General features: G+C 46.7%; 1 protein-coding gene across 1 annotated transcript; it reads right to left on the reverse strand.

Moving 5' to 3' along the window:
• Positions 1-7,856: 7,856 nt before the first annotated feature.
• Positions 7,857-59,072, reverse strand: LOC144141725 (ryncolin-4-like). The gene is made up of 6 exons (XM_077673236.1): positions 58,877-59,072; positions 55,524-55,675; positions 55,096-55,238; positions 49,240-49,345; positions 35,218-35,385; positions 7,857-8,477 (listed from the first exon to the last, which is right to left on the reverse strand). The coding sequence occupies exons 2-6, from the start codon at positions 55,636-55,638 to the stop codon at positions 8,179-8,181; spliced, it is 831 nt and encodes a 276-aa protein (XP_077529362.1). The 5' UTR covers positions 55,639-55,675; positions 58,877-59,072; the 3' UTR covers positions 7,857-8,178.
• Between the last annotated feature and the right edge of the window lie 13,017 nt (positions 59,073-72,089).

Here is a 72,089-nt window from a genome sequence, read left to right on the forward strand (position 1 = left end):
TCATTTATTTACCGATTACCACACTCCACATCACCCAACATTACTTTCAACTAACCTATTGAGGTAGATTCTGGACGCCCTTGAAAGATACCTGGCACGGCAGATGGTGGTTGTTGCTGGTTGTTGCAGACCAGGCTCAAGGTGTAGTGAGGGTATCATTCTATAACCTCTTTTCCTGTACCTCTTTCGTGCTATACCTGCTGCGTGTTAACGTCTAGTGATGTTGCCGTGATGTGGTGCTGGTTTGAATGTGTCTGCAGCGTCACGTTGAAACTTTCGTGTGTCAGGGATTCACAGGCCTTTCGTTGGTCGGCATCTTTGACCTTGAGGGTTACATGAGCAGTTGTGTATCATTTATTCCTTTTGTTTCACGTTTTTTGGGGTGCCAGCAATGATCATGGCATGTCGGCAAATGTTTCTCATTGATACCCGCACACAGCGCGACCGAACGGCATAGAACTAAAAGATCATGCCAACATGCAGCCGCGATGTTGGCTGCTTTCGCAGTACCGCGCCGAGGTTGCGTCATCCTGCCGACGACGTGGCCACAGATTTACAGAGAAGAGCGTGTCCAGAAAACGCAACTTGAACCAAGCTCCGAGAGATAAAGTCAATCCTGATATGCTGACAATTGACATCACCAAATAAGACGATGACGAAGCAATGCGAGAGGAAGAGAAGCGCCGGAGAGCGATGCCGACGGTCGACAGGACCACGTAGGGTGCTTCCGGAACAATAGGCGCAAGACAGGAGCGCCGGCAAACCAGAAACTATAAATACAACCACAGAATAGGCATGTATAACGGCGATAGTGCACAAGCAGGAAGGGGTGAAGACTCTATAAAAAGGACACGTGCCTACGCCTTCGCAGTCTGGTTTAAACTTCGATCTCGCGTCTGCAGAAGAACTTCACAACTCTCCCCTTGAGAAGTCACCACCGTAATCCTGCAATACCTTATCGACTGGCCAAGACTACACAGAGAGTCTAACTGAGGACCTCGCAACGACGTCTGCTTTTGTACCTGTGCCTTCGAAAGCGCGTATAGCATCGCTGTTTCCCGAGCCGAGTACATTTACCGTTTATTTCTTTGTACTACGTGCAAAGACTCTTACGCACAGTTGACATTAGGTTGCAGCTCTCTCGATATTTTTCTGTTACTGTTACTGTTTGGATTACTGTTTGGAAATAGTGTTACTGTTTGGATTACTATCTGCTTGTTGTATTTCTATTAACGTCCGAGTGTGCACAGTTATTTACAGGTTCAGATGTGCCTCGGAAGCATGTTTCCCGTGTTTTTGTCTTTGTCTCGCGTGGTATAGAGAACGTTTTTCTATCGATTGGGCACTCGTCGCACTCTCTGCGCTAGCTAGCAGCGACAGCCATGCATCAAGGCCATACCTCTTTGTCATAGGTTAATCGGTCGAGGGCTGCGGCCTCGCACTCAGATGAACTTCAAAAGGTGGCAACGTTTGCACTGGCGTCCGCGACAGGACTTTGGTGAAAGTAAGCGGAGTGAGCTGGAAAGAGCCCAAACATGTTGCTTTGCACGTCGTTGTAAACGGGCTTTGAAGAGACACAACCGTTGCTAGCTCCCGTGCTAAAGCGCCACATCTGGTCGCGCTCGGAAAGCGTCTGTTGTGTACTTTTTTCGAACGTTTAGAATTTAAAAAAAAATTGGCAAGGCTAATCTTTCTTAGCACCCAGCTAGACCTGACAAGGGCGACCTTTAAGAAGTGGTTTCGGCAGAAGACGAATGAAGCGCGCGAGGAAACCGGACTTACCCGAGCCGAGTCAGAAAGGCACAGGCAGTTGGAACGATAGAAGGTCCGCCAACAGTCTGAGAGGGAATAAGAACGCTACCGGGAAGAGGCTGAGAAGCCCCGTGAGCTGTTCGAAAGAGACACCGAAAGGCTAGCCCCAGAGCGAGAAGAGGCATTGGAAAAAGCGGAACTCGACCTGTTGCGCGCTGTAGTTGAATGACCGCTGGTAGCAACCGAATCTTCGTCAGCCGTGAATCGCAGCGTCAGAGAGGAGGCCAACGAACTGCGTCGTAACCCCAACAAGCTACTCATATCGTTCGACGAGAAAAGGGACGACCCTGACGCAATTTGAAGAGATCGGCAATTTGAAGGCGCTTTCAAGGAAGGATATTTGAACGTGTCGTCCAAGCCAAAATTGGCAGGGAGATCAGTGGGCAACTGCGCTGAGCCCTTGTCTGAGCGATGAAGCTTTGAGCTTGTATGGGAGACTAGCCCCCCTGGCTGCTGGAAACTACACCAAGGTAAAAGCGGCGTCATTGAAGCAGTTCACTTTCACGATCGACGGTTTCCGAGAGAGGTTAAGGAATGGCAAACCAGCCCATGTAGGGATCGCGACACAGTAAGCGGCGCGATTAGGCCAATACTTCGATCGCTGGTCTCAGTTGTCAGAAACAGAACAAAAGCACGACGCACTTCGCGAGCTTCTCCTTCAAGAACAATTTCTCTGAGTAGCTGGCACCGGTCCTTGTTTCCATTCTTGAAATAAATAGACTAAGATGCTCAAAAAATTGCTCGAGATGGATGACTAGTTTCTCGAAGCTCAAGGGAGCAATAACTTAGCGAAGGTAAAGAAACAGACTCAACACAACGTGGGAAATAGTGAGACTGTCAAAAAAAGGCTCAGTCAAAGGCTGGCACAAAAATGCTTTTCATGTAATAAGATAGGGCACATTGCCAGCAATAGCCGCAGCACATCTACAGCTTCCAACGCACCCAAGCGTTTCAAGTCTGGAGGAACCAAACACAGGGGAGACGCTTCCGGTGTGGTAACAGTGACGCCGCCCAAGTATCGTGTCCATGCGCGTACCCAAAGGCGGCCAACCCAGAAAACATCAGCGATGATTTCGTGTAGCTCAAGAACGAGGACAAACTTTCAGTTGTGAATGCTGTACAGCTGCAAGGACCAATGTTTCCGGTGGAGGGCATGCCCGGCTTCACAGGAGGGATATGGGAAAATGACGTATCCGTCTTGCACGACACCGGGAGCAGTACGGTGATTGTGTGGAGAAACGTGGTCCAAGGAACAGAGCTCACCGGTGAAACGAGCCTCGTATATTTAGTGGGCGGCTCCGTCTGGAACTCGCTAGAGGGCCAAATCGAAAATCGTAATCCCGTTCTTCTAGCAAAGAGTTCAAGCTCTATGTAGGGATAGTTCGCTATACAACCTCATTTTAACTAACGTAGAGTGAGTCAGAGCCCTGAGACTGCCCTGTGAGGCTACCCAAACCGGTATACGTGTAGGAGAGCTGAACAACGGAACAAACGAGCGAACACTCGCCGAGTCATCTAAGCAGGGCTCCGAGGAGGGAAAGGCTGCCACCAACGCCATCACCCGGGCTCAAACAAAAGCTTTCTTTAGGGCCCTTCAGCCGCTAAGAGCTGCCTGCCAAGTGCAGATGGGCATGCACAGGAAAACCTTCGCACAACTACACAAAAATTTATGAAACATCCCCCTCGCGAGGGGCACGGTCAAATGCAGAACATTTTCGGAGGGCGCAAGACGTTAAGTATGTTGGGTTACGTTAATGTTGTTGCAGTTGTTGCTGCTGGTTGTTATTGTTGTTGTTGTTATAATTAATATTGTAATTAATGAGGAGTCGTAATTAAGTGGTCACGTGACATCATTTATTATCTGGTTCGAAAGAAATTGACAGCGAGAGCGAACACCGAGAACCGTTCCATCACGGCACGACCGCGCCACGACCACGTCACGACTACGTCACGACTACGTCACGATCACGCCACAACTGTTGTTGCTCCCGCGCCAAACTACGACGCATGCGCGCCCCACCTGTTGCTGAACGCGATCCTAGCACGCAGAGAACACGCGAGGAGCAGCGGAGAGCAGGCGAGGAGGAGTGGGCGAGAGGGAGCACCTGGAACGGCTGTTGCGGACGAGGCCGCGCGCTCCCGTTTGACTTCGGCGCCGCGGAGCGAAGCCGTGGCGGAGAGGAAGCAGACGACGCAGGCGACGCGCCTCCGTTGATATAGCAACGCGGCGCATGCGCAGAGAGCAGTGGGGGTGAGATCAAGTGCGAAACGCGAGGAGCAGCGGAGAGCAGGCGAGGAGGAGTGGGGGAGAGAGCGCACCTGGAACGGCTGTTGCGGATGCCGATGCACGCCAACGCCGGGTGACATCGTGAGTTAAAGAAATGCTCTGCATTTAAAAGATGACGCCACCCTGAGGTCTTGTTTAACTTGAACGGCAAAATATGTCTTCGTCCGTCGCGAAGAGAACTGCGTGGTGGAATTTATGCGTGAAAACGACCTCCTCTACCGACAGCTCGTGGGGCCTAAGGACTACAGTGAGGGGATTTATTTATTTATTTATTTATTTATTTATTTAAACATACTGCAGCCCCTTTGGGGCTATTGCAGGAGTGGGGGTAGGTACAAAATATCGATTTGGGAAAACCAGGGTACAGCCATACATGAATAAAATATACAGACTATTTGCCACACTAGCAGTGCAGGATGCGGTATGAACGCGACAGTCAAGAAAACTTATAATGGGCAAGGTCACATGAGTACATATTGATAGAGGATGCATAACATACGAAACACAAGTATACCGTGCGCTCATCAATATGCCCTACAAATAACACGTTTATACACCTATGCACTGATACACAAAGTTTGCGAAAGCAACAAAACACAAAAATTATTAACAAGGGGTAGATTAGTCATTTTCAAGTGCTTCCAAAAATTTCTGTGATTGAAGAGAACGGACGCTGCCTGGCAATGAATTCCATGCTTCTATGGTTCGGGGAAAGAAACTAAACTTAAACGTGTTGATGCGTGGGTGATAAGGGGAAATGTTCAGGGGGTTATTGCTTCTTGTTGTCGAAGGCTTGGCCAGGGTGATATATTCGGAAGTGGATAAACGATGCGCAGAATGAACAACGCGGTGAAAAAAATTTAGTGAATCGATGTGACGGCGGGCAGACAGAGTTTTTAGGCTAAGCGATGGTAGGGCAGCAGTTGGGGAAAAGTTGCGGTCGTATCTGCGCCAGATAAACCGGACGGCTTTCTTTTGCACTGCCTCAATGCGGTTAATGTCACACTGTTTATGTGGATTCCATACGTTAGATGCATATACGTTAGATCCATACGTTAGATGCTGCGAGTGGCACCTGACGGGATGATGGTCGCACATTTCGGATGCGAAAAAACTATAATTCATTTCAGAATCTCCATGCATCGTGTGGAGGCTACACTGTTGAGATAACCACAAGCAGTTTAAAATACGCCTACCAAGGCTACAAAGGCCGAGATAAACATGCCCACTAAGAACGGCATGTTTTACTGCGAGAGCATACAGGAAGGAGTTGGCGAATGCGCTATAAAAAGAGAACGCTCATTCGGCTCCACATTGTGTTCCTAACTTCGGTCTCCTATCTGCGGATAAATTTCGGAACCACCCTCTTGTGGGCCGCCACCGAAATCCCGTAATACTTTACCGACGGGCCAGCCCACCCCGGCGAGTCCCACTGGGGCCCACGCGGCGACGTCTGCTTTTTCGGCTTCCGACTCGAAAAATGCCTAGAGCATTGCCGTTGCCTGAGCCGGGTAGTGCTCCAGGACATACGCCATTTAGTTCTGCGAAATCAGTGCAGACTCGGATGCACAATGGACATTAGGTTGTAAGGGTGTACATATTTTTCGGTTGCATAATGGTGGTAATGTTTGAATAATAATCTGGCTCTTGTGTTTCTGATAACGTACCGAGCATGCACGGAAACTTGCAGTTCTAGTTGAGCCACGAGATCATGTTTGCAGTGTTTTTTATCTCGGCCTCTAATGATATAACGAGGTTTTTTGTTATTGGCTCAAAACTCCTACACGCTCTCTCAGGCAGCTAACGCCGACAGCCATAAATTAAAGGCGTTTCAAGTCTTGGGGTAAAATCAGACAAATGTTGCAGCGCCTCGACCATGGTATTCCGTGTACCACTGTGTTCGGCACAGCGGGTGGATTCTCCTAGAAATCACGGTGAGATCGACGGCCAGTTGAAGGCTTCCGAATCGAGAATAGCTTTAGCGCAACTATGGTGCGAAAAATCCAAATAAAAGATAATATAACCCACAAAGGCATGTTTACGCACTAAAAAGGAATATAGGCGTGAACCTCAATATAGGCACTTATAAGGGCAATAACCTATTGCTTGAAGTGTTTCATGTGGCTTATTAGTTCATGCTAATATATAATATAACCTTGGTACAGGGCCAAGAAAAAAACAGGCATTTTCCTATAGTTCCGGACTATGTTCTTAACAGTTATAAATATTCAGGCGGGCGAATTTTGAAGCAACAAACAAAGGTTTATCCACTAAGTTTTTCGCCTTGTTTGATAAGTTTAGTGTGTAGGAGTGTTTCAGTAAGCCAATGAATCAGAGCCCACCTAGGCTCGCATAGAACTGTCAATTACTCTTCGTGCGCGACACCACACCTTATTACAAAGGTGCGAAGTTAACCATCGCTATCAGTATTGCGGCTTGTAAAAACCGCCACCATGTTGCGAGACACAAATAGAAATCTAGTTTTTGCCTGAGAGAACAGCCTAACGCATAGAATGACGAGAGAATACTAGTCTATCAAACCCAAAAATAAGCGTTGCCTGTTCCGGCAATGGTCAAGGTGCTCACAATAATGCGACTCACATCATGGTCTGCCGTCAGCCGTTATGGGTAGTCAGCCGTGATTGTAACGCACTTACCCGAGATGTTATCGAGGGAGTGTAATAGGATGCGAAGGAGCTCAGTGCATAAGTGACCCGTCCATGCTGTTGTCAAAAAATTAGATTAATTATTTATGCACCCTATTGTGAATGTTCCCATAACTGATCGTTTTGTTGTCGTTTTCGTTGGCTCAGCGTCTGCCGTCGGCGGGTTTTATTCGGTGTTGTAGATAGGGCTGTTTTTGCAGTTTTGGTATCTGCCATTACGTTACGTCAGAATGTATATATAAGTGTGTGTTTTCCGTTCAATAAATTCAGTTGGAAGTCAGCGCTTGTTTGTAGTCCCTCTTCGTATCTGTCCCTCGTCCGTTTTTGCGCTGGGTGTAAGCGTGAGGGTACCAACTAGCCGGCGCACTCACGTTGTCAGGTTACAGCACAGGATTCCAACGAAGGAATGATGTACCACATTCATCCAAAGAATGAAGCCGGAGTCCAAGCTGCCCTTCCGTGAACTTGAAGCATTCGTCTGCTGTTTCTCACGCCCGTCGTCACGACAGTTTGAAGCGTTGGGTGAGAAGCCCACTATTTCGTTTGGTCCAGTCTCCTTCATTTGCAGTTTGTGTAGCTCACTCAGCCCCAAACCGGCCCTCTGGCAGTCTTATTCAATGGTAAGACCTGCACCGCTACCCTAGATTCACACTGAAGCTTGCAACGTTCACAGTGTCTGTCCTTCCTTCGTCTTCGTCGATAGGGCACTGTATTGATCGATTACTTCACTCTAAGGTATTGTAAAAGTAACTGTAACGATGCAAGAAACAATCAGAATCGATAGCCTTAAACGTAACCACTCAAACCCTTTCTTTGGTGGCAATACTTATGGAAAGCAATGGGAAGAAACACACGAAAGCAGCTGATAGCGTTTCTCGCACGCCCTCTCCACATGCTCACAGACCAATAATGCCGCTCAAGTCGTCTCAGCGAATACACTGCTAGGGTAGAGTCGCATACTTTTACATCTAATCGTTCTACCATGAGCCAATTAAAACCACGCTTTTTCATGTCTTATTATGCATAAACACGTAATAAGCTCAGAACTAGAGAAAACCAAATTTTTGGGCAAATTGTTTATTGATTCGTTCGTAACGTTAGTGACCCTAAGGAGGCACACAAGAAACCATTCAAATACTTCGCACACACACCACTGTACATACAGTTGGCATACGGTGACAATTACAGCGAAAGTCTCGTACAGTAAAGACATCAGCTTTGAAACGTAAACAACGAATACACTCGCGGTGTGGTTTTGCAATAGAAGATGCCCTCCTACTATGTTGCCAAGGCCAAGGTCCTAATGATTTTTATGATGCGTCAAAAATCGGGGCGTTCATCTGTATGGTCAAACCGGTGTTGCCGCTTCACGTTGATACAGCCCCAAGAAGAAACTGCCCAGAGGGCTGATAGTCAGCGGCGCGGACGCCGGCCGCTTCCAGCGGGTTTAATCATCATGCGGACGTGGGCGAAGGAGTACTTGCTCCAATCCACCCCTTCCAAAGAACGATTTAACCACTGGATTCCAGTGCCTGGATACAAATGTTCACCGTTGAAGTTCACTCCATTCAGGTTGGGCCCTTCGCAGTTGCTGGTGTACCACCATGCCCCACGGCGTTCAGCCGCACAGTTCACGTGCGCGCTATTGTCGCTTGCAATGCGGTCGAAAGTTTGGAACGGCTGGCCGTTTGCTTCAGTCAGGACGTCCCAACCTGTTGGTTGGCATAAAAGAGATGGTAACAAAACGCACGTATATTCATCTTTCGCAACCGCAACTTCAAGAACCCTCTTATCCGCGCGTTTAGGCTTTTAGGGCAATATCGAGGAAGTAATAATCTTACACATAGGAGCCCTAAGTTGATACAAGGATGGGTGTCACCAATTATTTTTAGCTTCATTTGCTTGCCAAGAGAACCTGATCAAAGGCATCCCCGAAACACCACAAATCACCGTCAATTGCCCGTAATTACTTTATACAGTATTGTTTCCAAGTTAGCAATGGCACAAGGTTCTTTTATGGATAAAGTGTAGTGCAGAGAACCTCTGCTCTGACATTATGTACGAGCAAGGCAGAAACTTCCAAAGCACAGTCAATGAAACTTATATGCGCACTTGAGCCTCGGCGAAACGAATTCCGTGGCTTTGATTATGCATGCATTCATCTTTTATTCACTTATTGTTTGGGTTAACGCGCCGACGTTACATGGGCGATGAAGCGCGCCGTGTGATGGGCTCCGGATTAATTTTGACCACCAGAGAACGCCCGCGCGTCGAAATGTCGAACGCACAGGCGTTCTCCCTTATCGCCTCTATCAAAAAGCGGCCGCCGCGACAGGGAATCGAACAGAGACCACATTTGTCTTAGAGTGAAGTCCTGTTCACAGACATAATATCAGCCATAGAACAGCATTGATAAAACAAGAGCAATCTAGGCTAGGGACGAGCGGTTTATACGGTTTTTGCTGTCAGACCCCTGGCCGCCGCTTACGGCAGAAGGAAAACCCAAGCGCTTCTCTTTCAATACAGGATACCCAAGGGGCCACTGCTCCCGAAGAATAAAAACATTGTCGTAAATGAACACTGCAGAATATTATACAAACATCTGTTTTTGCTTGTATTGCATAGACTTGATCAAATAAACACACTTTTCATCGTTTATGCGCCTTTTAGAGAAGTATCTTACTCATAAAACCGAAATAAGAAAAATACCCTGCTACAGTAGCGGTGGATGCAACAACGAACAGGAATCACCAGTAATCGAGTGGCGTGTAATGGGACGATGGGCAAGATTAGAATGGAAACGGGTTTCGGTTGCAGTTCTGTGCTACAACATGCTTGGAAAACGACGTTATTATTAGTTCGGCATTATCGACATCTAAGAAATCAACATACCGTGCTGCTGATATGAATTCGGGTGTAGAATGCGCCTTATGTGTTTGCCAGCATCGCTTAGAATTGTAACGTTCACTCAGAAATGCGTATGCAGTGGGTGAATGCCCTCTGAATCATTGGAGACGCTCAACTACGAGGCGTTTCCCCTTTGGGTCTTTGCGGGCTCGTCAATGTGGCATAAAAGGCGTGTTGGCACCTGGCCAAAAGTCGGCGAATTTGGAGTTAGGCTCACGAGCAGTTCGATTTTATGTTAGCGGAACGCCGAGAACTCGCCAGTGCGTTTGTGTCAGCCTCCGAGCAGTCTGCTAACTCCCTTGCGCAGCCATGAAGGCTGCAGCGCCTATTGAGATTTTAGATAAAAATATCACAAAAAACAAAAAATCACCTCCAAAACACTCGCATCAGGGGCTCAACATTGCTACTTACAATACACTACGCCCAGTGCTTAAGGCGACTCCGCCACAACCACACAACCATCAGGGATAAAAATATATGATACAAATGTTTAGCCTGTTAGTTTAAGTTCCAATTAAATAATGCTTGTTCAGTAAGCTTCCTCCAGCTTCCCACAAATATCGTACCTCTAGCGACTGCATTCCTTAGGCAGCAAAAGTGATCTCGGATCTGTGGTCGTACTTCTCCGCGCTGTGCTAGTTTATTCCGCACATGAAGTGCTTCCCGTGACTTGGTTTCGCGATTTACAACAAAGCTTTGGTCGATTTAATTCATTAGTACCTACATTAACTCCACTGGCTGTTCTCCCGCCTTTACTTGGCTTTAGGATTTCTACTAGCTACCGGTAGGCAAAGCATCGCATGTGCGCTTGTGTGGAGCTACTTTGACTACATACAGGGTGTCCCAGCTATCATGCACCAAGTTTTAAAAAAAGAGTAATGGCGTAAGTCGAAGAAAACCTATTGGATAATGTTTTCAGTGCTGTGAAGAAGCGGTGACTAATTTTTTCGTTAATGAGACTTAACTAATTATTTCTAATTAATTATCTAACTCGATAATTACTGTCCTAATCACTGAAGTGTCAATGAGGCATTTGTAGGTATCGACGAGGGGCATCTAACTGCGGTCTTTTCAGCGACGAACTAATTGCGTACTCATTTATTCTGACTGATAAAGAAAACCCGCGAAATATGAAAAATACCACGTGACGGCGCATCCGCGCGCATTGTAAAGCAGCGTCCCCAAATAAGCTGATTGAAAGCAATGGCTTCCGATGTTACCCACCCGAAGAGACAGCGCATCACCTTGATAAGGCGCGTGTGCAGATAAGGCACAAACTCGGTGGCGATTTCTTCTTTCTTTCTTTTGTTTATTTCATTCTGGCTAACTCAGAGGTAGCCTGTTTGAGGGCGTTGCTTTACGATGCGCGCGGACGCGCCGTCACGTGGTATTTTTCATATTTCGCGGGTTTTCTTTATCAGCCAGAATAAATGTGTACGTAATTAGTTCGTCGCGGAAAATACCGCAGTTAATTGCCTCTCGTGGGTATCTACAAGTGCCTCATTGACACTTTAGTGATTAGAGCAGTACTTCGCGAGTTAGATAGTTAATTACAATTAATTAATTAAGTCTAATTAACGAAAAAAATACTGTCCGCTTCTCCGCAGTACTGCAAACATTATCCATTAGGTTTTCGTCGAGTTATGCCATTACTCTTTTTTAAAATCTTGGTGCATGATAGCTGGGACACCCTGTATACTTAACTAAGCTTCATGCAGTATCAAAAATAACAAACTAACGGCGCCTTCTCTTAGGCAAAAATGTTGTCATGGCTTAGTTTCGAACGAATTACAACGAACCGCTTGCGGCGGTTCGAACGCCTCTGTCGGAGGGTCGGCCGGAGGGGTATCACCATCATCATAACCATTTTCATCCTCTTTTTATTCCAGCATACGCGTGCGGTTTCAGTACACATCTTCTCCGATATTAACCCTTTTCCCCAACCGACCAAACATGGTGATTTAGTATGCAGATCCCAAGATGGTAAGATATTCACTTTACGCTGTTAAACGGCAATATATATATAGATATATATATATTTGTGTGTGTGTATGTGTGTGTGTGTCTGTGTGTGTGTCTGTGTATGTGTGTCTGTGTGTGGGAAAAAAACGTGGGACAAGGTTGCGACCCCGCTTGTTACCAACGTTTCAGTAAAGGGACTTGCCTTCGTCAGGCCCTAACGAAGGCAAGTCCCTTCGATGAAACGCTGAAACGTTGGCAACAATCGTGGTCGCTACCGCGTTCTCGAAGTTTTTGTGTGTATGTATATATATATATATATATATATATATATATATATATATATATATATATATATATATATATATATATATATATAAATATATATATATATATATATATATATATATATATATATATATATATTCATACGGAAATAAGGGTTTCCAGTCAAGGAAGCCTCGAAAAGCAAATGGGAGAGTGTGGTAGGTCATTGAAACAGGTAAAGAATTTGGAAAAAAAAGAAGGTGGAGAAAAAATGCCCGCCGGGTGGGATCCGAACCCACGACATCCAGAATACGCATCTGGGGCGATCACCACTGCACCAGCGGCGGGGATGTTTCCCTTCCACTTTCTCAGGTATTTCTGTTAAGGTAATTTGTTTTTGCTGCGCTTGGGGGTCATCGCACCAGACGCGTATTCTGGAGGTCGTGGGTTCGCATCTCACCCTGCGGGCATTCTTCCACACTTTCTATATTTCTATCTAAATTCTTTACCTGTTTCAATGACCTATCGCATTCTACCCTTTGCTTTCCGAGACTTTTTTGACTGCCAACCCTTATTTCTTTTTTAATTCAGCGAGCTCCTCATTTCCCATTCTGATTCGCTACATGCATAGTGAGGGCCTCGGTTCTGGCAGTCTTGGTGACATAGGGAGATTAAAGGGGTATGACACAAAGTTTTGAAGGCGAGATAACTTCAGAAATAGATTGGTGTGGACACATATACATCTTCTGCAAAATATCAGCGGCGAATATAGCCTAGAACATATTTCAAATCAATTTTAAAGTGTGAGAAATGCAACCGAGCAGCCAGAAGAGGACCACGCGCAATCGACATCCCGTGGGTATTTTGTAAATAAACAACATCCACACACGTCACGAGTTTGTGTTTGACGCTTCCGCACTGCCGGCGCTTTTCGCCGGCTCGAGCGGCTCGCCGCTCCGATCGGAGGGCCGGAGGGCGGAGCCTTAACTTTTCTCTCTTTACCTATCTCCTTTTTTCTACCCTATCCTATTTTGCCCTTCTATATTCCCTACCCCCCGGACTGGGCTGTATGCCGGTGAGCCCCTGGATGGGCTCAAAATTATCCCCAGTCCATTTCTTTTCCTTTTCCATCGAACCACCTAAGAAGAAGAAGCGGAGCTTCTGCTCTTGAGAACGACCGACCCGACCGTTGGCGGTAGAGGCGCCGTGATTTCGTCAGCTCATCGGGCAGCTGGCCGCGACCAAAGTTCTACAGCGATTCCAGGCACTCTGTTTTTAGTACTTTTTATTTACACTGGACGCGAAAACGCGCCGGAGACACGAAAAGCCCACTGAGCGAGCCGCAGGGTCGCTGTGCAGGCGGCGGCCTCGGCCGCAAAGTGGCCCAGGCCGGCGCCGGTAGCTCAAGTGATAGCTTGTTACAGCTGCACGAAATTGCACCCAAGTCCCAACCACGGCAGTTTATATGAGAAAGGAGCTAATGATGCGATGGCGGGTTGCATTAAACATTGTCATCTGCACCGCTTACGAGAGCGGCAATCGAATATCCCCCGCAGTGCTAAGTCGAACACATCTGTAGGCGGACCTCTAGGCAGACCGCCCGGCTGCTGCCAGCGCGCGTCGTTCTCTAGCCGCGGCAGCATTTGCGCTCGCAGCGCCTGCGTCACCTCCACGGTCGCTTTTTAAATGCATAGCATTTTAGTAACTCACAATGTCACGCGGCGTTGGCGTGCGCTGTCGTAGTCCGCATGCGCGCCTTGTCGTAGTCCGCGTCCGCAGCCAGGAAGAAATAACAGTTTCCGGCGCCCGGTTTCGAACCCATGACGCCGCGGGCGGAACGCAAGGTGCCCGGCGCACAACCGACCGAGCCACGAAACCGACACAGATTTCGATGCACCGAACGCGCCTTATATCCTTCACTCATTTCTCGTTTGTTTCGAAAGCGCCACAAGTTGTCCCGCGCTTCCAAAAGATGGCGACACGGGTCCCGCGATCAAGAGATACGACTTGCCGGCGCACCCCCTCGGAAATGCTGTGCATTTGATCGTGCCCCTCGCGAGGGGGATGTCTTTTTTAAATGCATAGCATTTTAGTAACTCACAATGTCACGCGGCGTTGGCGTGCGCTGTCGTAGTCCGCATGCGCGCCTTGTCGTAGTCCGCGTCCGCAGCCAGGAAGAAATAACAGTTTCCGGCGCCCGGTTTCGAACCCATGACGCCGCGGGCGGAACGCAAGGTGCCCGGCGCACAACCGACCGAGCCACGAAACCGACACAGATTTCGATGCACCGAACGCGCCTTATATCCTTCACTCATTTCTCGTTTGTTTCGAAAGCGCCACAAGTTGTCCCGCGCTTCCAAAAGATGGCGACACGGGTCCCGCGATCAAGAGATACGACTTGCCGGCGCACCCCCTCGGAAATGCTGTGCATTTGATCGTGCCCCTCGCGAGGGGGATGTCTTTTTTTATTAAGCGGCTCACGAGATCAGTACGTGGGGGCATTGGCAGAAACTGCCGGCGACACGGATTGGACAGGGCGACGGCATCTTTGCTCTGTGATATCCCTCCGACGGTCACGTGGTCAGCTTTGTTCACACAAAATCCATCGTTTCGCGGCACCCGCTGAAACCGAAACTGCGACTGGCCGCATATAAAATGCCTCTAATCAAACAACGGTTGCACGCTGAAGCAAAATAGGTTTCTACAGGTGATAAGTAGGTCACTAGCTACTTATCGCAACAAAAAAAAACAAGAGGCAAAATTTTTGTGTCAGTGCCCCTTTAAGAGTGTTCAAACGCTGGTCAACCACACTCGACATGTCGTAGGCACGCAAGCCACGGCCCAGAGGTTAAAAGGAATGTTCTTTTCACCCCGGGTAGTCAAAGTGGCGCTGGCTACCACCCACAAGCGCGATAAAAACAAAATACCTTAGCAGAAACACCCGACAAAGAAGAGGGGAAACAGCCCCGCCGGTAGCATAGTGGTCATCGCACCTGACGCGTATTCTGGAGGTTGTGGGTTCAGATCCCACCCGGCTGCATTTTTTCTCCACTTTCATTCTTTCCAAATTCTTTATCTCTTTCAATGACCTACCACTTTCTCCACTTTGCTTTCCGATGCTTTGCCAACGCTTATTTATTAAGCGGCTCACGAGATCAGTACGTGGGGGCATTGGCAGAAACTGCCGGCGACACGGATTGGACAGGGCGACGGCATCTTTGCTCTGTGATATCCCTCCGACGGTCACGTGGTCAGCTTTGTTCACACAAAATCCATCGTTTCGCGGCACCCGCTGAAACCGAAACTGCGACTGGCCGCATATAAAATGCCTCTAATCAAACAACGGTTGCACGCTGAAGCAAAATAGGTTTCTACAGGTGATAAGTAGGTCACTAGCTACTTATCGCAACAAAAAAAAACAAGAGGCAAAATTTTTGTGTCAGTGCCCCTTTAAGAGTGTTCAAACGCTGGTCAACCACACTCGACATGTCGTAGGCACGCAAGCCACGGCCCAGAGGTTAAAAGGAATGTTCTTTTCACCCCGGGTAGTCAAAGTGGCGCTGGCTACCACCCACAAGCGCGATAAAAACAAAATACCTTAGCAGAAACACCCGACAAAGAAGAGGGGAAACAGCCCCGCCGGTAGCATAGTGGTCATCGCACCTGACGCGTATTCTGGAGGTTGTGGGTTCAGATCCCACCCGGCTGCATTTTTTCTCCACTTTCATTCTTTCCAAATTCTTTATCTCTTTCAATGACCTACCACTTTCTCCACTTTGCTTTCCGATGCTTTGCCAACGCTTATTTATTAAGCGGCTCACGAGATCAGTACGTGGGGGCATTGGCAGAAACTGCCGGCGACACGGATTGGACAGGGCGACGGCATCTTTGCTCTGTGATATCCCTCCGACGGTCACGTGGTCAGCTTTGTTCACACAAAATCCATCGTTTCGCGGCACCCGCTGAAACCGAAACTGCGACTGGCCGCATATAAAATGCCTCTAATCAAACAACGGTTGCACGCTGAAGCAAAATAGGTTTCTACAGGTGATAAGTAGGTCACTAGCTACTTATCGCAACAAAAAAAAAACAAGAGGCAAAATTTTTGTGTCAGTGCCCCTTTAAGAGTGTTCAAACGCTGGTCAACCACACTCGACATGTCGTAGGCACGCAAGCCACGGCCCAGAGGTTAAAAGGAATGTTCTTTTCACCCCGGGTAGTCAAAGTGGCGCTGGCTACCACCCACAAGCGCGATAAAAACAAAATACCTTAGCAGAAACACCCGACAAAGAAGAGGGGAAACAGCCCCGCCGGTAGCATAGTGGTCATCGCACCTGACGCGTATTCTGGAGGTTGTGGGTTCAGATCCCACCCGGCTGCATTTTTTCTCCACTTTCATTCTTTCCAAATTCTTTATCTCTTTCAATGACCTACCACTTTCTCCACTTTGCTTTCCGATGCTTTGCCAACGCTTATTTCTGTCTTGATTCAACGAGCTCATCATTTCCCATCCGGATTCGCTATATACATATAGATATATATAAATATATATATATAAATATAGTCGAACCTCGATATATCGAACACGGTTATATCGAATAATTGCCTCTATCGAACACTTTGTGTATCACGCGGAAAATCCCATGCATTTTTAATTTTTTGATTTCGAACTGGGACGGACATGAAATGGGTATATTGAACTCCGTCACCCCAGACTTCCCAGACCACTTGAGCTCTGTTGACAGGCGGCGAGCTATCCCGCAGTACCCTCGAGAATAGCGGTGGCGCGATGGGCGTTCCCGACTGCTGGGCATCGGTTGCACCGAAGCATAATTGGACGGTGCAAAAGAAGAATACGGGCTTGAAGAAACCTGGGGCCAGCTGGAGCGCTTTGTTGGGGCTGAGCCACGAAGCATGTGCATTGATGACTTTGTTGGCGGTGACGACAGCACCAGAACGACGGCGGAGTTGACGGATGTCGAGATCCTAGCGGAGGTTACTACTGAGCGCACAAACGAAGACGCTGCCGAGCTTGTACCCGCAAGCGCTGATAGTGCCCCGCTCCCGACTTCGACCGAGGCTTCAGCGGTTTTGGCCCTACTGCACCGCTACTGCGGCGCTATAGATGGCACCGGCCTGTCGCTAGTGGAACGTTTTGACTACTTTGAGGAAGTCGTGTATAACACGTCAGGCTACCCTGCTGCAGTACTTTAAGCCAAAAGAATAAATACCTTGAAGCAACAAGGGAGTATTTACTGTACAATTCGTTCATTTATTGATTTGTATCAGTTTATGACGCGTATTTTTACGTAATTTTATATATCAAACTATTTCGGAGGCACTGCGCTGTTCGATATATCGAGGTTTCATATATATATATATATATATATATATATATATATATATATATATATATATATATAACACAGAAATAAGGGTTGGCAGTCGAGAAAACCTCGGAAAGCAAAGGGGAGGATGTGGTAGATCATTGAAGCAGATTAAGAATTTGGAAAGAAAGAAAGAAAGTGAAGAAAAAATGCCCGCCAGGTGGGATCCCATTTTTTCTTCACTTTCTTTCTTTCTTTCCAAATTCTTAATCTGCTTCAATGATCTACCACATCCTCCCCTTTGCTTTCCGAGGTTTTCTCGACTGCCAACCCTTATTTCTGTGTTATTTTCAACGAGCCCCTCATTTCCTATTCTGATTCGCTACATGCATAGCGAGGGCCTCTGTTCTGGCAGTCTTGTTGCCAAAGGGAGCTTAAGAGGGTTCAAAGCTGGTCGACCACTCTGGACATGTCGTAGACACTCGAGTCACGACCCGGGGGTTAAAAAGAAGGTCCCCTTCACCCCGATTAGTCCGAATGGCGCTGGCTACCACCCCCAAGCACAGGAAACAAACATACCTAACATAAATACCCCAGAAAGTGAATGGGAAAATCGCCCCGCCGGTAGCGTAGTGGTTATCGCACCAGACCGGTATTCTGGAGGTCGTGGGTTCGGATCCCACCTGGCGGGCATTTTTTCTTCACTTTCTTTCTTTCTTTCCAAATTCTTAATCTGCTTCAATGATCTACCACATCCTCCCCTTTGCTTTCCGAGGTTTTCTCGACTGCCAACCCTTATTTCTGTGTTATTTTCAACGAGCCCCTCATTTCCTATTCTGATTCGCTATATATATATATATATATATATATATATATATATATATATATATATATATATATATATATATATATATATATATACATAGGACAGAAATAAGAGTTCACAGCCAAGGCCAAGAAAACCTCGGAAAGCAAAGGGGAGGATATGGTAGGTCATTGAAACAGATAAAGAATTTGGAAAGAAAGTGGAGAAAAAATGCCCGCCCGGTGGGATTCGAACCCACGACATCCAGAATTCTGGTCTGGTGCGATATGTATATATATATATATATATATATATATATATATATATATATATATATATATATATATAAATATTTCTTCTATATTAGATGTTCTAAAACCCTGTTCTAAAGATCTCCGACCACTTCCAAGAAGTGCTAGCTGAGTCCATGCTTTCCCCGAAACTTTTCGTAGCTCGTCTGTCCATCGACAGCTTCGGCGACCCCAAATAAGGCTACGGTCTATTGGCAGCAGCTCTGTTAAGCGAATGGCCCACCTGCAGTCCCTCATTCGCATGGAGGGGACCGCCCATGCCCATTTTCTTCGCTTAACTTTAGCTAGAATCTCTCCCACCTGAGTATATTACCTGATCCACGTAGCTGTTTTCAAATTCTTCAGCGTGACCCATTCAATTCCCCTTTTGATAACCCGTATGTTGGTTCTAAGTGGTATTACGTCGTTTGGTGAGACCCTAAGTTTCTCCCCCGTTGCGTAATTACTGCAAGTACGCATTGATTAAATACCAGCTTTTCAAGTGACAGAGGAAGCGGATAAGTTAGGATATCTGAATACTTACCGAAAGCTGCCCGCCGCACCCTTATTCTGCGCGAAATTTTCTTTCCGTAGTTTGCTTTAGCTGCTATGACTTCCCAAAGATAGACGTAATAAGTTACTTTTTTCAAGACCTTGCTTAAAGTCACATTTCTTGCAATGCTGATTCAACATTACCTTCTTTTTTGTGTCTATACTTAACCCTACAGCCCAACTCTCCAAGCACAATTGGCATAAACTCCGCTCTAATTCCCGGCTGCCTTCAGCGAAAAGGGCCATATTGTCTCTTAACTTAGGGCGCTGAGGTATTCCCCAGTGACTCGCAAGCAGTTTTCGTTCCAGATATAATATATATATATATATATATATATATATATAATAGGAAATGAGGGTCTCGTTGAAAATAAGACAGAAATAAGGCTTGGCACCCAAGAAAACCTCGGAAACAAAGGGGAGGATGTGGCAGGTAATTGAAACAGATGAAGAATTTGCAAAGAAAGAAAGAAAGTGGAGAAAAAATGACCGCTGGGTGGGATCCGAACCCACGACCTCCAGAATACCGGTCTGGTGCGATAACCACTACGCTACCAGCGGGGCAATTTTTCCCCTCCACTTCCTGGGGTATTTATGTCAACGTAATTTTTTCCTGTGCTTGGGGGTGGTAGCCAGCGCCACTCCGACTTCTCGGGGTGAAGGGGACCTTCTTTTTAACCCCCGGGCCGTGAATCGAGTGTCTACGACATGTCGAGAGTGGTCAATCAGCGTTGAAACCTTTTAAGCTCCCTATGGCACCAAGACTGCCAGCACAGAGGCCCTCGCTATGCATATAGCGAATCAGAATAGGAAATGAGGGTCTCGTTGAAAATAAGACAGAAATAAGGGTTGGCAGTCAAGAAAACCTCGGAAACAAAGGGGAGGATGTGGCAGGTAATTGAAACAGATGTGATAGGTAATTGAAAACAAGGTCCCCTTCACCCCGAGAAGTGGGAGTGGCGCTGGCTACCACCCCCAAGCACGGGAAAAAATTACATTGACATAAATACCCCGAAAGTGGAGGGGAAAAATAGCCCCGCTGATAGCGTAGTGGTTATCGCACCAGACCGGTATTCTGGAGGTCGTGGGTTCTGATCCCACCTGGCGGGCATTTTTTCTCCGCATCCTTTCTTTCCAAATTCTTTATCTGTTTCAATTACCTATCACATCCTCCCCTTTGTTTCTGAGGTTTTCTTGACTGCCAACCCTTATTTCTGTCTTATTTTCAACGAGACCCTCATTTCCTATTCTGATTCGCTATATGCATAGCGAGGGCCTCTGTTCTAGCAGTCTTGGTGCCATCGGGAGCTTAAGAGGGCTCAACGCTGGTTGACCACTCTCGACATGTCGTAGACACTCGAGTCATGGCGCGGGGATTAAAAAGAAGGTCCCCTTCACCCCGAGAAGTCAGAGAGGCGCTGGCTACCACCCGCAAGCACAGGAAAAAAATTACATTGACCTAAATACCCCTAAAGGCGGGGGGGGGGAATCGCCCCGCCGTTAGCGTAGTGGTTATCGCACCATACCGGTATTCTGGAGGTCGTGGGTTCGGATCCCACCTGGCGGGCATTTTTTCTCCAATTTCTTATTTTCCAAATTCTTTATCTTCAGCACTACATCCTCCCCTTTGCTTTCCGAGGTCTTCTTGACGGCGAATTCTTACTTCTTTCTCATATATATATATATATATATATATATATATATATATATATATATATATATATATATATATATATATATATACAGAAACATAGGTCGGCAGTCTACAACGCCAAAGGAGGCATAGGGGTGTGGTTAGGCTCTATTTTTTACTACGGTTAATGAAGTTAAGATTTTTTTTTTCAAATATAAGGAAGAAAGAAAGAAAGAAAAACACGCGCCCAGAGTGGAGACCGAACCCACGCCTTTCGATTAGATCTCGAATGCCTTACCAATTCGGCTATCTGGGCGACTGTGTACTCCTTCATTTTCTGGGCTATTTATATTTACTAGAAGTGTATCTGACGCTTGAGGGTGGTACCCAGCGCCACTCTGACTACACGGGGAGAAGGGGACCTTCTTTTCAACCCCCGGGGCGTGACTCAAATGTCTACAGCCGGTCATGAGTGGGTAACTGGCGGGAAGCCCTCTTATGCTACCTAGGCATCAAGGCGGCCATAACCGAGACCCTCGCTAGGCTTTCGCGGAATAATATAGTAAGGAAATGAGGGGCTCATTGAGGAAATACAGAAACATAGGTCGGCAGTCTACAACGCCAAAGGAGGCATAGGGGTGTGGTTAGGCTTTATTTTTTACTACGGTTAATGAAGTTAAGATTTTTTTTTAAATATAAGGAAGAAAGAAAGAAAGAAAAACACGCGCCCAGAGTGGGGACCGAACCCACGCCTTTCGATTAGATCTCGAATGCCTTACCAATTCGGCTATCTGGACGACTGTGTACTCTTTCACTTTCTCGGATATTTATATTTACTAGAAGTGTATCTGACACTTGAGGGTGGTAGGCAGCGCCACTGTGACTACGCGGGGAGAAGGGGACCTTCTTTTCAACCCCCGCGGCGTGACTCAAACGTCTACAGCCTGTCATGAGTGGGTAACTGGCGGGAAGCCCTCTTATGCTACCTAGGCATCAAGGCTGCCATAACCGAGACCCTCGCTAGGCTTTCGCAGAATAATATAGTAAGGAAATGAGGGGCTCGTTGAGGAAATAGAGAAACATAGGTCGGCAGTCTACAACGCCAAAGGAGGCATAGGGGTGTGGTTAGGCTCTATTTTTCACTACGGTTAATGAAGTTAAGATTTTTTTTAAATATAAGAAAGAAAGAAAGAAAGAAAAACACGCGCCCAGAGTGGGGACCGAACCCACGCCTTTCGATTAGATTTCGAATGCCTTACCAATTCGGCTATCTGGGCGACTGTGTACTCGTTCACTTTCTGGGCTATTTATATTTACTAGAAGTGTATCTGACGCTTGTGGATGGTAGCCAGCGCCACTCTGACTACACGGGGAGAAGGGGACCTTCTTTTCAACCCCCGGGGCGTGACTCAAACGTCTACAGCCTGTCATGAGGGGGTAACTGGCGGGAAGCCCTCTTATGCTACCTAGGCATCAAGGCTGCCATAACCGAGACCCTCGCTAGGCTTTCGCAGAATAATATAGTAAGGAAATGAGGGGCTCGTTGAGGAAATACAGAAACATAGGTCGGCAGTCTACAACGCCAAAGGAGGCATAGGGGTGTGGTTAGGCTCTATTTTTTACTACGGTTAATGAAGTTAAGTTTTTTTTTTAAATATAAGGAAGAAAGAAAGAAAGAAAAACACGCGCCCAGAGTGGGGACCGAACCCACGCCTTTCGATTAGATCTCGAATGCCTTACCAATTCGGCTATCTGGGCGACTGTGTACTCCTTCACTTTCTGGGCTATTTATATTTACTAGAAGTGTATCTGACGCTTGATGGTGGTAGCCAGCGCCACTCTGACTACACGGGGAGAAGGGGACCTTCTTTTCAACCCCCGGGGCGTGACTCAAACGTCTACAGCCTGTCATGAGTGGGTAACTGCTGCCCTATCTTTCTGTATTTCCTCAACGAGCCCCTCATTTCCTTACTACATTATTCTGCGAAAGCCTAGCGAGGGACTCGGTTCTGGCAGCCTTGATGCCTAGGTAGCATAAAAGGGCTTCCCGCCAGTTACCCGCTCATGACAGGCTGTAGACGCTCGAGTCACACCCCGGGGGTTGAAAAGAAGGTCCCCTTCTCCCCGTGTAGTCAGAGTGGTGCTGGCTACTACCCTCAAGCGTCAGATACACTTCTAGTAAATATAAATATCCGAGAAAGTGAAAGAGTACACAGTCGTCCAGATAGCCGAATTGGTAAGGCATTCGAGATCTAATCGAAAGGCGTGGGTTCGGTCCCCACTCTGGGCGCGTGTTTTTCTTTCTTTCTTCCTTCGTTATATTAAAAAAATCTTAACTTCATTAACCGTAGTAAAAAATTAGAGCCTAACCACACCCCTATGCCTCCTTTGGCGTTGTAGACTGCCGACCTATGTTTCTGTATTTCCTCAACGAGCCCCTCATCTCCTTATTATATAAATATATATATATATATATATATATATATATATATATATATATATATATATATATATATATATATATATATATATATATATATATATATATATATATGTATATATATATATATATAAATATATATATATATATATATATATATATATATATATGTATATATATATATATATATATTTATATATATATATATATATATATATATATATATATATATATATATATATATATATATATATATATATACGCGTTAATGCTGATATTGCTATTCTGTTCGCGGACAAGGGTAACACAACGGTCTTGCTTGACACGAAGGCGTAGGTTAGGAAGGAAGGCCTTTTAAAAGATAGGTTCACGTAGGTTCGCATTTACAAGGACTCAACGCCTAATGTCCAACAGGAACTGCAAAAGATGATTTCCGACGTTTTTCATACAGTTGACCCGAAGCATAAGAGCTTTTATTACCGACTACTATGCCACAACGTATATGCCCCGGACTTGTACGGTCTGGCAAAATTCACAAGCTTGGAGTTCCCATGCGGGTAATCGTCGACAGTACCCGCTCACCTGTTCACAAACCATCCGGCTACCTTCACGAGCGCCTCGCTCCGCTAGTCAGCAACGGCCCCACCCACGTCCAAAATTTGTCTGACCTTATTCAAAAGGTACGCCGCATCAATCTCGATGAATGTGGAGGTATGATCTCCATCGACATTATTTTCTTGTTTACGTGCGTACCCACTGACTTGGCTGTGAAGGTATGCCAAGGTGCTGTTAGCCAGGTCCCTTTGCTACTGGAGAGGTGCCCAAATGAATTACCCGCCCTGGCCAGACTTTTACAGTTCTGTGTAACGAAGACTCATGTTACGTTTAGACAAGTGCACTACCGCCAAGTTCGCGGCACAGCGATGCGTGCGTCGGTGTCTGTGACGGCTGCGAACATTACAATTGAGTTCACCGGAACACTGTGCACTGGCCTCCTTTATTCCGGAGCCTAGGGCTTTCCTTTGTTATGTAGATGAATGTTTTTGTACTCCAGCTTACCACCCACTCAACTGCATGAATTCGGCTATGCAGGTCACTGTTGAAGAGGAGATAAATAGACATTTGCCATGTATAGACGTACTTGCCAAACGCGCTCGATCGGACCTCTAATTAAACGTACATAAAAAGAGCAGCCACACTGGTCGTTATCTCCGCTTCAAATTCATTCAACCCATCTCTTAAGTGCTCTGTGGTGTCTTCTCTGATCCGACGAAGCCTTACTCTTTCCACAAGACGAGACGACGTGGCGAATGACATTAAGAGAATTAGTCAGGACGTGTGGGGCTGCGGATACCCTGACGCCTTTGTTACATCCGTAGAAAGAACGATGGCTCTGCAGACTACGTCCAGTGCCGGTAAAAATAAATGGTTAGCCATCCCTTACGTCCCTGGCACATCGAAGCTCTGGCTCGTGTTCTTTGCAGCAATGATTGACAGGTGGTGGCACACGTGCCATCGAAGAAGCTGCGACACACACTGACGAACGTAAAGGATAAGCTTTTTAAATAATGATTACGTGGAGTGATATACGAGGTCCCCTGTGCAAAGTGTTACACTGTGTACGTAGGTGAAAAAGGATCTTTTCAAAGCGCCTAAAACAGGACTGCAATGATGTGAAAACAAAAAACAATAGCGTCGAATGCCCTCCCTGAACATGCTGAGCTGACGAGCCACGGGATTGAATGGTAAAATGCAGGCATTATCACTACCGAGAAGAATTTGGCCACAAGAATACATTCAGAATCTCTAATAATACAGACAACGCCTAACACCCTTAATCGCAACAGCGGAACCTCACACCCAATCTGTTCACGCTCCCTACGTCACGTGTTAAAGCCTACTTAAGGGTTGTTTTAGATGCGAAGCATCTCATGCTCGGGGCCGTGTCCCTCCCTCCCTTGTTGTTGTCCGCAGTCCGCACTCTACTGCTCATGCGCGGTTCTTCAGACCCGTCAGCGTTTGGCCTGACGTCAGCGCAGTACACTATAAAAAGAAATAGTTAGGCGGCGCAGGGTTTCGGTCCCACGACTCTCTGGCCGCAACGGGAGGATCGTGGCGCTTTTCCCACTGCGCTACAAACCGAGACAAGAGCATGTGCTACAAACGCACCTTATGTCCTTTAGTCATTCAAACTACGTCAAGAAGCTACTGATAGAACGAAGGCACGCGAAGGTGAACGTCAACAGAAACGACAAACTGAAACCTTTAGAGGAGAATGTTGAATTTGCCGTGAGAAAGCTGTGGCGGGAAGCGCCACGCGCCTTGCAGCTCAACCAGAGAAGAGGATGACGAGGACGGGCAGCGAGGTAGAAGCGTGAGCACGCACTAAACAAAGGAGAGAACCTGGAGGTGTTCCATAAGGTAACGCGGGTGTCGGTCTCTTCGCTGTCTCTACATTTCTTTACCTTTCTCTACATTTCTCTGTCTCTACATGGCAGTTCGCACTACGTTCCTATTCGTGCTCCGATAAATGAAACAACATAACGGTAACACAATGGAACCTACACGCAACCCCTATAATGCTTCGCATCCTCTTCATTGTTCCCCACTGGAAAATGGTGTATTTATTTTGTCTGCGGTGGATTCATTGTGAACAAGGCTCCCGTGCGGGAGCCGAAAGGTCTTTTAAGTTTCACTTTTTTTACTTGGTCGGCGCCCTTTTTCTCTCTCAAATGTGTCCTCCCGGCCAGACGGGTGTCCGTCAATCCCTTGACTTCAGTCACTTTAATAGCTTATATGAGGGTGCTTGCGCATGATGCGCGCGGAAGCGCCTTCACTTGGTATTGTTCATATTTCGCTGTGTTTCTTTATAAGACAGAATAAATGAGTACGCAATTAGTTCGCCGCTGAGAATTCTGCAGTTAGATGCCCCTCGTGGGTACCAACAAGCGTTCCATTGACACTTCAATGACTAGGGCACTACTTATAAAGCTAGATAATTATTTAAAATGAATAATTAAATCTTGTTAATGACAAACTCTCTGGCTGCTACTCCATTCCACTGGAAGTATTATGCATTCGGTTTTGTTCGAGCGATGTCATTTCCCTTTTTTCCGCCCTACCGGAGTATTAGGTAAGAACTTGTGTGCAGCCGCTTGGAGAACACTGAACAAGGATTTTATTATTCCCAACAATTCCGATAGGCGGACCTTTTTTCTTTGGGGGCGAGCTTAGAATGAACAGAAAAACTCTTATAAACACTTTGCTTCCGAGGGATTTCTTTTCGCCTCTCTCTCGTCAAGGAGGACCCTCGGAGGGAGTAAAACAGCGGGAAAGTAACAATAATATCTCGTAAGTACACAACAGAGGCAACGCAAGATGGGGAGAGCGAAGAAAAATCGGGGAAGGAAAGAAAAAAAGGGGGAAAGGAAAGGAGTCCCAGTTGCGAATACAAGTTGGTTTTAGTCAAAATATTTCGTGTTTTATAGTGCCCCAGCGGTTGTCCGGATACACACGATGCTTTATTCACTGAGAAATTAACCAATTTAAGGTAGAATATTGATTTGCCGCTAAATCATGTGTTTTCGTGGTCTCCAATTATATCACAGAAACCGTCCACTCTGCAGCCTAGGGGGCCTTTATTCACGCGTCCGCCGTACTTGGTGGACACAGGTACACGTTGGCGCCGCCATTTTGGGTCACTCGTCCACCCCCGAGGCAAGTCATTGTATCAAAACCGCGCTAAAATTATCGCCCCAGCGCGGTTTACTGGCGAAGTTTGAATCATCTTGTCTGTTTCGCGTTCCTGGGTCTCGTGGGAAACGAAAAGAACAACGCGTTGAGCACGTTGACCCAATTGCGGCGCAACGGGACCATTCAAAGGGTGTCTCCACCCTCTAAGAGGACGCTGGCATCGAGGCACCCTACGGCCGCGTTGCCGCGTATGTTTATGTTACTGAGCCTAGATTGCGCCACCATACCGCGGCAAGCCGTAACTAAACCTGGCTTGTTTTTGTTCTGAGAGAAAACAATCGTATCGTGAAACATAGTGCTCGCTCGACAAATACGATTGCGTAAGACACTATTGCTTGCGTCAATCGGCCAGTGCCGTTTGAGACAGCCCCAAAGCCCCGCAGTACTGCGCAGCTAAACCAAGCATAGTGCACGCAGTACCAACCTCAGTACGCATCACTACTTCTATGTTCACTGTGCTTTCGTAGCTTAAACAGTTTGTGACACAGTCTTATTGCTTCAAAAAGAATATGCCCTAAATTTAGGCACAAATAGCGTTTACTGTGCTTTCGTACCTTGCACAGTTTGTGACGACCACTAGGTTGAAAATGTTATGAAATTTCTAAGTCAAGCTCAGCGACTGTTGGCATCAATAAAAGTTACGGAAAACAAACGTGCTTATCCTGCGATTAAAATTGCAGACCTCATTATTTTTATCACATTGTTCATTATTTCCACCCTTCATATTCCTATGGGAATTCGCACAAACTCTTTTCCACCAACAGTTTCACGCTTTCATTTTCCAGCAGTCCATTAGGGCATTTCGACCAACTACAGAAGCTTAATTAGCCTAATCCGGCTCGACAATGCAATTTCTCCTTGGGAAGGGGGCCGGGTTCCCCCACTACTTTGCAATCTTTACCCCTTTATGATTTGTACACCCTATCTATTTCTCTCCCATCGTTCAAGGAGGGTGCACCACATTGGGATCTTCCCTTGTTGCCTGTAGGTATCCTTCCACACCTGACTGCCGCTCCAGCGATTATGCCATTGCGTACGTTTCCCTTTTGTTTTGAAACCATACTGTCCTGAGCTGTACTTGCATTTCCCCGGTGCATGCTAATACAGGCCACATGCATTGCTTCCATACTTCTGTTCGTTGGCTAGCTAATTCTGCGTTGCTCTTTTGTGCACATATCTATTCTTCCTATCTCCGAAGGGCACGCACAAATTCCAGTCTTCCTTTATGCCTGTACATATCCCTCCAAATACGCCTCCCCACCCAATGTATACCTTATTGTGTACAATTCCCTACTTTTTGAAAACAGAATTGCCCACGTATTCGCGTACCTGAACTTGCAGCCTACACCACGTGCGTTGCCATTTCTTCATGCTGCCTTGTTAATAAAACCCTTTTCTCTCCCTCTCTTCGCGTTCTTCATGTACCACGAGCAGAGACCGACAGTATGCATACTCTCCCTTTCCGAAATATCTTTCCTTCTCACAGTTCTCCGCAAAGCTACAGCAGAAGGGTGTTCCTTATAAGTGTGGCAGCAACATCATCTAACTACTCTGATGAAATCAAGTCGCATTGTTGCTACGTGAGTAAACCTTCTTTGATATGGTTCTTGCTCTTGCTGTGTATCCGGCTGCTGATATATATATATATATATATATATATATATATATATATATATATATATATATATATATATATATATATATATATATATAAATATATATATACATATGAGGCAGGGCACCCGCCGAGAAATGACTTCAAGCTGCAAGCTTGCATGTAATATTAGTTTAGGAGAACCCTTTTATTTGTCTTTCCTGTCTTCGAAAGACAGTTTTCTATCTGCAATAAATATGCCGTCTAATTAATCGCCCCATTAGCAGCTGGTATGAACATTTTGCTGCATAAATGACAGCGTTAACCGGAAGTTCCACTTTAAGAGTCAAGCAAGAAATAAGAAGGTAGTGCGGCAGCATATGCACTGTACAGGGATGCGACGCAATGTTTGGAAGCGAAATATTAAATTCGCTGAACTCATCAAAAGAACCTACCCTCTGGTCCCGTGTAGTCGCCAACACTAATCCTGAAATTATCTTACTAACCTTATGAAATTATCTACTAACCTTATTTTTTCGCGCTCTGTGTGAGTTTATATCTTTCCAGACTATATATATATATATATATATCAAGGTTGCAGTCGTCATTGCCAGTGCTATTCGGCTTTTTTTTTTCGAAATATATAATAGGGCCGAATGACGTGTGCTTGTCACGTTTCTTTGATTCATTGATAAATAAGCGAAAATATAAGTCGAGAAAAAATCCGCCGTTTTCCGGGAGCGGGACTCGAACCCACGCGCTAGTTGACCGGCCTCAGAGCTCTTGTAAATATAAACCCCCGCTTTAAAAGTCGAGAGAGAAGCCGCTGTGGGGATAGCGTAATTGGTTAACGCACCGCACCGGTTATGCGGAGATGTGGGTTCGAGTCCCGCTCCCGGAAAACGGCGGATTTTTTCTCGACTTATATTTTCGCTTATTTATCAATGAATCAAAGAAACGTGACAAGCACACGTCATTCGGCCCTATTATATATTTCGAAAAAAAAGCCGAATAGCACTGGCAATGACGACTGCAACCTTGATATGTATCTTTACCGAGTCCCTCGTCCCGTATCTCTCTCTCTCTCTCTATATATATATATATATATATATATATATATATATATATATATTGTAGAGACATGAAACATCAAGCCAAAGCTGAGACCAAGGTCGCCGGCCAATCCACTACCAAACAGAGGAGGACGGCCGCCGACTGGAAGCGAAGGAAGACGAAGCGGGGAGCGCGTTCTGAAAGAGAATAAACATGGCGTCCTAGGAATCGGTAGCAGTTCATTACAATTGGCGCAGCTGGCCAGTCTTCAAGCCCGAGGCTACCCAGCCTCCGGACCTGTTTTCCCTCGCGGCGATCCAGCTGCAGCGACGGCCCAGCAGCGGCCAAGGCCTGGCAAGCCTTCCAGCCCTGCTGCCCGGATTCATCAGTGGGGCCGCGGTCCCAGCACGAGCGCCGAACGCAAGGACAGCCCAGCCCCCAGGTGAGCCAGCCTTGGGCGCGACTTTCCCTAGCGGCCGACGTCTTCTTGACTCGCCGCTGCGTCCGCCGTTCGCGCCTTGATTTCTGCGGACTTTGGTGACTGACCAACATTTCGCAATGACGACCGCTGATGCGAACGCCAGCCACCCTTCTTGGGCTGTCCAGGCCACCACAGAAATGTGTCGCCAGTTTGGCGACGTCATTCCCAGCCCGTTTCCATCACCCGCCCACACAGTCGTCCCGGTCTTCCGAGGTTTCCAGGACGATGCTGTTTGTTGGGTAAAGCTTATCGACGCCCTTGCCACACACCACGCCTGGCCAGACCACACCAGGTTGTCAGTTGCGCAAGAACGTCTGCGCGATAGTGCTCGAGCATGGCACCTTTACGAAGGTCACTCCCATTCGTCCTGGGAAAGCTGGAGCCGAGCGTTAGTCGCTGCATTCGGTAACTGGACTGGCAGCTATGACGCTCACTTCATGAAAATGCGTGCTCGTCGCCAAGGCCCTAGCGAAAACGTCATGACGTATATATACGACAAGCTGCGCCTGCTCGCAGACTGTGACTTCTCCTGGGTGTCTCCTTTTGCCAGGCACTATGTTATTGACGGCCTGGTCGACACCGCTCATGCTGCAGTTCTTACCGTGCAGCCGCCGGAAGAAAGACCACAAGCGTTCATCCGTCTAGCAGCAGAACTGCAGCAGAACACCGCCCGGTGGTCACCGCAGCCTTGCCTGCAAGCGCCGGCGCTGTCCCTGGAATTTTCTGCTGGCTTGAAACTGGAGATGAACAATACGTCACAAAAGAATGAGGACGGGAACACGGCTACGTCCCTGACCGTCACTGAAGACAGCGCTCTGAATCCAAAATCTCCCTATCAATCCAGTGACCCGCCGATGGTTTCCTGCGTACATCAGCAGGCCTGTCTTCTCCGTGAGCCACCTTCGACTTGCGTCGCGCCGCAGAAGTGTGAAATCCCAGAGAGCCGGTCACCACCGTCACTCAACCTCTGGCATCTGGAATTCCATGAAGAACCGGCGGAGGAAAACGAGCTCGAAACCTCCCAGAGCTGGAACAACGAAGAGATCATTCCAGAACTGAAGTCGCTGAGAGAAGAAGAGGTGACCAGCCAGACGACCCTGAAGGTCATAGAAGGCGGGGAACCATGTCCAGGGACCACCGACATGACGCCGAAAGACGAGCTAACGTTCTCCGGGACGAGTAACGCGAATTACCCAAGGAAGCTCATCTTGTGTCGACGAGAACGCGAGAAGACGACCGATAACGACCCCTGGAGAAATTTCTCAGCAATTGTCCATGAACACTCCGTTAAAGACAAAGCCATCGTGTCGGTTCAATAGATACGGAGCACTCCCCGTTAACGATTTTTCGCACGGCTACGTCACAGAGATGAGCCAACGCTGGAGGCAGTAGCCATTGCCGTCGAAACAGTCACGGCCGCTAAACTATACCATAGGTAACCGGTAAAAGATATAAACATCCCCCTCGCGAGGGGCACGATCAAATGCAGAGCATTCCTGCGGGGGGGGGCGCGCCTGAGAGTCGTATGGATTACGTATTGGTTGTTGTTGTAATTGTTGTCTTCCAGCGTAGACATTGTCGATGAAGTCGATGGTGAAACGTGCCGTGAACAACCTGCCGTGGCTATGACGCAACGTGGAGCGGCTATGACGCAACACAATCCACTTTAATCCAATCCAAATCCAAGCCAATCCAAGCCAATCCAATCGAATCCAATCCAGTGCCCCTCGCGAGAGAGTGTTATAGCGCCGAAATCGCCACCACGCGAACGCGTGATGCTGACGTCACGATCACGCCACAGATGTTAGCGACCGCAGCGCGCGCGAACGACATATGTGGCTTAAGCGCGAACCGACCGCGGCGAGAGAGCGCGATGCGAGCGCCCCACCTGTTCTTGCGCGCGAACCTAACGCGGCGAGAGAGGGTGTGGCGCACGTCCCCACCTGTTGTGCGCCCGAACCGAACGCGGCGAGAGAGGGCGTTGCGAGCGGAGAGAAGGCGAGGAGGACGCGGGGGAGAGAGCGCACCTCTGGCCGACGGTTGAATGAGTCAAGGGTATAAGGCACGTTCGTAACCTTCCGTTCTGTGTCGGCTTTGTGTCTCAGTTGGTAGAGCACCGTGCACCTTGCGTTCCGCCCGCAGAGTCGTAGGCTCGAAACCTGGCGCCGGCAAGTATTTATATAGTGCAGGGGGAGCGATGCGGACGCGGACTACGGACGCCAACGCGGGTGACATCGTGAGGTATTGAAATGCTCTGCTTTTAAAAGATAGACTCATTCATTCATGGAAAAGACGACCAGATCACCACGAACAACAGGTACACCCTCAAACAAAGAAACCGCCTTGGCAGCATAACGCGACTGTTTGAAACGCCAGACCTGATCATTCTCGAAAAAGCCGTGAAGATTTCCTCGTCTATGGAACCAAGCCTCGTTCTGGCACTAGTCAGAAAGGAAAAGCACCGAGCCGCGGGACATAGCCATCGAGGAGAGATGTACAACAAACCCTTCAGCCATTGGCGGGATGATCATCAAGAAGACAGGGGCCCATGCAAATAGCTCGGTGGTGTGCCTCTTCGCAGTGTGGCCGTGTAGAGACGTGAAACATCAAGCCAAAGCTGAGACCAAGGTCGCCGGCCAATCCATTACCAAACAGAGGAGGACGGCCGCCGACTGGAAGCGAAGGAAGAAGAAGCGGGTTGAGCGTTCTGGAAGAGCAAAGGCGTCCTAGGAATCGGTCGCAGTTCGGTACAATATATATATATATATATATATATATATATATATATATATATATATGTATATATATATATATATATATATATATATATATATATATATATATACATATATATTATCATCATCTTCACCAGCCTGTCTACGCCCACTGCAGGGCAAAGGCCTCTGCCATTATTCTCCAATTACCTCGGTCCTGTGCCAACTGTGACCAATTTATCCCCGCAAACTTGTTGATCTCATCTGCCTATCTAACTTTCTGCCGCCCCCTGCAACGCTTGCCTTCTCTAGGGATCCACTCTGTTACCCTTAATGACCAGCGGTTATATTGCCTTCGCATTACATGCCCTGCCCACGTCCATTTCTTCTTCTTAATTTCTACTAATATGCCGTTAACACCAGTTTGCTCCCTGAGCCACTCCGCTCTCTTCTTGTCCCTTAATGTTACAGCTATCGTTTTCCGCTCCATTGCCTGCTGAGTCGTTCTCAATTTAAGTTGAACCCTCTTAGTGAGCCTCCAAGTTTCTGCCCCGTAGGTGAGTACCGGAAAGATGCAGCTGTCATACACTTTCTTCTTCAGCGACAATGGTATGCTGCTATTCATTATCTGAGAATGTCTGCCATTAGCACCCCACCTCATTCTGATCCTTCTAATTATCTCTGCCTCATGGTTGGGATCTGGGGTCACAACTTGGCCTAAGTAGACATATTCGCTTACCACTTCCACTGCCTCACCACCTATCTCAAACTGCTGTGCTGTCCACTTAAATCATTACTTTAGTTTTCTGCATATTAATTTTCAGGCCCACGGTTCTACGGTTTTCAGGCCCACAGTTCTAGCATGCTTTGCAATTCGTCCCCCGAGTTACTTAGCAAGGCAACGTCGTCAGCAAATCTGAGGTTACTGAGGTATTCTCCATTAACCCTTACTCCCACCTGTTCCCAATCCAACGTTCTGAATACTTCTTGTAAGCATGCTGTGAATACCATTGGAGAGATTGTGTCTCCTTGTCTGACATTCTTCCTTATAGGTATTTTACTGCTCTCCCTATGGAGGATGATGGTAGCTGTAGACCCATTGTAGATATCCTCTAGTATTCTTACATAATGCTCATCAACCCCCTGGTTCCTTAATGCCTGAATGACTGCAAGGGTTTCGACCGAGTCAAATGCTTTCTCATAATCTATGAAGGGTATATATAGGGGTTCAGTATACTCAGCGCACTTCTCTATCACCTGATTGATCGTGTGAATATGGTCCATTGTAGAATAACCTTTACGGAACCCTGCTTGTTTTTTTGGTTGACTGAAACCTAAGGTTGCAGAGATTCGGTTAGCGATTACCTTGGTAAATTCCTTGTAGACGACTGACAGTAAGCTGATCGGCCTGTAATTTTTCAAGTCCTTCATGTCGCCTTTCTTGTGGATTAGGATGATGTTCACATTCTTCCAAGATTCCGGTACCATCGCGGTCATTAGGCATTGCGTATACCGGTTTGCCAGTTTTTCAAGTGCAATTTCTCCGCCATCCTTCAAGAGGTCTGCTGTTATCAGATCCTCACCAGGTGCTTTGCCCCCTTTCATTTCTTTCAAAGCCTTCCTTACTTGTTCGGTCGTTACTGGTGGGATGTCTAGCTCCTCTGAACTACTGTCTCGTTCGGCATTATCCTGTATGTCCCGGCTACTGTACAGATCCCTATAGAACTCCTCGGCCACTGTGACTATGTTATCCCTGTTTGTGATGACATTTCCTTGCTTATCCTTAAGTGCATACATCTGATTTTTCCCCACGCCAAGACGCCTCTTCACTGCTTTCAGGCTACCTCCGTTCTTTACAGCGTATTCGATCCTCTCTATATTATACTTCCGTATGTCAGCTGTCTTGCGCTTATTGATTAACTTCGAGAGCTCGGCTAGTTTTATTTTGTTAGCTGCGGTAGAGATTCTGATGGTTTGCCGTTTCGTGATTAGATCTTTCGTCTTCTGTGAAAGTTTGCCAGTATCCTGTCTAGCCATGTGTCCCCGACTTCTACTGCACACTCCGTGATAATGCGTGGATATGCCAATACACGCCAATACCTCCCATGACTACGCCAATATATATATATATATATATATATATATATATATATATATATATATATATATATATATATATATATATATATATATATATTCTTTCTTTCTTCTGTATGTTTAAAAAAATGTTTACTTCATTAACCGTAGTAAAAAAGAAAAAAAGAGCCTAACCACACCCCTATGCCTCCTTTGGCATTGTAGACTGCTGACCTATCTTTCTGTATATATATATATATATATATATATATATATACATATGAGGCAGGGCCCCGCCGAGAAATGACTTCAAAGCTGCAAGCTTGCATGCAATATTAGTTTAGGAGAACCCTTTTATTTGTCTTTCCTGTCTTCGAAAGACAGTTTTCTATCCGCAATAAATATGCCGTCTAATTAATCGCCCCAGTAGCAGCTGCTATGAAAATTTTGCTGCAGAAATGACAGCGCTAACCGGAAGTTCCACTTTAAGAGTCAAGCAAGAAATAAGAAGGTAGTGCGGCAGCATATGCACTGTACACGGATGCGACGCAATGTTTGGAAGCGAAATAATAAATTCGCTGTACTCATCAAAAGAACCTACCCTCTGGTCCCGTGTAGTCGCCAACACTAATCCTGAAATTATCTTCTTCCGAGGATATGGTGAACCGTCCGTAGTTGATCTTCCATAGTTTGTTATCGTGATTGTGTAGAATCACTTGGAGCTTCATCTGCTGTTGATCGGATGTCAGGGCGTGGATGGCGCGATTTCCTGCAGACAAATGCAAAACAACAATTCTTAACCTTTGAGATAGCGACAAACAAGAAGTTACGGCGACTGTTAAGGGGACTACTCCCAGCAGCGAATTGGATTGCTTTGCATTCTCCAAAGTAAAATGGCCCTGCGAGTTCAGCAGTAAGCAAATGAATTTAGTTAAACTCGTCGAAGGTTGTAGTGGTTGTCCTAATTATGTAATAAGTTCACTTTGCCATGAAAAGGGCAGGTAGCGATCCTGAAGATAATATAACAATATGTATCGGCGGAATAAGACTAACATGAGTTTAATACCACATGACCACATTCCGTCGACGTTTCTTTGAAACACGAAGTCTGGTTGTAAAGGCAAATTGAAGAACTACCATCCTCACACCATTTTACTTCTCATGAAGAATCGCGGTCATTCCTTTGTGATAGGGCGTGTATAATTGTACACGCGGCTTTTAAGAGCATTTTTTGAGTAACAATAGTCGTCATCCCTGATGAACTGCTCAGCCAGCATTCGCATTTTCCCCTGCGCGGCGGGAAATGCGGATGCTGTGTAAGCAGTGCAAGTGGGGTTCAAGAACACGTACCGAGCGGTTCAAGAGCACCTACTTGTCACGCCAGATGCTCGGCGCTTCAAGTAGGTTTTCTTGGTTTTGCTTTTTCTATCTAGTTAAAACATTTATTGAAGCAAAACTGAAGCTGTACTTTATGTATAAGGTCTACAGATTACAATAATGTGTACACGTTTTCTATTGTTAGCAATGATTAGAAGACAGCGGCCACGTTTGCGATAGCGTGTTTACGATTAGGACACGGCCTAGTTTATTAACTACTTAAGAGATCGAGTTGTTTATAGTATCCGAGTAAAATATTCATTATCAGATACATACACAGGCAATTTCAAATGTTTCAGACGGCTACACACTAATGGGTGTCGCAAAGTGCAAAGGACGCCTGGACGTGCAAAGAAAGACTGTAGCCAAGTAAAATTATTTACAGCTTGCGTTATTTTAGGGAGTAATATTCAATCTCTGTATAGAGGAGTGGAGAAATCGAGCAAACGGAGCACATTGGCGTCTTGTGACACATTGGGATCACAATATTTTCTCCAGTGCGTTAGGAGATTCTCTGCAAAGAATGCTGCAGAGATGGTGCTGTGATACCTCACTCGTAAAGTAAAAGTCAATATCGAGAGACGAGAGTTGAGGCGACCTTTTATTCCGACACTCGTCTGTGGAACAACCACAAAGGATGCTGTTGATTACGGAAAAGAAAGTTTGAGTTGAAGTTGATAGCGATAATTGTGATTGCTACTGATGATATTGACGAGCACTGATGGTAGTGTCCCTCTGATAATTTGCTGAAACCTACAGCAATGGTAATATGACGTCAAAACAACATCCACTTGGGCACAAAAAAGAACGCTCCATAGGAGGTGGCTGAATACATACACATGACTCATCCTACCAACCCTAATTACATGTGGCGTCAAATTTTCGAGCTCGTAGAGGAGAGGAGGTCATTCGGCAAGATCTTCTAAGAAGCTAATAGTGAAACACATGTATATGTGTTCAATCGCGACACGCCTTTAGTGATGGCAGATAGGTATTCGGTCATGGCACGTATACTCAGTAATGTCTTGCAGGACAGAAACTTGGCCTTACTCAGAACCTCGAAGTGAAGTAAATCTTAGGGCAGCACAACATGCCATAAATGTGTCTGGGGAGGCTTGTTTCGAAAATCTAAAGAGCTCAGTGGCGATGATCCTAGGTATGTCGAATATACTTTGATGTTAGTCAATAAGGATTTATTCTTAAATTTCACTGGTAGAGTTGTTGTATAGGTATCGGTAGTATTGCGGTGGAAGCAGCAGAAGAGCGACCAATCAACCGATGTCACTCACTAAAACAAAACCCCACCTTTCTTTGAGTGGCACGCATATATATATATATATATATATATACAAGCAATACTTGTGCCTCTGGTGGCCTATAAAGACAACATCAATCGAAATTGAGACTTAAATACTACATATTCCCCTCATTAAAAGAACAATGGTAGCAATAGTTAGTGTATTGGTATTGGTATGCAAATACACAATATTTACAACTATTTACGACCACACATCACATGTGCGCTTCAGTGTAATACGTGATGTACAACTATGCAGCTTACATATGGAAACCGACATGAACAGGAACAAAAACACTTGCAGAAACTGAAACGTGTGCACACAGTTCAAGGAGCCCTGAAGTTGTGTCACTGCACCCGTCTGCACACAAACGCACTCAAGCTACACGTGGTCCCAGTCGATCCGGAGGCCTTCTGCTCCTTCGTGGTTGGACCCGACATTGAAGTACAGGGTCCTCCGACGCAGCTGGCGCGGGAGCCTATAGCGTGGGCGTAGCTGGTGAGGCTGAGGGTTCGGGGGCAGGTACCTTCAATAATTTCGAAGCGTTCCAACTTCATCCATTGTCAAGCCGAAACGTTGATGAACCTTTTTAGCGGACAACCTTCCACGGGTAGTTAAACCTGAGGTCGCTCTTATCCCATATACCTGGTTTCATGATGATCACAAAATCTCCAGCAGACACTTGTTTTCTTTACGTCCCTGATATGGTCTGTGTACTTTTTGATGTAGTCTTGCTTGCTGTTTACGCGTTGGCGCAGGCGATGAACTTCGGAAGCAGGATCACAGAGCACGGCTGGTAACGGGGGACACGTCAAGGCGTGTTCTCGCTTGCCGCCCGTGTGGGAGAGGGAATGGTGCAACCCCCGTACTGGCATGTAGCGTGCAGCGATATAGGCCCAAATAGTATGTTACTGTTCAACAAAGCGAACGCTACTCTAACATTGCAGCCTGCCGGAAATAATTCAAGTCACGGTTAACCCACTCGACAAGATTGTTTCATTGAGGGTACTAAACAGAATAGTGCACAAGGCAGATGGCGCCATCTTTGAGGAACTTTACGAATTCCGCAGATGATAACTGGGGCCCACTGTCCCATACTACCACGGCTGGGTTACCCTCACGGAAGACCATTGAAAGCAAAAGTTTATGACGGGGCGGGATGACACTTCACTGCAAAATTGAACTTCTGGCCATTTTGAAAAATAATCGATAAGCGTAAGGGCGTTTCTGCAGTCATGTGGTGCTCTCTGCAGGGGGCAGACGACGTCAACGGCAAGCGTTTCCCATGGGCGTTCTGGCAAGGGTACTGGCTGCGAGCGAGGGAATAGTAGCAGTCTTTACACTTTTGTCAGCAATCTGACATATGCTGCAGTTTGGGATGGAACGTTCTACCTGCTTGTCCATGCCTGGCTACCAGAAACGTTCTTGTAGTAGAGCTTTTGTCCTAACTATGCCAGAGTGAGCTTCGTGTGCACCAACGATTACTTCCGCTGTAAGAGCCAAATAAACGACGATTCGTTTCCCGAGCACGAGTAAGTTCTCAGCGGCCGACAATTCTTCGCGCACCAACAAGAAAAGCTGAAGTTCACCCGAAAGAATTACAGGCAAAGATGGGGCGACGTAGTTCTTGACTTGCTCCAACATTCAGCCGTTACGAAGGGCCAGTTTAAACGGCTTCTTGGTGAGGCAAGGTAACTCTACAAAGGACACAACGTCGTAGAATGGAGCATCTTCCTGTGGATACCGAATTGGAATGTGCGAAAGTGAATCCGCCACATGGTTTTCGGAACGTTTCTGAAACTTTACTGTATATTTGTTGCAAAGCAGCTGTTCCGACCAATACCAAGGCTTGGTGGTCCGCCCGCAGCGTGAAATGCCGTTGCCACAAATACGTATGCCAATGCCCGCATTCCCAAACGCACGCAGGCGCTTCATGCCCCTCCACTCTGTATTTCATCACGTCAGGTGAAAGTTTTCACGAAGCAAAGGCACCAGTTTGCAGCTTGTGGCCATTCACTTGCTGAAAAGAACAGCCCGTAGTCCGCAGTCGGCCGCATAAGTGGACACTACGACCGGAATGAACGCATCGAACATCTGAAAAACTTTGTTGGATGAGAGCAGACACTTCATTTTGAAAAGCTGGACTCTACAGCTTCCGTCCAATGGAATGGCTGGTTCTTTCAAGAAGCTTCTATTGGTTCTACCACAACAGCAATAGTGGGAACAAACTTCGCGTAGTACTTGACCAGAATGAGAAAGGAGCGGAGACTAGTAGTATCAGTTGGCCCAGGAGTAATCATAATGGAAGAAATTTTCTCCAGTAATGAAGAAATATTTTGCGCTGTGATCCTGTGTCCCAAGAAGGGAAGTTCCAGTACGCCAGATGCGCACTTGTCGTTTAACTTGAGCCCGGCTTCCTTGAAGCGCCGCAGTACAGCGGTCACATTCGTCGAGTGTTCCTTTTCATTCTTCCCAAAACTAATGATGTGATCGATACAGAACTGAACACGAGAGCATCCTTGAAAGCTTTTAAACTTCATTTGTTGAAATGCAGCGAGAGCTGATGCCAACGCGAAGTACAGGCGTTTGGTGCGGAGGAGGCTATCGTGAGTAATAAAAGCGGTCAAATCACGGCTTTCAGGATTGAGCAAAACCTGGCGGTAGGGTGCTGAGAGGCCCTGCTTCAAACAATTGTTGCCCCAACGAGTCTTTGGAGGAGTTCTTTCGTGGATTTTACAGAAAACAGCAATTTTCACATTTGTTGACGCGTTTGGGGCCCTCGACAATGTGTCAACTATAAGGAGGGGCTTCTCTGGAGCGTATGTGAGCGCGACATCACACCTCTGCAGACGGAAAAGGAGTTGCTGAAGCCTTGCGGACATATTAGCTCTTAAGCCTGCATTTATTAGTGACGTGTGGCCTGATTATACAAAGACGTGCCATGCAAAGCTATACTAAAGAAATCTCGAGTACGGTTATACGCCACCTATTAGCCCCTTGCCAATTTGAGCGTAATTCTGCTAGATTTCTGTGAAAGAAGAAGACGCGCAAGTGAAAGGCCGCATTGTGATGTAAAGACTGATGCTATTCCGCACAAGATCGCGTCCTTGAAATCGTGACGGGGCTTTTGAGGATCAATATAGTGGAGCACGGGTGCTGTCGTCAGCCTGAATGACGCCGATGGCGTCACCCTGTCAAGCGCAGGTGAAGATAAGATTTGAATAGTTCCCGAAAGCCCGTGTGATGTTGGAATATTTCGGCAGAAACATTTTCAAGTAACGGTAGCGAAAAATCTCTGCAGTTCTTGTTAATTATATGGGGTTGCCATTGCTCCAATTGCTTTCCTTTTGCCCTGGTCAGCAGCTGTACCTTTTGAAGGAGTGCAGGTGTCGAAGGTGTGCTATATCATTGAACCCAAGTTGCAATTTTTTTGTTCAGCTTCAGATTGTTGTCACACCCAAGAGTGAAAATATTTCTCAGGTGGGGAGTTGCATTATCTTCATTTTTTATACATGCCACTAGAATGTCATCAAAGTAGGGTCTCACAGGTGACCTTCGAAAACTGTCTATCGCTACTTCGAACATATGCTTGGGTGCAACCGTAATGTGACCGGGGTGTTGCGAAGATACATGACCTTGAAGTTGGTTAGTCAAAAACCAATTCGTAAAGCCAGTCTCAGTGTTTCGAACGAAAACTATTGGCATCATTCACGGCTGAAAACAATTCTTCAGCTACTGGTGCTAGGTAATGTGGCATTTTGAACGTTGATTTGAGGTTTTTAGGGTCTATGCAGACCTCAACTAGAAAATGTTTTGTAATGGCGGAGCTGTTGTTACTGGTCGTAAGTTCGCAAGTGCAGAAAAAATACCAAGAAAATGAGCGTTCGTGGGCACGTTGCCTTCCGGCGACCCCCGAGCGTCCCCGCCATGCCTAGCGGATATTGCAAAAACACTGGCCAAAAGCCGAAGAGCGAGAAAATTCCGAGCGCTTGTGAGCGCTTGTCTCGCTGCCACCACTGAGTCCCCGGCTCACGCTGTGGCTTCAGCAGAAAAACTCTAGGGCTGTCGCATAATACTGCTACTCCTTCCCGAGATGTCTTGCAGATCCTGCACCGTGGCCGCGAGTTGATGACGAAGAGCTGATGGAAGTCTACAATGCTAAATATGACTGGGGCCACCACTCGTCGCACAGCAGACGATGCGTATTATGGTGATTACTAACACCGCAATTAATCAGATGAACAACGTTACTGGAACTTCACTATGTGCCCGGCAACGCTCACCTCCTCCTTCAAATCTTGTGGGTGACTGCATGCGTCCCTGAATTTTTTTGACGAGTGTGACCATCGGGTGAACCGACCCCGACGGATCTGTGAGATTAGTTATGTCGCCGTTTTATGTCGTATTGCAGTTGAGCCTTCAATTGACTTTCTAGAGTTCAAAAATGTCTTCGCGGCGTTGATCAAGTAGGAGTGTCTTCCTGCTTCACTTGTTTACAGCGAAATACTCCCAATGCCCTCGAACACATCTAGAAAGTGATATTTGTATGTTGGTATTTATGGATCCGTAGGAAGAGAGGAAGGTCCACCAGCAGGCGTAAATTGTTTCGCCAAGGGTAGGACCCCGGAACGTTAGCTGGTTTTGGGCAGGTAGGATGGGAAGGAAAGAGGACATGGTGATAGGAATAGCGGGATAGGAGAGACTTTTAACATAGAACATAATTAAAACACATAGTGAAGGTTACCATGGAACATATATAAACCAATAGGTAGAAAAACAAGTCTATTGTTGGTTCACTGAGCGCATATCCGAGTTTGCTTCTTGCTGAGCACGAAGCTACGGTCGTAATTCCCACGACATATGCTTTACCTGCTTCCCAGAACAGGCACCCAACATTGGCTTTAAATGCTATTTTAGCACTAGGAACTTCAAAATGCATGTGTCAGGCTTATTTTCGCAGTTCGGTTTTCATTTGACATTGGTAAAATGTTCCTGTGCCAAATATTTGTGCACTGTAGGCCAGGTTCAAGTTTCTCGTCGCACCTACTATTCAGCCATCAAATGCCTTAGAACAATGTATACGTCGGAGTCAGTGTCCAGCTTCAACGACACGTCATCAGCATTGAGGAAAATCGTCCCTATCCACTCTAAGGAGTAGTTTACCGTAAGGAAATCAAGGCTCGGCGAAGCTAACTCTTATTGGCTGTCTGGCTGTTCAGGCTAATATACTAGGCCTTTGAATACTTGTAAGAAATTGTTGCCTCGCTGGCCGTGTCTACACTAGCTTGCAGAATGGGTGAATTTGCCACTATTGAAGCAGTAAGCAGGTAGGCTGGACATTCGCGCGGTTTGTGCGTTGTTTGACACCGCTATGCATTTGACTGCACCTGTTTAGGATGGGGTAATCTCGGAGCTGTAGGTTGCAACCGTAGCTGGTCTTTATTGCTTGCATATGAAATATAGGCTCTTCAAGCTTTCTTGAGGGTTTATTGCAATTTCCGATGCCTCGCACGTAGGTACTTTTTTGTCGAGAGTAAGTCCTTCTTTAAGCGCTTCGCCTCTTATACCCACAGTGACACGGTCGCCAATGAGCCATTGTTTTCTCTCCGCAACCACATTTCACAGATTGCCTTCGCCGGTCACTTAAAATTCTCCGAAACTCCGGTTGCCTTTTTGTTTCACGCTGCCTAAGGCCACGTGTACTTGTTGTGCTATTTGTATTGCTTGTAGTGCTGTAACAAGCAAGCGCCACGCGGATTGTAAGACTGAACACGATAAAAAATGTGGAAAGCTTGACTCACGCGCAAGACTTGAATGCAGAATCTGTTATAGGTGGACATTGTTTGACACAAAGTTAAGTTTCGGTATCATTTGCATTGTTGCGGTGTTAGTAATCATCAAGCATCAACCGCAAGTAATGAAGTGTCCTCGTCTTATTTAATTCTATACACCTTTTCACCCGTTAATTTTTAATAAGATCAGGACATGTACTGGGCTCTGTTGCGCATGCGCAGTGACATCTTCCTGTCGACTTCGTCAATTAGAGGGCAACTAGCACAGCCCACTGATAAAATGGCAGCGCCCAGGACGAAGAAGTTAATGTCTATACTCCCGGTTGCTAATTATATCTAGCCGTGACAGCCCACATCGAATTGCTCTAGTAGATGCGTAACCAATTCCTGTGGCTCCGCTGGGTAGGCGTTCGGTGGCTGAAGTAGCTTTGGCGCGATGCGGCGGCCGTGGGAACCCAAAAACAGAGATGCAGCTCATTTGTGGAGCCGTTAAGCTTGTTGGTGCGTTCAAATGCTTCCTTTTAGATGTAGTACACGTGTTTTCAATCTTATCAATCTTATCAGCTTCATTTAGGGTTGCCGCCTGGCCCTCAGTTTGCAGAAGGACATGTGAATTCAGTAGCCATGGGTGCAGGTTTCGATTTACTACTGACACCATATAATATACAATGTTGTTGCGGGAGGCCACAGAGGCGACACGAGTACAGAAGTGTAACTGTTTATTCCGTGATGTAAAAAGGTGTTGGCGCACCTTGACCGATTGCGCTGGGTGGAGCCGTTAGAATTAATGATATGATTATCAAAAGATGGAAGAACACGGGGAAGACCGAATGCAGACTGGTAACTACACATAACAGCATTGAACCGCACAACAGCCGAGGTTTGTACAAAATAGAAAATTGACAACGTGTTCCGTTGGTTCACTGCAACTGTCGCCGAAAGACGATAGTCGTCTGCCACCTCTTCCGCATTACCCTTCTTCGCTTTCCGTTACCACCCCACACCATGTTATCCGCACTGTTTCCCTCATCTCGTAAAGAATTAAATGTAGGTTTTTCACTCAATTTTTCCATCTTCGCAAGGATCGCGTGCCTTCTCTGTGGACAGCAGACATCATTTTCTTTGTCTTTTGTTTCCACCTCTGCATGGATCAACACGAGAGGAAGCTGTGGTCTTTTTGTGCTAGCTTTTATCGCACCCGTGCTGCGGCCGTTCTGCACCATTTATGATGGGTAAGCTTAACAGCAGAACTGCTTAAAGCGCTGAGTTTCACCGTCTAGCGCTGCCGAAAACTCAGCCCAGCAGGGCTCACGCGAACGTGTGCCTCGCGAGAAGCGCCCGACCTTGTCCAGGACTGCGCGTGGGCTTGCGTCATGTTAGGAGTTCAAACAATTGGCCGCGTATCTGCTCCTTTCGTTGCAAATGTCGTCAATAGACGAATGCCTTTTTAGACATTTGCAAAGGAAATGCCCCCCTTTGCTTTCCCGTTCATTTCTCATGCGGTTCCTGTACCGTCGCGCTCATCCCAATGTAAACACACTAATGGCTTGCGCAAGGCGATTTGAATTTACCGCGTGCCACTGCTACAGGCCGGGTTCCTCGATGACAGCGCTGCAGTATGGCGGAGACGCGCGTGAATGGAGGCGGCCGACTACAAGGTTTATAGAACCGCGTGACCGTGCTCCACGTGCGCTCCAAGCAGAACGTGAAACCTAGCTAGTGGAACCTTTCGTTGCTGTTGCCGCGTAATTTTTCATATGCCCCCAGGAGGCGGCGGTTTTGTGCAGTAGATGTAGAATATCATTTGCTATCGAAAAACCAAGCATCCATAAATTTTCTAATAATAAAGGAACACTGTAAATATCCCTTGTGTGCTGATTTCCTGTCTTATGTTTGCGTAATGTCTTGTTCTTGTTCAACAAAGTTGACAAGTATGAACATATAAACCAGGCTTAGACGTTTACATTTGGTTCTGAGTATATAAGACTATTGCGCAATACCAACTTTACTTTGGCCGGGTGGCTGAATCGAGTCACAGACAGAGAGACATACAGACAGACAGACATACAGACAGACCAAAATATCTGGGTTTAAGTAGCCAAAGAAAGACTGTCGTCTTTAAAAAAATACCAAGAAAAAATATCGAGCGTCCATGAGCGTGCCCCTAGGTAGGAGCGCCCCGCGTAGGTCAGCTCGAGTTTGGAACGACACTCCACCAATGTTCGTGGCGTGACCTCTCGCGTGCTATGCCCTTCGCCAGTTCACGTGTGCTCACGCCTGAAAAGGGAAGCGCAGAACAGCAGGCGCTGCTGACGCCGAGTTCGCAAAGCCAGTTTTCGCGTGTTCTAGCGCGTGTTGACCAGGTCAACTTTGTGAGGTGTTAACGTCTCCCGACAAAACGATCCAGGCCAGCCGCTAAGGGAGAACGTTCAGCAGCAATTCGGGGAAATCCCGTCAGGTGCTACCGCCGGGTCTCCGACGAAGGGGAAGGCAACAAGCTCTTCTGTTTCTCCAGCCTGGCACAACTAGTGCTTGCTGCGCCAGTTAGTAATTGGACCGTGGCCCTTGTCTCGTGATTACCATCAGAAAAGCAACTGAATGTGTATTCCTCTCTAAATGATCGCGGAAGCTGCCTTTAAGGTCGTTCAGAAAATGCGCCACTGGGTTTGTTTTTTGTTACATATATAAGGACATGTATGACATATGCCACTTGTAACGGAAGAACGACTGAAGCGACACCGGGGCCATGGCTGCCCAAAGCAGGGTGACAGACTTAATCTCACGGTCAATCCACATGATGACGATTATGACTGGTGCATACCCAGCGGGAGATTCAACACACTCCCGCGCGGGCAACGTTCGCGCCTGCTCTTACGGAGTAAAAGCAGCCTCCTTCCGTGTACCAGCACAAGCGTTGAAACGCAAACCGACCTTCCTGGCTGTTATAGGACCTCAGCTTGCCCCTGCGTCTCGATCCCATTCCTGTGTACTCCTCTAACGCTACACACCGATACTCTGCTCCTGACGAGGTTCAGGCTACTCTACGCTGAGTGAAACCTCAGCCTTGAAGAAGCGAGTCCTGTACACATTTTATGACGATATTCCTTGGTGCGGTGGCTCGTGATTAGCAAAGAGGCGGCTGTTTTTGGAACTCAGGGACGCATAGCTGACCCGAGCTGGCTTATACGAAAGTTAGCTTCTTTGTCGGCTCGAAACAGCTTACTACTGCTGTCACGCCCGCCCGCGACAAAATCATTACGACGATGAACAATTTTTCCGCAATCCTAATTTTTTTTGTTTTTCTTTCCATAAGGTCCATCCTTGGGTAGCTGCCCTCAATTACTATCACTTTTTATGCTTTCAGCGGTGCACTCTTCGCAGCGCAGCTTTCAGTACAGCGAGGCGTCGACAGGACGAAACGAACGTCAGCCAAGCTCTCCAACCAGCCTCATGAAAAGGTTTGATGTCCTGCAGTCTTGCGGACATTGTCCGAAAGTTGTTGTCAGGCAAGTGTCAATGTCTCGGTGGTACGGTAGCTCATGTAAAACAAGTCAAGCAGCGTTCTTAGAACATTCTTATTTCAACCTCGAATGCGCTTTTCGGTAGTTTCTGGTCTTGACACGCCCGTTTTTGCGCTCGTTGTCAGGTCACTGTTCTGTTCTGGTGGTTCTAAACCACGCTTCACTGTCTCCTTGCATGGAGCACAAGTGCCGAGCAAGGGTTTCTCTTTTCCAAATCAGTGAGATCTAATGACTCCGATATGCGCCTGGGTGTAACCTGCCGCTCTACTTCGTCGGTTAGAGGTTTCCAATTTCAATAACTTTTGGTAAGTATTCAGTTTTACTTATGTCTGAACCAAAGATACACTCGAACTCACACGGAGGCTGCGCTGCCTTTTCTTTCACGTCCTTGACTTCTCTGGGGTTTTCGTCGTCTGCTTGGACGGCCGCCGTTGAGCCGTCGTTGTCTGCGGCAGGCATAGCCCTGTGTTCTGTACGTCCGTCTTCCGTTAGGAGGCTCGACGCTACCCCGCAGCCGACTCCCACTTGCACGTCCTTCCCTTCGGCCTTGTCTTCGGCCTTGGATGTTGAAGCCTGGGCTGCAACGACGACTTCTTTCTTTTCAGTAAATATGGCGGCGCCTTAGCTCCGCTAACTTTGGATACGCAAAGCAAAAGCTTGGCTTTGTTTGGTTGAGTCTTGCTTTCGCTTGGTTAACCTTTGATTTAGGTTTATTGACAACCACGTCTCAAAGCCGTTCGATTCCGTGCAACGCTCACATAAGGAGGCCGGTAAAACACGGCGTTCATTCATGGCGAACGCACCGTTCCTCTTCGCCGGGCGCAAGACGGGTCCCGTTGCCCGAAAAGACCCAGCGCCGTATATATGGGAGGCTGGGGGTGGTTGGCTGCCTCGTCCGCAGCGGCGGTGGCGACCACTGTCGACGCCCGCAGGCGCCAACAGCGGGACAGGCGAATCACGCGATGCGCTTCGAGGGGTGTGTCACCGGGGCTGTGTCTCCGGTCAAAAGGTCATTTTCACATCCTCCACGAAATCGCTGGACGAAAGTAGCTTTGCTTTAAAGCTTTGCTTTAAAATAGGAGACTAGCAGAAAAATTGCACTCGGCCGTCTTTTTGTCTTGTCGTAGGGCTCAAAGCAGCGAGGGCTCCTTAGCGTTTGTTTTGCTCCTCGCGTTGACGATATCGGGGAGGATCACGTGGCTGTGAGACGTCTTGATCATCTGCGGCAGTAGAACTCGCGAAATCAACATCCCCGAGCAGGCGTGGGAGGGATCGTCTGAACGGGGTGAAGTACCCTTGCCGCTGAATTTTATGACGGGGGCCCGCAGGTCGTTCAAGGTCAATGGATGCCATCTGAGGCCCCACATATCCTTTCCTAGTAATTCAAGACGTCGTAATATTCGTGTTAAAACTCGTCGCGTTTAAGCCGCTCACCTATCGTCGTGTTTTAGCCTGCTGAGTTCGCTGTCTTTTCGTTCGCGCTCGTTGATTTCCTCCAGCAAGTCGAACGCAGATGGTAAGGGGGCTTGCCGGAGCTCGGTCGGTGTCTTAGGCAGTCTTGCAACGGCAGCGCGAAGAACCTTCCGCGACGAAAGCGGAGTGCTCAGGCCGTCACCAGCATTGTACTCGCAAGACGTACAGGGTACCTTAAGCGTGGTACCCTGAACGCAACTTTCCGCGTCTCCGTCCCATTGAAGCCTCTGGTCGGTCATATGTGAGCGGTAAGGGCCAGACGTGGCGACCTCCGCCTAAGCGCGGGGCTAGGCAATCGATGGCGGTCAACAGCGGTCAAACTCAAGGTCAAACTAGTGGTCTTCTTTGTGCCTGATGTCTGATGGGACGTCGGGGGTCTCTTTCGTCACATGCGGTCGTGATCGTGGGTCTCAAGGCACCAAAATGCCGGGGAAGAACGACTGAAGCGAAACCGGGGCCACGGCTGCCCAAAACGTGGTGACAGATTTAATCTCACGGTCAATCTTCATAATTGCGATCATGACTGGTGCATACACCACGGGAGATTTAACACCAGTGGTTCTAGGAGTTTTGAACAGTTTTGCCTGTATAAACCATTTGTTCTAATATTCTTTTAATCGTTGGCTGGTAGGCTGAATTGAGCGCCAGGCAGACAGACAGGAATTCGGGTGCTCTAGTATTCCTAGAAGTGCTATTGTGTTTAAAAGCTGCCAAAATTTGTGTTTGTAACCTCCAGGCGCGCATCAAGTAGGGTCTTTTACACGCTGCGTTCGTACACTTGACGACGCAACATATTTTTTCTGAGACTGGACGGGTTAGGCTAGGCCTGTCAAATAGGAACCGTGCATAGTACATTATTATCGTAGTGCTTATATACTACCATGAAGCGTTGGAAATGAATATTGTGAAATATTCTAAAATCTTTGCAAACAATTCATCACGCAACAGTATTGGTTGTAAATGTACACTAACCGCTTTAAGGTAAGGGCGTCTTTTCGACATTCTCTCTTCGGGCATCCAGCCATTATGCGGGAAAACCCGAGTTGTGCGGGCTCACTCTGACCTGTTTTTAGGTGAGCCACCCGGTTTCGCAGTAGTCTTCTCACTGCACTAGTTTAATACTTCCACTTGTCTGATTGTAAGAAAGAAAATGTTTTGTTACCGATCCAGTATTCTCGCCTCGGGGTACCGAAGCCTGAAGCATAGTCGGTCCAGTTTCTGTAGAAGTAAAAGGGACTGTTTTCATTTTGGTTCCGCCACAGGATCACCTGCATAATTATATAGAAAATTAGGAGAATTTCTTAAAAGCAACATTCTAATACAAATATTTCCGTTTTTACAGGTTAGGTGAAGAGATTAGCCTAAAATCACTCAAACAAGGGCGTTAAAAAAATTATTGTGTCGATTTCAACCTGTTATGCTTACGCATCAATAGAAGCCGCGTGATATAGGGAAGGCACACGCCCGTGGAGAATTTCCAGTCCTGCTGACTCACGTAGACGGCACGCCTAGTGCTTGCAAGTGTTATCTTCCTGTTGGAGCACTGATACCTGTCATTGAAATTGCGGCGCGCCCATGCCAAGCAAACCATTCACTTGCCGCTGTGTCTATTCCTCTAAAAAAGCCTTATTCAAAATTCTCAAGCAGCCTGCCAAGTTTGCTGTCAGGGACGATTCCATCAACAAAACTGCGGGCACTTCAGTATAACTTTGTAACTTATGAGGGGAAGCCGTGTGGACATTTGCCTATGCCTCGGTACCAGGCCACCACTTCGCGCACCAGCAAGTTCATGAACTTACCCAAGCAGCCCCTGAGGTCACAGCGGCTCCCACACAAATTTTCCCTATCAGTACATCAGACCGTTTTACCATTACAGTTGGCAAATATTTGTCATTCCTTTTTCAGCCACCCTTAAAAAATCAATAAATCCCAATCCGACCATTAAAAACAACTACATTCAGATATACAGCCCGGCATAAGTTATTTTTCCAAGCTGCATGCACTCATAAGTGCCAATTATACCAACATTTAGGTACCCTATGGCGTATTTTTGGCATGAGTATATAACCCGGCTCTACAAGCACTTCCTCCTCTGAGCTGTGGGAGACACTATTGGGCATCTGCCCAATGGACGACCATACTTTCCTGGTGACCTGGACGACGACAGGTAGACCAACCAAAAAGATGGCAGACAAGTGTTTCAATTCCAGTTTGTAGCTCATTAAAACATTTTCTCTTTAGCCTGTATAAGCAAACCAAGTTATGGTTTTTGGGGTAATGCAGCAAGGCAGAGGGAAGACTGTTCTGTGCGTTGCAGTGCCGATGCAGGAAGGTGCTAGGGGTTGAGGTTGTCAGTACTTAAGGACGTCCCGTTCAATGTTTAGACCAGCCTGGGCTGTAAACAAATTGCAAACACGAAATCTACAGTATATCTATTGAAAAAGTTCCCTAACAGCAAAAGGAAATTTCCGTGGCCGAGTCGAAAGTAAATATGAACGTAAAGACGAACAAACGTAACTTATAAAACCCGAAAGCGCGGCCTTGAAAGTCACCGCAGCAACAAACGTCGAAGCCTCCATGTAGAACACGCTTTGTACCAACCCAAAACGTTTCGGTCAAAAAGAAAATGCATTTTCTTTTTCTTTCTCCCGCGTGAGCTGCATCTGTTCCCGTTACCTGCAAACGATAATAAAGGGAATAGATACGGAGCACTCCCCGTTAACGATTTTTCGCACCGCGACGTCACAGAGATGAGCCAATGCTGGAGGCAGTAGCCATTGCCGTCGAAACAGTCACGGCCGCTAAACTATACCATAGGTGACCGGTAAAATGCATTTTCTTTGTCTTTCTCCCGCGTGAGCTGCATCTGTTCCCGTTACCTGTAAACGATATTAAAGGGAATAGATACGGAGCACTCCCCGTTAACGATTTTTCGCACCGCGACGTCACAGAGATGAGCCAACGCTGGAGGCAGTAGCCATTGCCGTCGAAACAGTCACGGCCGCTAAACTATACCATAGGTGACCGGTAAAAGATATAAAAATCCCCCTCGCGAGGGGCACGATCAAATGCAGAGCATTTCTGCGTGGGGGCGCGCCTGCAAGTCGTATGGATTACGTATTGGTTGTTGTTGTTGTAATTGTTGTCTTCCAGCGTAGACATTGTCGATGAAGTCGATGGTGAAACGTGCCGTGAACCCCCTGCCGCGGCTATGACGCAACGTGGAGCGGCTATGACGCAACGTGGCGCGGCTATGACGCAACACAATCCAACACAATCCACTTTAATCCAATCCAATCCAAATGCAAGCCAATCTAAGCCAATCCAATCGAATCCAATCCAATGCCCCTCGCGAGAGAGTGTTATAGCGCCGAAATCGCCACCACGCGAACGCGTGATGCTGACGTCACGATCACGCCACAGATGTTAGCGACCGCAGCGCGCGCGAACGACATATGTGGCTTAAGCGCGAACCGACCGCGGCGAGAGAGCGCGATGCGAGCGCCCCACCTGTTCTTGCGCGCGAACCTAACGCGGCGAGAGAGGGTGTGGCGCACGTCCCCACCTGTTGTGCGCCCGAACCGAACGCGGCGAGAGAGGGCGTTGCGAGCGGAGAGAAGGCGAGGAGGACGCGGGGGAGAGGGCGCACCTCTGGCCGACGGTTGAATGAGTCAAGGGTATAAGGCACGTTCGTAACCTTCCGTTCTGTGTCGGCTTTGTGGCTCAGTTGGTAGAGTACCGTGCACCTTGCGTTCCGCCCGCAGATTCGTAGGATCGAAACCTGGCGCCGGCAAGTATTTATATAGTGTAGGGGGAGCGATGCGGACGCAGACTACGGACGCCAACGCGGGTGACATCGTGAGTTACTGAAATGCTCTGCATTTAAAAATCGCTTTTCAAATTGCAACACACGAAACCAAGCACTGGTACCATAATGATTTTATACGTGTTAAAAGATGTGCTCTTTTCACGTGCCTCTGTGAATGGGAGCACCGGCAGCAGTTTTCTTATAGTTCAGACACAAAATCACTTGCGCCTCGCAGGTGTAGCACACGGAACCTGTTGCTGCGCTACTCGAAATGCGTCCTCGTACAGCAAGCATATAGGTATTCTCATAATTAGCCGTGTTAGACATGGAGGATGTTAGACATGGAGGATGTAAAATCAGTCATTTTAGTGGGATTAAAGAAACTTTCTACAATTAGTGAGACACAGTGGCCCCTTTCATTGCATAATTCTTGGCTTAACTGTTATCAAAGCGAACCATGAACAGCGTACCTTGTAACTTTCGCTTGAGCAGCTCAATCTTGGGCTGTCCCCCACCATACGCGCGCTAAGGCGACCGCCGGGAGTTTGTGGCTGGCCTTCGTCTCATTTGTACCGCAGTTTAAAATGCAAAGTTTGACGGTAGGACATCAATGTCTATACCAGTGAACCCAATCAAACGGTGTATGCCGCCACGTCTACCGAAAACGGGCGAGCATATTACCCTAAGATCACACGGCGGGGTACGATAAGGTGACCTATAGGATGTAATAAAATCACCAGTACCCCAGACACTGATTCTAAAGACACCGGACGAAGCCCGTTGTACTCTGATTTTTTTACTCTGTGTCACCATCCTTCCCGGGCCTTTTTCAATGAGACCTTAATTCGGTCGTATGGCAATTGCCAAACAGAACGATTTACCTCGTAAGCGTACAGCGTCTACAGGTAAAGCATAATGCCATAACCTTTATGATAGTTCACAGTTGTTTGACAGGTACTCGTGCCTGGGTTAGTCCTTCTTTAACGTTACCGTGGATCTAATTCTACTTTGCCAAAAAGACGGATAAAAGAAACTTCCCCGAAGTGGGCCAGCAAATCGGGTTCCTGATGTCTATGTTCAATTTATTTGACTGTTTATGTGGTATCACACTCCAAATCTCTGCCCTTGCAATAAGGCGAACCGCTGTGCCGAGGTCTAGATTAACGTTGGCCACCTAAGTGTCTTGAACGTAAGCCGAACGACACTGGGGGAATTTCTGCCTTAACTCTATCTGAAAACCAGCAACTGCGGTGGTTTGAACCCGCGTCCTCGGGATGCTGAAATTCAGTTAAGGTTAGTGTCTGCCTCTACTGGAAATACTTTTGGCATTATTGAACTGCTATAGTTGGAGAACAAATACGTCAATGGAACGAGCTGGGCAGCACAGGGGATGTGTTTTTCGAGGCCGAATGACTCATGGAGGTCGTTCCGCATCGAATTGCGTTTAGCTTTGATGGTTTCTGTTGCCGTCAGGGGAACCGTCAATGATGGCCGGGTAATTCTGGAAACGCGTAAAATTGGGTTGTTGTGTCGCAAAGTTCTGGCGGATGCAATGCTTGTTGACTGAAAACGACTGGCCGTAAGAAGGAAAGAATGTGCTGGCATTGCTGTGACACGACCAGTTTTTTGAGTGACGATGATTGTTCATATTTCTCTCAGGGTACTTCCCACAGACATGAGTGCTCCAAAGCATTTTCCCACAAGCGGTGACGCCCAGAATTGCCTACAGAAATCCATCGTCGTGCCCATTCCTCCAATAGATTAATTCCTTCAAGCGGGCAGTCATAGAATCTCACATATCACATTTTTGTTAGGAATAAGCCTCTTCGTGTGGCGATATTGGCAATATAGTATATTGAAACGACAGACTCGGGCCACATAATACCGGTTATCTTTGTGTACTGCGAGGTTCTCACGCTACGCAGAAGTCGTGCTCCAATATAGCAAGCAAGGATCTATAGGCAGGTAAGATGATGGGACCTGGCGGGGAGATTTGGCTCTCGCTTATCTGCAACCGTGTCCGATACACGCTATTGGCGCGTGTACAAGACGGGGACTTCGGGAACACAATGTACTCGGTGAGCGAAATGACTGCCGCAAAACGGGACGTGCTTGTTGACAATAACCTCACACTCCACCCACATATAAGTTACCTTTGCTCCCTGGAGCAGTGAGAGTGCGAGCTGACCAGCTGCCTGCTAGAGACGCAGGTTAACGTCGTGTCTCGGGCAAGAGCAGCTGCCACGACTAGCGGCTATCCGGACTAGGAAGGCCACCCTCAACAACACTTTCCACTCGAATAAACGTTTCTGCCCTCCTTGCCTTCGTCATAAGTAACTACATTCACCAATTGGATTTTGAAGGCGATATTACAAGTCATTAGGAAGTATTAGTGTGTATCGACGCTTGGTGCCCACTTTTTATTGCTATTTCATGATTGCATAATATGTGCCATCCTCCTCCATAAACTGTCGTTCCTTTTTCGTCCCTCGGTAAGCAAATATTGGCTTTATAGTTCCACGGTACGGTCTCAAGCCCCGCTACTTGTTTGAGCTACTTCTTCTGAAATTTCTAAAGTTGGTGAAACATTTTGGCACTTATGAGAAATCTAACTGATCATTCGCAATCAAACATGTGCGCAATCCTTGGAGTGATGGTAGCAGTTGGGTGTTAACCAATAGGCTGTTCCAACCGGACAAATCTCAAAGCCTCCTGGTCGTATGGTTCAAGGAGTAATTCCAAATATACCCTAATGAACCTTAATAAGATGAAAACATAAGGTGGCAGGGAGAAGCTACCGATTGCTGAAGGACATCGACCCCAGGCTTCAAGCCCCTGCCAGGTTTGTCGTACAAGTAATGTTCGCCGAAAGGCACTAAACAAAAAAGCTCGTCTAACGCGTTTTTCTGGTCAAAATGCCCAAACGTCTCTAGGAAAGTTCCGCAATATGCGCATGCTTTTAAACTGGAGTGTTGTGTGGTAATAAATAACAAATATTTGCGACTCACCCCACCCTCTTTTGAAAGTGCATATTTCTCCACAACGCTGTAATGAGAAGACGTAAGCTAGCTTGCCTTATTTTGATTTTTCAATTGGTTCTTCAGGTGCTAAGTCTTCACCCAACAAGTGCATCATTGCTACCCCAGGATATCAGCTCTGTGTAACCTGCCACGATCGGTGAAAATGGTGGCAAACGCTTAAGAGGCTCACCGTCCAGTCGTCATTGTCTATCCCCATTATGCACCATACACGTTGTCCCAATTCACCGGCCGCCTTGTGGTATATGGTGAATACGCCATTGTGATCTTGCCCTATTTGACGCCGGTGGCCGCAGTGTCTTGGTCGTACGACATCTAAAAAAAGCGGGCGAAAGAAACCACCGAGTTTTATGCTTGAACAGGGACCAATGCCTGCAGCAATTATTGATGACACTTTGATTCCACTGCTACACTAGTAACGATGTTGCAAATATATATTTGTGTTCTGCTTTATGGGCAAAATAGTACAAATAGATTGCGTTTTTCCTACAAGGAGGAAGCATGAGAGTTTTTCAGCGTTGATTGCTAGTTATTTCAAGCACTTTCAGCTAGCAATGTGCTCTCCGGCTAAAATTCAAATCAAATGACAAATTTTCTTACCTTGAAGTCGACCAAGGGTATCCGCAAGATCCTGCGTTCCCTCTGTCGTGCCGGGGGAGAAGACCAGAATTGCTAGACCAGCGGCAATGAACAGCATGGCGAAGGGGTGAACCATGGTGTTCCTTTACTCGACGGCAGCAATTGCTATATGTCTGAAATAAAGAGATCACGGGACATGAGCTGTTTTCGTACTTTTTATGTCTTAATGGAAGGCGTCATTTATCAAGTGGGGCGTGTCGCAATCAAAAGTGCTGCACAATACTTAAGCTTTACAAAAGCGCATTTCTCAGCAATTTACCAGCAATAAATCTACGATAGCAAGGAGGAAAATGAAATGTAAGCGAAATGCACCGTTCCAGCAGAAAGCGTACGAACATTCAAACATAAATCATCAGGTAGTGCGAAATAATTATTTGCAAGGTCTAATCTCTGCGCATGTAGTTTAAAGTGTACTATACGTTATTGCGCATGCTTTAGTTAACTCGGTAGCCTTCTCATCCGGCGAAACTAGTACACATACAGCAAGCTGAATGGCCGTTGGCTTAAGAATAATAAAGGGGATAACAAATTAAACAAGCGGAATTCAGAGCCATCACAGTGCGACAGAAATACGCAACGCCATTTTGCTAGAGTGTAATTAAGTGCGGCTGAAAGCACGCTCCTGCATGGCGCGTCAATTCACAGTGCATGGCGCACGTATGGGCCCACGTGTCCCTGACATCACGCTGGTTCTATTTAACTGAAAACGTTGCAGTGACTCATTCGTTAACGTGCTAACATGTCCTACGCAATAGCGTTGCTTCGACACCCAAAAAGTCGTTTCTTAATGGAGTTGCGGCGTTTACGCTTTCTTATTTGCACACACTAAATGCCAGCCAACATAGGAAGGCTAGCCTAAACTGTTTTAAAGGGAGCCCGCAACGCTTTCTTCAGTATTTTTAAATGCGAATGCATTTCTTAGTCGGGGATTGTCGTGCTCCGTCGGCGTGCGCCCACAGGTGTACCTTGCGCGAGAGAACACGAGATGCCGCGAGCAAGCTCGCCTTCTTCTTCTTCTTCTCTACTTCCTCCTCGTTCAAAGCGCGTTCAAGTTCCTCTTTCTCCTCCTCTGCTTTTAAATGCGAATGCATTTCTTAGTCGGGGGTTGTCCTGCTCCGTCCGCGTGCGCCCGCAGGTGTTATCTCTCCGCGCTCCTCCTCGCCCCTAGCAACAGCTGTGGCGCTCCTAGCAACCGGAGCAGGTGGTAGCTCGGGCGGGAGTAGCAGAGGGCAAGGGGAGAGGAGGAGCGCGCTCGGGCGTGTGAGGGCGCTCGCATCGCGGAGCTCGGGCGGAGTAGCGGAGAGTGAGTGGAGAGGAGGAGCGCGCTCGGGCGTGTGAGGGCGCTCGCATCGCGGAGCTCGGCGGGCTCTCTCTCCTCTCCGCGTACCCTCTCTCCGCTCGCTGCGATCGGAATTTATATAATGCAGTGGAGCGCGCGCCTGGCGCCTTGATAGCGATTCTTCATTAAGTACGCCATTAATAATAATTACTCGCACCGCACTCATCGGTGCACACAATGCATTCGCATTTCCGCACGATCCCCTTCGGGGAGGTGGGGGGATTTTTTTTAAAACTTAAGCGCTCGCAAAACGTATTCGACACACACATCTAGTACTTAGGTTATGGAATCGCGAAGTACCGCATATAACAATTACCGATCTATGTCTACGCATTACTTGCTCGCACTCGCACTCGCCAGTCGAAAACGATGCGAGGCTCTCACCACTCACTAGTGAGTGGTGAGTGGGCGGTGTGCGAGTGCACTTGTGAGTGAGCCTGCCGAATTATGGTCGGCGTGCACAAATCTAATGTTAAGAACAGTAGGCTTCCCCCGTCAATACAAGTAGAGTCTACAACAAACGCGTCTCCATACAACAAACGTATATCCTTTGTGAGGAGGTTTTGCGAATAAATTTGGTTCTTTCTGGCAACTTGAAAAAATGGCTAACGTGCACATTTCTAAACCTAGTTATCACAAGCGAAATGAATATCTATAAAGTGCATATAAAGTTTTGTTTCTCTATGAGATTTCGCAGCTTGCCCTTTAGCTGTTTCCGGCCGAGCGTTGGATTCAGCCGATCCGGCCGAGCATGTGCGCTTGCTCTGTAGCGCACACACTGACAGACCACCCGGCCCGCCTACGAAGGCAAGACTGTGCAACCTACCACCCGCAGAGTTACGCTTTTTTGTGTGTGCACCATCTTCTACTCTTGTCGTCATTCCTGTAAATGAGTGTGCGCTGTGTTTTACCGTATCCTAGCTACTAACAGGGTTCTCTTGTCGCCAACCGCACTCACACACGGTCCAGCCGCCTCGCCGAAGGAGCCGGGCGGACGAGCAGTTTCACCCTCGCCTATTCAGTTGGTACCACAGCAGTAAAAACTCTGAGCAAGCGGCCCGCCGCGGTGGCTCAGTGGCTAAGGCGTTGCGCTGCTGAGCACGAGGTCGCGGGTTCGATTCCCGGCCGCGGCGGCCGCTTTTCTGATGGAGGCGAAAAGCAAGAACGCCCGTGTGTACGAGATTTCGGCGCACGATAAAGATCCCCAGGTGGTCAAAATTAATCCGGAGCCTTACACTACGGCGCGCCTCATCGCCTGCGTTGCGTCGGCGAGTTAAACCCCACAATCAATCAAGCTCTGAGCAAGCGAAGCGATAACAATGGCACAGCTTGCATGCCGGGGACTGAAGGCTATTTCGACGCGGTGAATGGCCTTGAAAGCCGTAGCGCCTTGGAGCTTTCACTCTAAAACTGTAGTCGGCCAAACGAGCCATCAAAAGAAGATTGATGGGGGTAACGCTCAAAAATAGGAAACGGTCGCTTGCTGTTTTAAAAAATTCTGGTGGATGATTTTCTGGGTCTGATTAAAAGAGAAATGAAGACTTTGCTGGCGAGCACTGCCCTGAACTCACGAGCTTAGTGTTAGCCGGTAGCGGAGTTTTTACGTAAAGGCGCAGCTAGAAGCTGTAGGAAAGCAATAAACAAAAAGGGTGAGGTGACGAGTCAGTTACTTGCAACGAATGGATTTGCGTGTGTGTATGTGCATGCGTGTGTGTGTGTACGTGTGTGTTTGTGTGTGTGCGTGTGTGCGGGCATGAGTGTTTGTATGCGTGTGTTCCCGCATATCACAACCGTCATTACGTGAGGTATCAGGGACATTTTCTATTCCAGGCGTAGCCTTCCGGAGATTAAGGTATCATCTTGAGCCATGCTTTTCTCTACAGACAGCATGATATTGGATGTAAGAAGTAACATAGTAATTGGATAGCAGGTGCAGCAGAGGAAATAAAAAACAGGAGCAATACTGTGCGCTCACCTGCAAGTGTCCGATGAGCTTGGTCGCTAGTAGTAGCTACAGTTTGGCTCCTGGTGTAATCTGCTAAATACGGAATTTTGATCCCACACTAGGAATAGGATTTCTGTTCTCTTCTGGTATGAGTAATGGCGGCTCTGAGGTTTTATAGCTCTCTAGAAGAAAACTGAGCCACTCGTTGTCGTTTGCGACCGTTGAGTTCACCTTGATATCGCCGGCAACAGAGATAAGCATGTCTGCACCTTTTTATCACAGACATCAAAGGTTTCCGCTCGCTTCGAATATCTGCTGACGGATGCAATGACCGTTGAAGAGCTGAAAGCGGAAGTCACGGTGGAAGTCACCATCTTTGTCGGATGGTGCTCTGGGGAAATATGTTTTCCCGCCATGATGATGACAATCAGTGAAGAATATTGTTAGTAAGGTTCATATTAGAATATATTTGAATAGGTTTTTTCGTTTGCCCAATTCGGCAAGGTGGTCATTTTGGGCAAGCAGATCAGCCATTCATGAATTGATTGTTCACTGCAGTGGTCTATAGCTTTTTTGGCGCACTCATGCGTACTGCCACACAAAGAGTTGCAAAGTTTACAAAAAAGTTAAAAGTGGCGCTACCGGCAGCTTATTATCTGTTGGCGTGGCACTAAATAGACGCAGGTCATAACTTCCGTACAACCCCACAGAACGTAATGAAAGTGTAGTCGTATAAACAATCTATGCCATTTTTTACTGCGTTACCATAGAATTTGCTGTGTTCTACACATGGGCCCATTCTGCCCGCTCAGCCTGTCGGTGCAACTAGTGCCTCAAAAACTTTCCCTGCCAATACCTGTTGTCTCGTCATCCGGCTTCATTCACCTTTCGGCGCCGGCGCTGGTGATCATCATGAATAATATATTTGTTAGGACAGGGTTTTTTGATTGAAACATTTTATTTACACCATATGGGTGTTCGTACAGAAATGTGGAAACGTAAATTTCTTTTAATGACTCTGGCTAGTCAGTGAGCGGATGCGGTTTGGCCGGTTGGGAAAAATCGAGACACACCGATCAATTGCAGAGGCGGAACGACACCAGCGAGGATTGCCGTACTGGATGAGAGCAGTCCGTCTTGATTTTTGCCAAACAGGGCAAATCGCTGCCGCTCACCGAGTAGGCAGAGTGACTATGAATAATTCACAGCGACCCTGGGTAGTCAGTGAGCGGAATCGGTTGCACCGGTTGGGTGAAATCAACTATGACTGCACCCATGGCGGCCATGAAGCAACACTAACGAGACGTTACCGTGCTGTTTATGTCCCTGAAAGCCTTCCTAGCAGGTTTGAACCTTTCTAGTGCAGCCCCTGTGGTATCCGATATGATGGTTACTTCCGTAGCAGGCAGGACTCCATACCTGCATTGGTTGGGCATAGAGTGCCTGACGACAAAGAGCGAGAGAGCGAAAGACGTTTACCAAGGACGACGTTACCGTAAAAGCCTTTAGTGATACTGAGCCATTGTTTCTCGGTTTTGCTGTTTATATGCGCTGTTCTAAGCGAACAAGCTGACACACTCGCTTGCTGCTTAGACTCGCTGACATGTGGCCGTTGGAAAGGTAAGGCACTGCCATTCTGAAGTGTATAGCTACAAAAAATGGTTCATTTGAAGCTCAGCTGGCCAACGAGAAGCTTACCAAAAGAAGCTGAGCTTCTCAGCTGACTCTAAGCTGACTAGTTTGAAGCTCAACTCGCGCAGCTTCGTCCAAATGTGTCCGCCATGAATGAAAGCTTCTTGAACGAACTGTGACTGGTTATTTACATTTATTCTTTGGCTGTCACTTTACCTAAAACGCACCTACTGATCTATATTAATTTGTCAAACTATCGCAAAAGCAACCGGATAACGCGAGTATGGCCTTTAAGTGATCACCCTGTCGCTGAAGTTAGCTAGGTTCGTTTTACTTGCGTGTGACTCAGAGCGCGCGGCCGCCCCCGCCGCGCCAGAAAGTAAACGTTTATAACTATAAAACTATTCGGGCTATCGGGTTCAAATTTTGGTACAAAGGTGCTCTAGAACTTTCTCAAAGAGGTGTGTGAAAGGATTAGAACTTCCATGGCAGATTTCCCGAAGAAAATGTGAAAACTTTCGCAGCTCATGATTTCGATGCGCGTCTGCCATGAATGGAAGCTTCTCGAACGTACCCTTTGGAAATAATACCTTTAGTTCTCTGGATATACAACAAACTACTGGGATGCAGCAGACGGGCGCGGTTGCAAGTATCACTACTGTCCTTGGATTTTACTCTTCGCAATTCAATTCCCGAACGCCCATAAAAGCACCTTTTATCCTGACATTAAACAGAAGCACGTACAGAAAAAGAATACTCCGATTAGTTGGTGTTTCAAAGGCCTGTCGCATCTCCGACCAGGCAACAATTTTTTTTACAGCCATGAAATTTACTCTCACAGTTGCTTCCAGAACTGCTTGTGTTTTTATGAATGTTGTATGCCTGGTTCCGCGCCCCCATTTCTAATGTATTTCTAACGCTGTAAGTATTGTCGGGTTACTATACGTAGACAGAACGTATATGGTCTTGCGTCTACCAATATCTATCTTTCTCTAGCAATATCTACAAATCTCTATCTTTCGGATAGATATCGCACATCCTTAAGGATATACTGTTGGCTTTCTTCGATGTGGTTTTTCTACGTTCTACTATAGCACCCAACGAATCAACAGGAAAAGCGGGGGGAATGGCGTAGGAACTTTTAGGCAATGCTTGGATTCGGGTTTCGCAGAATGGAAGCGGTCAGAATATGTAGGAAATGCAAGCGGTCAACAAATGACGGATGAGGAAAAACTGAACAAGCATTCTTGAGAACTGCTTTTCCAAGCGAAGCGGTTCTTGTTGTGTTGCAAACAAAAATGCGCACTTACTTGCTTAATTACTCACCGCACAAAAGACCCGTTTCTTCGGATTGTGGAAAATAAAGTTTCGTCGACTATTAATCCTTCAACGTGTAGCAGGCGCTTCAAAAACAAGTGGGAGAAAATAAGTTGGTCCATTTTTGATTACCCCCAAAAAACAAAACAAAGCAACCAATACATCTAAAGAAAACAAGTCAGGAAAAATGAACCAGTGGTTATGGTACTTGAAATGGGCTCTAGATTGGTATTCCAAAGCGGATGTGTACGCCCCGCGATTAGCCAGCCCTACTCGCGTCAAGAGAGCATTGATAGAACGTGAAAATATTCCTGAATGTGCCTTTGATCAACAAATCTGTAATTTCCCCTTTCGGACATGCAATGCCGATGCGCCACCCTGAAGTCTGCCTTCGTGCAACTGTAACGCATTGAAGTGGGTCTGCTCGTGGCCGTAGCTACATTGAGACGAAAAAATCACACCATATCCACGGAATGAATGATGATAAGTGGGGCGAAGCTCGAGAGGGGTAGATCATCGGTAACCGTAACTCTCCCGTGAAAGTTCACCCATTACATCATTAAGAAAGACGTAAGACTGTGTGCGTACATTGTACAAATCAACTTTTATTTTTGGAGTCAGTGCTACCAGGCCCAGACCTGGTGAAAGACCCCGCTCCATCGAGGACTACCCCGCACCTCCACCACAATTTGTCACGTAGGATGGGACACAACGGTAAAGAAAGAACTTTTATTTAGCGCGAACTTGTGCCCGAACAATACGAGAGGAAACGAGCAAAGGTCCTTGCGTCTCGTTCGATCTCAGAGAACGACTGCCTGCGTTCGTGGCGTGATCCAGGGGTTTCCCCAGGCATCGAATCAAGGGGGGGTGTCTCAATGGCTCTGGGGGGGGGGGGGGGTTCATAAACTAGAAAAGCTGTTTTTTTATCCCACTAGTTCAATAATAGACGTCTTTTAACCAAACGCTCATCCCCGTGATGTGCGTTTTTCATTTTCTATATATATATATATATATATATATATATACACACCTGAGAGGCGGTGCTTTCTATTCAATCTAAGAAAAAAACATATTTAGAGAAATTCATTTTTTACCATGAAAGGTCCGTATTCAGTTTTTTTTTATTTCTCGCCATTTTTCAACGTATAAGGACATTTTCGAACTTGTTACCAGGGCCAGTGACGAAATTAGAGTTCTTGAAACAATGTTTAGGTAGTACACGAATTATGCAGCACTTATAAATCAGGCACCGATTGTACGCTCCCGATTTATTAAAACGCCAGGATTAGCTTCCGTAACGCTTCGCCTCGCCAAATTGCCCATTTTAAATGTACATGCTGAAAGAGCTTCTGCAAAGATTACGGTTGTAAACAAAGAATGGCATCGAATCAATGAAGAAAGTAAATTATATGTGTGTTTACTGCACTCAGTTCAAGTCAAAGGTGGCCTCAGTCGAAGTAAGTTTGGGTGAGTGCTTGTCGATATATGCTTTGCTTGTACCTCCTCACGGGCTTGTTCTTGCTCTGTACCAGTGGCCTCTGACGAATCGATATGTTATTTATTTGCAGTTCTTATGATTAAACTTTCAGATCGATACTGAAAAAGGTCCATACAAGGACTGACAAGAGTGAAATTTGGGGATTCAAGGGGGGGTGTCCAGAAAAACTAGGGGGGGTCTACACACCCCCTAGGGGGGGTGTAGGGAAATCACTGGCGTGATCTCTTGCGTGATCTCCCCCTCGCAGTGCACGTGCGCTCGCGCCTCCGTTGGCGAACACAGACAAGCTCGCGCTCCCGGTGCCGAGTTTGCGCTGCCGGTTGCAGCCGGTTTTTGCGCGTGCAACGCGGCCCACTTTGCGACATCTCCGAAAGCATGCGGCGGTCACGTACTACGAGACACATGGGATGGACAGACCCATGGCTTTAGGAGCTTCGCCCCTAAAAGTGTACCAGTTGGATTACACTCCTTTTAACAGCAGAGCTGCTTTTGCTTTTAGTTTATTCGCGCCACGTTACCAGGAAACTCAGCCCAGCAGAGCGCACGAGAGCACGAACCTCACGAGGAGCGCAAGGCATCAACCAGGCTAGCGCGTGACCTTGTGCAGAGTCAGGAGCTCGCGCAAAATACCAAGAAAAAATACCGAGGGCATGTGAGGGTGTGCGTCTAAGAGGACCGACCAGAGTCGGCCACTTCGACCTTTGAGAACTCTTTTCCAGTGTTCGTTGTGTGATATCTGCCGTTCTGTTCTCCCACCAAGTTCGCGTGCGCTGACGCATCAAGTGAGGAGCACAGAAAGCTGGATTGCGCTGCAGACGCCTATTTCGCGAATCCAATTCGCACAGGTTCTAGCGCATGTTCACGCTGTTCAGATTGGGAGAAATTGGAAAGCCTTCGGACAAAGCGATCAGGGCATGCCAGTCACAGGGAACTTCATCGGCATTTCGGAAATTCCTGTCAGGTGCGATCATACCTCGGCAAAGTTGGCGCGGCTCACTCAAACTCACTCACAATTTGTTTTTTTGAATCACCATTCACTCAAACTCAGACTCAATGCTGAGCAGCACATCTGCGCTCACTCAAACTCAAACTCACATTGAGCGCAAAACTCAGAACTCACTCGGACTCAAAACTCAAAATGTACTCAGAACTCAACATGTACTCAAACTCAAAATGTAATCAAAAATCAAAATGTACTCAAACTCAAAATGTACTCAAACTCAATCGGACTCAAAACTCAAAATGTACTCAAAACTCAAAATGTACTCAAACTCAAAGTGTACTGAAACTCAAAATGGACTCAAAACTCAAAATGTACTCAAACTCAAAATAGACTCAAAACTCAGAATGGACTCAAAACTCAAAATGTACTCAAAACTCAAAATGTACTCAAAACTCAAAATGTACTCAAAACTCAAAATGTACTCAAACTCAAAATGTACTCAAAACTCAAAATGTACTCAAAACTCAAAATGTACTCAGAACTCAAAATGAACTCAGAACTCAAAATGGGCTGAGAACTCAAAATGAATTCAGAACTCAAATGGCCTCACAGAGATTGAGACAGTGAGAGAGTGAGAGTGTGAGATTGAGACAGTGAGAGAGTGAGAGTGCGAGAGTGAGAGTGAGTGTGAGAGTGAGAGTGTGAGAGTGAGACTGTGAGTGAGAGTGTGAGTGAAAGTGAGTGAGAGTGAGAGTGTGAGTGTGAGTCAGAGTGAGAGTGTGAGTGTGTGACTGAGAGTGAGAGTGTGAGTGGGAGTGAGTGGGAGTGAGAGTGAGAGTGAGAGCGAGAGTGTGAGTGTGAGTGAGAGTGTGAGTGAGTGTGAGTGAGAGTGAGTGTGAGAGTGAGTGTGTGAGGGAGTGTGAGTGAGTGAGAGTGGAGTGTGAGTGAGCGTGTGAGTGTGAGTGAGAGTGTGAGTGTGAGTGTGAGTGAGGGTGAGAGTGTGAGTGTGAGTGAGAGTGGAGTGTGAGAGTGAGAGTGAGAGTGAGTGAGAGTGTGAGTGCGAGTGTGAGTTGAGTGAGGTGAGAGTGTGAGTGGAGTGTGAGTGAGAGTGTGAGTGAGAGTGTGAGTGTGAGTGGTAGTGTGAGTGAGATTGTGAGTGAGAGTGTGAGTGTGAGTGTGAGTGAGAGTGAGAGTATGAGTGAGTGAGTGAGTGAGTGTGAGTCAGTGAGTGAGCGTGTTAGTGTGAGTGTGGGTGTGTACCTTTTGTTATATACCTTTTGCTATATCCTCATAATTATAACCAGAAAGCATTTTTATATTTTTCCCACGTGATCCCCCTCGACGAGACCTTTAATGTGATACCCCACACACCCTAGCAGGGTCATATGGAATTTATACCAGTCAAAATAACCATGACTCTCATGACTGTAACCAGGACGCATTATTTAGGTGTCCGACGTGATTCCCCTAACTGGAACCTTAAATTTGACGCCCCACATGCTTCAGCGGCCTCACCTTGAATTTAACCCAATCTATGACTCATGAGGGTGCTATGAGGGTGCTAAGAATCCCTGGATCCGGACAGGCCGCCAATGGAATCTGAACCTGGCAACGTTTAACGTGCGAACCTTATCTAGCGAAGCAAGGCTCGAGGTGTTGTTCGAGGAATTAGAGGGCATTAAATGGGATGTAATAGGGCTTAGCGAGGTTAGGAGGGCAGGCGAAGCCTATACGGTGCTGAAAAATGGACACGTCCTATGTTACCGTGGACTAGAGGACAGAAGAGAACTGGGAGTGGGATTTCTAGTCAATAAAAGCATAGCTGGCAACATAGACGAATACTATAGCATTAACGAAAGGGCAGCAGGTCTTGTAATTAGGCTCAATAAGAGGTACAAGCTCAAGGTGGTGCAGGGCTACGCGCCCACATCCAGCCACGACGACCAAGTAGTGGAACGCTTCTATTAAGATGTGGAATCGGCAATGGCTAAAGTAAAAATGCAGTATACTGTAGTTATGGGGGACTTCAATGCTAAAGTAGGCAAGAATCAGGCTGGAGACAAGGCAGTTGGGAACTATGGTCTGGGCTGTAGAAATAGCAGGGGGGACCTACTAGTTGAGTTTGCAGAACGGAATAACCTACGCATAATGAATACCTTCTTCCGTAAACGGGAGAGTCGGAAGTGGACCTGGAGGAGCCCGAATGGGGTGCACAAAAATGAAATAGACTTCATATTATGCGAAAACCCTGGCGTCGTGCAGGATGTGGAAGTGCTCGGAAGGGTAAGGTGTAGTGACCACCGTATGGTAAGATCTCGAATTAGGCTAGAGTTGAGGAGGGACCGCAACAAGCTAGTACGAAAGAAGCCGATAAATGAGCAAACAGTAAGACGTAAAGTAGAAGAATTCAGAATCGCGCTGGACAACCGATATTCCGCCCTTAACGAGGAAGCCGAGCTTACGACACAGGAAGCCAGCGACAACCTTACACGCATTATCATGGAGTGTGCAGTAGAAGTCGGGGGCACTATGGCTAGACAGGATACTGGTAAACTTTCACAGGAGACGAAAGATCTAATCAGGAAACGGCAAACCATGAGAATCTCTACCGCAGCTGAAAGAATAGAACTAGCAGAGCTCTCGAAGTTAATCAATAAGCGCAAGATAGCTGACATACGGAAGTATAATATGGAGAGGATCGAATACGCTGCAAAGAACGGAGGTAGCCTGAAAGCAGTGAAGAGACGTCTTGGCGCTGGGAAAAATCAGATGTATGCACTTAAGGATAAGCAAGGCAATGTCATCACAAATAGGGATAAAATAGTCACAGTGGCCGAGGAGTTCTATAGGGATCTGTACAGTAGCCGGGACATACAGGATAATGCCGAACGAGACAGTAGTTCAGAGGAGATAGACATCCCACCAGTAACGACCGAAGAAATAAGGAAGGCTTTGAAAGAAATGAAAGGGGGCAAATCACCTGGTGAGGATCAGATAACAGCAGACCTCTTGAAGGATGGCGGAGAAATTGTACTTGAAAAACTGGCAAACCTGTATACGCAATGCCTAACGACCGCAATGGTACCGGAATCTTGGAAGAACGCGAACATCATCCTAATCCCTAAGAAAGGCGACATGAAGGACTTGAACAATTACAGGCCGATCAGCTTACTGTCAGTGGTCTACAAGGTATTTAACAAGGTAATCGCTAACCGAATCTCTGCAACCTTAGATTTCAGTCAACCTATAGAACAAGCAGGGTTCCGTAAAGGTTATTCAACAATGGACCATATTCACACGATCAATCAGGTGATAGAGAAGTGTGCTGAGTATACTGAACCCCTATATATAGCCTTCATAGATTATGAGAAAGCATTTGACTCGGTCGAAACCCTAGCAGTCATTCAGGCATTGCGGAACCAGGGGGTAGATGAGCATTATGTAAGAATACTAGAGGATATCTACAATGGGTCTACAGCTACCATCATCATCCATAGAGAGAGCAGTAAAATACCTATAAGGAAGGGTGTCAGACAAGGAGACACAATCTCTCCAATGTTATTCACAGCATGCTTACAAGAAGTATTCAGAACGTTGGATTGGGAACAGGTGGGAGTAAGGGTTAATGGAGAATACCTCAGTAATCTCAGATTTGCTGATGACGTTGCCTTGCTAAGTAACTCGGGGGACGAATTGCAAAGCATGCTTTCCGCACTGGGCGAACAGAGTAGAACCGTGGGCCTGAAAATTAATATGCAGAAAACTAAAGTAATGATCAATAACCTCGGGACAGCACAGCAGTTTGGGATAGGTGGCTAGGCAGTGGAAGTGGTAAGCGAATATATCTACTTAGGCCAAGTTGTGACCCCAGATCCAAACCATGAGGCAGAGATAATTAGAAGGATCAGAATGGGGTGGGGTGCATATGGCAGACATTCTCAGATAATGAATAGCAGCCTACCATTGTCGCTGAAGAAGAAAGTGTATGACAGCTGCATCTTACCGGTACTCACCTACGGGGCAGAAACTTGGAGGCTCACTAAGAGGGTTCAACTTAAATTGAGAACGACTCAGCGGGCAATGGAGCGGAAAATGATAGGTGTAACATTAAGGGACAAGAAGAGAGCGGAGTGGGTCAGGGAGCAAACTGGTTTTAAAGACATATTAGTAGAAATTAAGAAGAAGAAATGGATGTGGGCAGGGCATGTAATGCGAAGGCAAGATAACCGCTGGTCATTAAGGGTAACAGAGTGGATCCCTAGAGAAGGCAAGCGCTGCAGGGGGCGGCAGAAAGTTAGATGGGCAGATGAGATCAAGAAGCTTGCGGGGATAAATTGGTCACAGTTGGCACAGGACCGAGGTAATTGGAGAATAACTGGAGAGGCCTTTGCCCTGCAGTGGGCGTAGACAGGCTGTTGATGATGATGATGATGACTCATAATGACTATCTCATGATTCGAACTACGAAGCCTTTTTTATTTGTACCACGTGATTCCCCTCGTCAAGACCATAAATTTCATACCCTGCACGCCCTAGCGGGGTCACTCCGAATTTTACCCCAATATAAGACTCGCCATGACAATCTAATGGTTATAACCAGGAAGCATTTTTGTATTTCTCCCACGTGATTCCGCTCATCAAGACCATTAATTTGATACCTATCACATCCTAGCGGAATCAATTTTAAATTAAACCAATCAATGACTAACCATGACTATCTCATGATATAGCCCTACCACATTTTTGTCCCACGTGATTTCCCTTATCGGAACCTTCAATTTGATGCCCCGGACACTCAGTGGCATCATTGTGAATTTTAACCTAATTTATGACCCATTTTGACTGTGTCATGATAATAATCAGGAAGCACGTGATTACCCTCATTGAGACCTTTAATTTGATACGCCACACGCCCTAGCGTCATGAACTTGAATTTTACCCGAATCTATGACTTACCATGACTACGTCATGATATATCCATAACTCATTTTCGTCCCGAATGATTTCCCACATCGAGACCTTGAATTTGATTCCCCACATGCCCTGGCAGCGTCATTTTAAATTTTAACCCAATCTATGACTCATCATGACTGCCTGATGACTACAATCGGGAAGCATGTTTTTATTTACCCCGCTTGATTCCGTTAATCAAGACCTTTCATTTGATACCTTACACGCCTTAGCCTCATCAGTTTCACTTTTCACCCAATCTAATGTGGTCATTATTCTGTCTTAAGGGGCGCTGCCCAGTCAATTCAGCTAATTCATTTGAAACAGCAGAAAGGACAGCCTCCGCCCCCATTTCCCCCCGGCTCTCACCTCTTCCTTTGTGACCCCTAGTACATCAAGCCGTTAACAGTAGCAGGCCAACAACCAGCACGCCAGCGCCGCCGTGTGCTTTCCCACCACCCTTTCCCACGCTCTTAGTGGATCCGTCAGGAGGAAAAGTTAAGAAAACCCTTTTTTATGACCTCACCAGTCAATTATCACTCACGCGCCTAGCCGCGAAAATTGGGTATACAGCAAGTGCTTATGGCCATGAAAATTCAACAAGAAACTAAAAAAAAATCAGACACCCCCTCCCTCCCAACCGATCATGCAGATCGCGATTGGTGCTGTACCCGCAGGTAACCTGAATTCCGAGCCCACAGTGACGCATGAAACTTTAAACCCAACCATAGATGCCTGCTAGGCTACTCATATGTACTCAAACTCAAAATAGACTCAAAACTCATATGTACTCAGAACTCAAAATGTACTCAAAACTCAATATGTAATTAAACTCAAAATATACTCAAACTCAAAATGTACTCAGAACTCAAAATGGACTCAAAGTTTACTCAGAACTCAAAATGGACTCAAACTCAAAATGCACTCAGAACTCAAAATGGACTCAAACTCAACATGTATGTACTCAGAACTCAAAATGAACTCAAACTCAAAATGGACTCAAACTCAAAATGTACTCAGAACTCAAAATGGACTCACACTCAAAATGCACTCAGAACTCAAAATGGACTCAAACTCAAAATGTACTCAGAACTCAAAATGGACTCTGCACTCAGAACTCAAAATGGACTCAAACTCAAAATGTACTCAGAACTCAAAATGGACTCAAACTCAAAATGTACTCAGAACTCAAAATGGACTCTGCACTCAGAACTCAAAATGGACTCAAACTCAAAATGTACTCAGAACTCAAAATGGACTCAAACTCAAAATGTACTCAGAACTCAAAATGGACTCAAACTCAAAATTTACTCAGAACACAAAATGGATTCAGAATTCACTAGGTCTCAGGCGTACTCAAACTCAATCGGACTCAAACTCAGTCGTGATCACTCGGCTCAAACTCACTCTAGCTCAAACTCACCTTGCCACACTAGCCTCGCGCTCACTCAAACTCAAACTCACGCGTGAGTTTGAGTCCAAATGAGTCTGAGTGAGTGGACTCATGAGTGAGTTCGCCGTCCTCTGGGTGCGATAGCCGGGTTTCCGGCGAAGGGAGAGGGGTCGCCAGAGATGCTGTTTATCCAGCCTTGCCCCACTTGTGCCAGCTGTGCAAATGATTTTAGAGTTAATTAAAATAAAACGAACTGGGGGTCTCTTGATAAACAAATCCCCTTCCCCAACCTATGGTGTAACAAGGAGTTATAGTTCTCATTTCGTTTGGGAAGAAAATCGCCGTGTAGAAAAAGTGAACGGCTGTAGTATAAAATACCGGAGAGTGTCCGAGATTGATTTTGTTAATTGTAGAGTTGGTGGTGGATGGTTGAGTAATTGATGGCATTCGGTCTTAAGTAACCTTGAAAAGTGTCAAGGAGAATCCGCGTGGTGCTTGTTTTTAAATGGATTGAATGTCGAAAGATTAGATTCAGTAGTGTATGGAGTTTCACAGACGATGCGTATGCCTTTATTAGGAGAAGAATGAAACATGTTTTCTTGTGTAACAGGGGAAAGTGTGTAGCAGTCGTAAGTTTTATAAGATGCCTTCTTGGGTTCAACGAGAGCACGAATTATTTTGTGTGTAATCGACTAGGAACACCAGAAAGGCTATCCGGTACTTTTCGTAACCACAAACAACACGGATGCTGTAAAAAAGGGGCCGAGCGACTAGAGGTGATTTTAAAAATATACGTACAAACATTTGGCACATAAAATTTATTATCGCAGTTTGTTCTCGAAATGAAATGTTTCTTTTTAAGTGGCGACGGTTGAATTATGGCTGTCTTTGTCGCATTGTTTTTACAATAGCGTTAGCTTCTATTAGCACAGGCTGGATTATGGTCAGATTGCCACATGATTCGTGCGTCGTGTTTAGTATTCTTGTGGGTAAAGGTACATCGTAGCGACGAGGTACTGTTCAATTAATTAAATATAGAACACGACTGTACCATTAAAAGAGGACTTCATCATATTTGGCGTACCATTACAGTCGTAAAGGTATTTAGTTTAATTTAAACTTATCACGTGTACTTAAAAACAGCGACCTCAAAACGCAATTAAAAATGTCATTCTATATAAAGTCGCTGGTCACCCTGCAAGCTAGTTCTCATAAAGCCTTAACAAAAGAGCGGTTTCTGTGGCAAACAACCTGTCACGCGAGCAGCCAAGTGCCACAAATTTGTGTCTATATATCTTTTTGTGAACGTAACTTCGGTTGTGGGTCAGCTCTATGGCTGTTTTTTTCTCTAGCTAACGCCTTGTTAAAGTAAGGTAACAAAATACAACTCGCTCAGAGCACCCATCTATAAAATCTCAACTCTAGCTGAAAGGCAGAGAGACAAGGAAGTTTCTGCAAGGCTGAAACATCTGCTCACGAAGCGCAATATCTATATAAATGACCCAGACCC

The sequence above is a fragment of the Haemaphysalis longicornis genome, unplaced genomic scaffold (genome assembly GCF_048455015.1).
Source record: "Haemaphysalis longicornis isolate Haplotype H1 unplaced genomic scaffold, Haemaphysalis longicornis Haplotype H1 scaffold_6, whole genome shotgun sequence".
In the NCBI taxonomy this organism is placed as follows: Eukaryota; Metazoa; Arthropoda; class Arachnida; order Ixodida; family Ixodidae; genus Haemaphysalis; species Haemaphysalis longicornis.

Excerpts from the sequence above, each read along its gene's own strand:
- LOC144141725 (XM_077673236.1), bottom strand. The coding sequence starts at position 55,638 with ATGGTTCACCCCTTCGCCATGCTGTTCATTGCCGCTGGTCTAGCAATT. Across the intron at positions 49,346-55,095 it reads TAGACAATGACGACTGGACG|GTGATCCTGTGGCGGAACCA; the intron begins GTGAGCCTCTTA and ends ATAATTATGCAG. Across the intron at positions 35,386-49,239 it reads GAGGCGAGAATACTGGATCG|GAAATCGCGCCATCCACGCC; the intron begins GTAACAAAACAT and ends ATTTGTCTGCAG.